We start from the raw sequence: 72,089 nt of genomic DNA, 5'->3' as shown, positions 1-72,089 counted from the left end.
TATTTGTAAGTCTCTATTGCAAAACAGGTTTCCTGTATTACACAAATGCTCATAGCTCTCACAGACGTGCATTTTACAGCCCACGTTTACTGCACATTTTTGTTTTGTTTTGGTCCATACCACCATCTCTGGAAGTTGCCTACCCAACAGTATTAACAACAACAGTTTTCTGTCCATGGCTAGGGATTTCTATTCACCTCGTAAGGAATCAAGAGTAAGACGAACACTAGAACAACCTCAGACACAATATGTTACCGTACCACATCCAGAGAATGCGTTATACCGGAGGATAGCGATATTGATATTTCTTTAGCATGGTCTAACAGAGCAGCCGGTAGCACAGAGTACCGACATTGACGGTAAACAGTACAAGATGGCCCGAGTTCCCGGGTTCGATTCCCGGCGGGGTCAGGGATTTTCTCTGCCTCGTGATGACTGGGTGTTTTGTGATGTCCTTAGGTTAGTTAGGTTTAAGTAGTTCTAAGTTCAAGGGGACTGATGACCATAGATGTTAAGTCCCATAGTGCTCGGAGCCAGTACAAGATGCAATAACACTTTAGCACATATCCTTGAATATAGACTGCATTTCCAGCACCCAGATTTTCACTGGATTCACTCCACTTATGATAACTTTTTCTTACGAGTAGGAGAAGCTAACGGAGCTTATCATATTTCGTGAGCTCATATGTACTGTCATTTCTTTTGCGAATATGGTCTACAAAACTCTCTATTGATTCCCCATGCTTTTGAAACACATTTTGCTCACGATAGTACCTCATCGTACTCATGATCCTTTACCTGTCCACCAAACCTTCCTGAATTCATCGAACGACTGTGCTTTCCTTAACTTTTCGTGGCACATCACAAACATCCCAGCACCACATGCATGTTTTTGGTTCAAAATGGCTCTGAGCACTATGGGACTTAATTTCTGAGGTCATCAGTCCCCTAGAACTTAGAACTACTTAAACCTAACTAACCTAAGGACATCACACACATCCATGCCCGAGGCAGGATTCGAACCTGCGGCCGTAGCGGTCGCGCGGTTCCAGACTGTAGCTCCTAGAACCGCTCGGCCACTCCGGCCGGCATGTTTTGGTTGGCTACATTCAAGAACTGGTCATTACTCCAGTTTCACATAATATGTCCAAATTATCGAAGAACACAAACACATCCTCTCATGATTTTCCTGAGAACGGTTTGATCAATGCAGCGATATTAATGTCAAGCGCAGGTCGACTACGGAGCGTTCGTTCCCTCGTTTTCTTCTTTCAGAGCCCTATTTCTGCTTGTAACTCAGCTATTTGATTTGTTAATTGTTGGGTACCGTCCTGAGCGGAAGCTTGCTTCTCTATATCACGTACTTACTAAGAGACCAGGTAAAAGTATAACCAAAATAAAAACGAAAAGAATGATGAGAAAAAAACCATAGATGTTCAGACAAAACTTAGAATTTGGAACTTACTTCTGTTGGTGCGTAGGAAGTTCCTGCTGTAAAAGGTCCATGGTCTTGAGTGCTGTCTTCGTGGTGTCCATCTTCGTCTTCATCCACAGCAGTCGTTCTGATTCGAGTCATAACAGAATAAAGATGGGGGACACACTTCAGCTAACTCTAACCATGGATCCCGGATGGCTCTGAATCTTTGTCAATTGCAGTCAACAACATTGTTTCGCGGCTGCTTTACATACTGTTCGCGATTCCGTGGTGGGTTCCTCTGTTGCATGTTCCGTAGCGGCAGTCGAGCACGAACTCGTCAATGCCATATAACTGTCTTTTAGGGATGATATGTGGATGCTACTGGAAGTGATTAAAAGTTTTCCTTACCCACGTATTACGCTTATGATCGCCGCTGGAATGGAGATTCCCTTGGTTATCCTGGTTACCTGTTTGCAACTGACAAAGTATTGTGAATTTAAATGAGCCCATAAACTGATGACTGGAGCTCGTGTTATTCATAACGGCAAGATAACGTCTTCAACAGCAAACAACCGGCCAGAGCTATCGTGGTTATGTGTTCTTGTTGAAATAGCATCGTCAGTCTGGACCTCTGATCTTCCACAGTCTGTGACTGCTTACGATGCCTGCTAGTGGCCCCGTCCGGTCAAAGCGTTGTGGTTATATAGTAAGAGCCCTTTTACTCTTACTGTACATGTTATCGTCAGCTGGCCACATTTTCCATTTTCGACTTTCGGTACAACCACGTCCCTATAATAGATCATAATCTCCTTTAGCTGGCTACTGTAGGCATTCCACATTACAAAGAAGGAATTTCCTGAGTCAACTAGCGCCCGAACAGATTGTCCGTCGATGACGACGTCATAGAGATTTCCTGACATTTGGTAACTGTCGTCGATGGGGGATTTGCATCTGTGGCGGCCTCACCTTCATAGACGGTCGTTTTTCTAAGTCCAGCGAGTAGGCGAGAGGCTGGTACCACTGTACGCTGACGGGGACAATCTACGCCGTGTTGTGGACTGACCTGGTCCGCGGTACGTTCATTGGCTTCGTCCACAAGTCGACATAATCGTCTGCATTTGAGTGACGTGAATCGGTCTGTTGTAGAAAACTCATTTCCCTGCAACAGCGTATAGTGTGTCTAGCGCGTCGACAGTGGAGCGCTGACCTCTGTCCAAATATCTGTTCTTTTGTTGTCCGTTATAGATGCGGAGCAGTTGGTCCAGTGCAACGTACTTGTTTGGTGGCTGTAGCAAAAGATAGAGGTGGTGGACTTCATTCATTCGTTCGCGTTCGACAAGTGTTGCAGATTTGTGATACAGATCTACGCAACTCTTCTATAACTTTCTCCTTGTTGCCTGCTGCATCTCCTTCATATCATTCGTGGTTAGTAAAGTGAAGCCTTTATATATGCAATTTTATTCGTGTCTTTTATAATGTTACTAAGATCATGGTTGCATTTGTAGTACTGAAAAGATACAAAATATTTTATCTAACTAGGTGTCGAATTAGTGTGATACAGGGATCAAGTTGGAAAGTGAATATTGTTGAAGTTCCTTTTTATGCAAATGTAAACATTGTTCACGCCGTCAAAGCAAAAATACTTAAAGCCAGAACAACAGCTCTCTTCTGCGTAATCAGCTGTTACGCAACACAGTAATCTTATTTTAGACGTTTAAATGGATCTACCAGGTGAGTGCAGAACACAGTAGGTTATCGCTGTGCTGGTGTGCCTATTGACTCGTGAACAAGTGCGATGGCCGTCGGATAGAGTTAGGAAGAAATTCAGTTGCTGCTGTGACACATAACAAAGCTTTCTGTTCATTTTCCACGATAAATAAATGCTATTGCTGATACCGCTATGTCACTGACGCCTCAGGATGCGAACTGGATCACTCACCGTAAATCTATGCTTTACCTCCAGTTTACAACGCAATCCCAGCGCAAGGGGTGGAACACAGCCATAATGTTGCACAGTTTTTTATGTTTAATTTTTTACAAGAGCTACAACAAATACGAAGTACACTTATGTATCAATTGTTTCATGTTTTTCTTTTACAAAGTTTTAGGTCTCTTTCTCCTAAATTACGTGTTAAGGATTTCCGAGAAAATTAAAACAGTTCCAATGGGAAAGAAACTTGTCAGTCAACGTGTTAGTATCTTGAACACAAATTCTCAACTTTGAAGAGTCTGTGACTACGTTAAAGTGCTTATAACATTGTGTGTTAGATTATATTGCTTTAGTGAATACTTTTCCTCGCTCATAAATTTAGCTATCAATGTTTGCTAGTGGTAAATTAAAGTATGTACACATTATTTTTGTTTGTCTATCTCCTCAAAAAATTCACTTTTCAAATAAACTCATTCATTGATTTTATTCCAATCTATCTGTCAGGATAATGATGTTGCTAAACCAAAGAGCTAAATCAAGTAGCCTACGGTAACGTGCGTATGTTTTCAAATCCTTGTCATTTTGATTTAGAATAACTTTATGGAAGATTGAAAACATTATACTTATTTGTTGTTCTCAATAGACGGCCGGATTGGCCGTGCGGTTCTAGGCGCTTCAGTCTGAACCGCGTGACCTCTACGGTCGCAGGTTCGAATCATGCCTCGGGCATGGGTGAGTGTGATGTCCTTAGGTTCGTTAATTCTATCATCCGATGCAGCCTCAGGTTACAGAAAGTATTATCTGCTGAAATAGTCTGCGGTTTCTAATGAAGAATACAAACTGGAAAAGATAGAGCTGTATTTGTGGATTCCTACCCCCATATACTGGTAGAACAAACTCGTATTTAAGGGCGAAAAACATACAGGGCTTTTACTTTTCGAATATTTCCTTTATTTCCAACGGGTTATCTGTTATTGAGACACCGTAGGAAATCAACAGTGCGAAACATCCTGATGATGTATCAGTAACCCAAAAAAGTTCTAGGGGACTGATGACCACAGATGTTAAGTCCCATACTGCTCAGAGCCATATTTTTGTTCTGAATAATATCGTGCAATTTTCTTAGTTACTATCTACTTCGACTTCATTGCTATAACATCATGTACAAGAGTTTTATTGCTTTCAACAATGACCCAGTAAGATAAATCCTTTGCTTCCGTTGTACACAAATCACGTTTCCTCACTGGAATCATTGTTCGTGCCAATCATGTTATATATTTTCTCTGAGCTATTTAAATTGAAACAACAAACATACGCAAATAGCAGACGAAAACTTTAATTGTTCTCTGAAATCGATATCTTGTATTAAGCAAAACTGTTATGCAACTGACACATCATACACAAACTGCAGTTGATTTTATTAAAACCACGTAAAACCGTGCAGTATTCAGCATAAATCATGTTATAAATTTCACCATGAGAAAAATTCTCGGGTTCCTTCCTTTGACAGAGACCATGTCTTGAACATGCCGCGATACACTCGAGCAACTTGCGCAACTGAGGAAGCTCGCTCGACACCACGGGGAAATCTTGTGCGTTCCTTACATCAGCCGGAATGCGTAATTTTTCAGAGGCTTTTCGCAAAGGCTAAAAGATGTATATGTTTCCTAACTTATCGTCGAGTATCGCACTATTTTGCGGAACAACAGTGACAGAAAATACGCATTACCATTACTCACAAAACTGCGCAAGCACTTAGTAATTACGTGCACACCATCTTCTTGAAAATATGTCAAAACATTAGTAAAACCTTATTTATTCAAGCACAGAATACTGTGGAGGTAATTAGATAAATGTAAGCATTTTATTAATGGGCTATGTTCTACGTCTCCCATTAATAATCTGTACGATGAGCGTAATAAATTCTCTATAAACATCGTTAGGGTCCTCATTTCAAGGCGAGGATTTTAATTTATTTAAGAAGGTAAACATATAGAGCCTGTTCTTACAGCAGTAGCAGAGGCTTCTCTGCTGTCTAACTGTATATGATGTAACACAAGAAACAACCAACACAATGACACGCTATTGACTGCTGTCTTGTTGGGTGTTTCGTTATTGTACCTACCGCTCTGTCGTTTCGTTAACCACACTGATAAAGATCAAATAAAAGGGCTATCAAACAGTCTGATGAAAATTGGACATTCCCTATCTTTACGTTTTGGCAATAATGGTATAGATTGTGAATACATAGAGCAGTTAATAAATTAGAAGACCAATAATATCTAGATATTTGCACTGATAAACCAACGATATCATCAGCGATTTAGAGGAAAGCTTGTTCTAAGGCAGTAAAACTAATTATCACCAGAATTTCACTTGTGGAGAACTTTTAGGCATGTTGATAAACTGCAGTTGGCATACTAGAAGGCAATGAGTATAGCTATGCTGCAAATGACAGACAGCAACGTCAACATCAGTATGTAGTACTAGGATATATATTTATTTTTGCTGTTAATATTTGAGCCAGTACTCTTAGTAATGTCAAAACTGTAGCCTCAAACACTGTTTTGTGTTTTAATGAACTCTTGATTTGTTATTTACAGAGATTATATGAACCCAAAGAAGTTGTGGAAACTTCTCCGAAATATGTTTTCGTACCAAAACTAGAAAAACTGTAATTGACCAAGGCAGAACCACGTTTTATTATTAGATATTATGAGACAAACACGGAAAAGAAAGGAGCTTCAACAGCAAGATGATTATTTCTATTAGTGCTCTAGAGGGACGTTTAACGATGCACTCATGTACGCAATGCGGATTTTCTGGAAAAGCGGGCAGAACAAACACACAGGCACTGTATCCGGCAAACAGGATATAATTCCATCAAAACACTGTTACCTAAAAGTTGAACAAAAGTAGGACGGATAGTATGTCATTCTTAAAATTTACAACACACTATTAACGAGATACGTTCGCTCCATTCGTTAGTTACGAATACACGGTCTTCGTTACTTTCTATTCTTAGAAATTGCGATTTCCCTACAGATTATTATTAAAATCATCCTGTGTAGCTTGAAAAACATTCATATTCTATTTATTGGATCGTAATCAATAAGAGAATCAACATTACTGTAAATTTATGAAGTAAATCAGTTAATTCTATCATCCGATGCAGCCTCAGGTTACAGAAAGTATTATCTGCTGAAATAGTCTGCGGTTTCTAATGAAGAATACAAACTGGAAAAGATAGAGATGTATTTGTGGATTCCTACCCCATGTACTGGTAGAACAAACTCGTATTTAAGGACGAAAAACATTCAGGGCTATTACTTTTCGAATATTTTCTTTATTTCCAACTGGTTATCTGTTATTGAGACACCGTAGGAAATCAACAGTGGGAAACATCCTGATGATGTATCAGTAACCCAAAAAAAGTTTGGAAGTTATAGCGCAGTTATTTTGTCTCTATAATACTTCGAAACGAATAGTTGAAAGATTAATAAAAGTATGTCGCTACTGTGACGTACCAAATAGCTCGAGAGGGACTTCGTTGCTGTTACTAATTGAAGGAAGCTTCGAGTGTAGATTACATTGTAGTATTCTACTTTTCTCACAGACATGATAGTAGCAGTAACGAAAGTACTAGATGTTGACATCTTCAAGGGGAATCCAAATGATAATTACCGTCTGCAATTCCCTGTAGTTGGTATGTGCCCATACCAAACGCTTAATAAGAAAGTGTTTACTTCATGAGAGCATAATATAAAACCAGTCAGTTACTTAAATGAGAGATTGTAATTCACCAACTTACTTCAGAATGTAGCTAAAATTATTCAAATAAGCTCCCAGGATTCACTAATTATCGGAACGATGGGCGTTTCTGGTCTCTATTGACACTATACAAGGTCGTAATGAAAAACCATATAAGTAGTCATGTTTTTACCGAATTTACGAGTTTTGCTGTAGTGTGACTAGCATATGGATGAGAGATTTCGTATAACAAATATGCATCTTCAGTTGCATTACTTATTCACCTGTTTAAGTTCAACGGAATTCTGTGGTACAAGAGTGCATTGACGTCTTTGGGCGTATGAAGTGCTTAAAGTTGTCTTCATCTTCAGGTCAATATGACTCAGAAGGGGCTCTGTCCATCCATGACCCAGGTGCGTAAAAATTCGCAACCTCTACAAACTTCGGTAGTAAAATTTCTTACGGGTCTGGGAGATATACACAGTGACTTTTTTATAACAATGCATGTCTTTTTCCCTATTATATTCAGATGTGTAGAGTTACACACCAACGCCAATCGTTTATATAGAGGACGGGTGTTAATGACCTCTACAGTGGGTCGTTGAGACGAGAAGTTAGAGGTAATGAAGGCCTTCAACTCCCCTATCTGGTCTTCATTGCAACGATGCAGTGCCTTGTAACCCAGTGGATGTCCGATGGCCAGTTATAAAAACAGCAGTTTCATACTTCCTGGCAGATTAAAACTGTGTGCCTGACCGCGCCTCGAACTCGGGACCTTTGCCTTTCGCGGGCAAGTGCTCTACCGACTTTTTTTTATTTTTTGGCAACTGCTCTACCAATTATTTTTTTTGCTTCCAGCATTTTTTTATTAAATATATAAGACAAGGACTTTTATAAAATAAAATTTTTCTGGGAAACGTAAACAAGTGGACTTTTTTTACATAGTAGTGAAAAAAATATCCTGCTTCTGTCAGTACAAAACAATAAAGGTCTACGTTCCTCTTTTGGGCTTGTACCTCGCTAACCCCGTTATACCTCGCGTTGGTGTCAGGTACGTCTTCACGTGTGGTTGTGGATCCTCTCCACTGTCCTGGTCCTTTCTTGTTCTGATACGTATAGACAATAATTACATTCTCCTACCCGGGACACCCCAACTGGGTGGGGGATCAAGCAAGGCACTCCCTAAAAAATTCGCGTAATATGTTCGATATCTCGGGTGTCTCATAAGCTATGAGTGATGTTCCTGTAGTAAGGCCCAAAAGTCGAGCACATTCTTACTGCCGTCTCGGAAAAGATAACGCACAGTCAAACCTCGAATCCAAGTCACTGCGATTTTCTTTGTTCGGGGATAATATGTCCTATCTGGGAGAAGTAGTATGCGTGGTTGTATTGTTTGCGGCCCCACTCGAAGGGGGAAGTTGATCAATTTTTTGACCAAACATCATACGTCCGCCGAAGGTCCGCGTATCAGGCGATGCTCCTCTGCGTCTATAACATTGCACTGAGGACACAGTGGCTCGTCCGCCATATGAACTGTATGCAACCTGGAACGAGTAACGTATTTCCCATTTATCACCTGATACCACAGTGCGCGCGTTCCCGTATCAAGGTGTGGGTGGTGACTGTACGCTATACCACTGACCACTTAACTGTTTGTTGGCGGCGCTCTACGGCGTTATTCGGCCGTCGTTGAGTCAAGATGTGATATATATCACGTGCCGTTGCCGTCCTGGTAGTAGGTAGTTCCATATGTACATAACTGTGTTCCACAATGAAGGTTCGCATATGGGCAAGCAATGGTGAGATGTGAGACACCGCCAGCGGAGCCGAACTAGAAGGTGGAGCGAGTTCGTCTATCAAGGTGTCAGTCAGATTGGTCTGGTGTCGTGTCCACATCTTTATGATTGTGGTTACATAAATAGCCACTGCTCGGTCGCGTACGTGGACTACACTAAGACCTCCACGACTACGAGGAAGGGTTTCGTATCCTACCTTAAAAAGCAGACCTGTGCTCACAAAATATCCTAGTGCCGCCAGGATTCGGCGGGCCAACACCACCGGCATAGGAAGAACTTGTGCCAGGTGGGGGATGCGAGAAGCTAGATAAATGTTGGCAAAGATGACCCGTTGTATCATATCCAGTGCCCTTAACCTACCGACTGAGCTACCCAAGCACGACTCACGCCCCGTCCTCACAACTTTACTTCTGCCAGTACCTCGTCCCGAGTTCCAGTCTCGGTCCGTCACATAGTTTTAATCTGCCAGGAGTTTCATATCAGCGCACACTCCGATGTAGAGTCAAAATTTCATTCTAGCATTTTCATATAATCATTAGTGCAAGTCAAAATTAAGGTGAGTAGCACTCAGTGCCCCAATCCGCCGGCTTGTCTCATCTGGTGAAGAGTCCTGAGATGAGCAAGCACAGCCAGCCTGTAGCCCTGTCACATCCAGCATACTGCAGCCGAGGCAGGCTGGTTGTCAGCACTCCGGCAATGTGGCGCGAATCAGGGTACCAGCAATGGCGTGCAACAGCAAAGTTTTCCTTCATAGGAAAATGAACAACAGTAGAGTTTGCCAAAACAAAGGCAGAAGTTGCTCGCCCATTGCGACGATTACTCAGCATCTACGAGGTCCCAATAACACGAATTAGGTGACCTGCAGTGGATAAAAGTTAGCCAGATTAAGGCCCTTTGCAGGAAGGCACCAAATGAGCAGCATTAGGATTTAGGAGTGACGCCGGCCGGAGTGGCAAAGCGGTTCTAGGCACTTCAGTCTGGAAAAGAGCGACCGCTACGGTCGCAGGTTCGAATCCAGCTTCGGGCATGGATGTGTGTGACGTCCTTAGGTTAGTTAGGTTTAAGTATTTCTAAGTTCTAGGGGACTGATGACCGCAGATGTTAAGTCCCATAGTGCTCAGAGCCATTTGAACCATTTAGGAGTGGCTGGCAGACGTGCAATTAGGTGACGACAGCGTCTAGCGGCAGCAGCTTGATTACCCATTTCTGAGGATTATGCCTGGCGCCGATTTCACCTAGTAACTGGCTGTTGGTAATGACTGGCACTGCTCTACTCAGACGGGTGTATTTTTACTTCCGTAGAAATGTTGGAACACGTGAGGCAATACTGAGCCTTCGACTTATCTTCCCCGAGGACGGCTTCTACCAGTTTTTTCATTCGTCCATAGAGAATCCGTGTTAGTATTTTGCAGCCGTGGCTTATTAAACTGATAGTTCTATATATTTCACATCTGACAACACCTGATTTCTTTGGGATTGGAATTACTATATTCTTCTTAATGTCTGAGGGTATTTCGCCTGTCTCATACATCTTACTCACCAGATGGTAGAGTTTTGTCAGGCCTGGCTCTCCCAAGGCTATCAGTAGTTTGAATGGAATCTTGTCGACTTCCGGGGCCCAGTTTCGACTTACAAGGGGAGGCCGCCAATTGTGAAATTCAGATTTGATTCATACTGCGCATAATAAAAGCTCATGGCCAGAGGTGTAATGTGGCGAAGCACCAAGATGCACTTCTCAGCCGTTATCAAGAAAATCGACAGTTAAAAGTCCGCAGTTCGTGGTCGTGCGGTAGCGTTCTCGCTTCCCGCGCCCGGGTTCCCGGGTTCGATTCCCGGCGGGGTCAGGGATTTCCTCTGCCTCATGATGACTGGGTGTTGTGTGATGTCCTTAGGGTAGTTAGGTTTAAGTAGTTCTAAGTTCTAGGGGACTGATGACCACAGATGTTAAGTCCCATAGTGCTCAGAGCCATTTGAACCATTTTTGACAGTTAAAAGAAACCGTTGCGGTGAAATACTCTCTACGATTACTTTTTGTAATTCAAATATATATTAAACTATTAATAAATTGCTTATGCATGTTGGTGAAGGCGGATCGCTCTCCAACTGTACCGCATCCATTTTTCCGTTTGCTTAACGGGGTGTACCAAAGCTCTCACGCCCGCACTAATTTTCGACGATGTTATAAGTTGCGCTAGGGACCGCATCTACCTTCTTTCGAAGTTAGCAGGCAACTACGCTGTTATGCGGCGGCTCGTTTCGGCCCATTCAACATCTGTCCATCAAGTGTAACGAGCGAGTAACGGAGTTTATATTTCATACCTGCCACAGCAAATTTGTGTTCGTGGGGTCTCTATTCTAATTCTAACGTTTGACTTATGCTATACGAGTTCGTTTCGGAATATCGTTTCTACGTCTTCCGTTAACTATTCGTGGTAAACATTATGAAAACAATTAATAACATTTGTGAAATACAACTTTGTTTGCGGAAAACGTAATGATGTTCGAAGTCGCCAGTTTTTCCACGATAAACGACTTTCAACAACTTATTATATGCATAATTGTTGCAACTGATTGCGGGAATTATATATATGTGTGTGTGTATATATATACACATTTGAATTACAAAAAGCAAATACTAAAAAAAAAAAGTTGCATGGCCCGAGATTCGATCCGGCGACTTTCGGATTACAAACCCGAGCGTTTACCGCTGCGTCACAACGCTGTAGAAAATTATTAATCGTAGACAGTATTTCACCGCAACGGTTTCTTTTTAAATGTCGGTTTTCTCGACAACGGCTGAGAAGTGCATCTTGGTGCTTTGCCACATTACACCTCTCGCCAAGAGTTTTAATTATGCACAGTATAAATCGAATCTGAATTTCACAATTGGCGGCCTCCCCTTGTTAGAGCTTTCAGTGCACTGTCAAAATCTTCACACAGTATCATATCTCTCATTTCATCTTCATCTATATCCTCTTCCATTTCCATAATAATGCCCTCGAGTACATTGCCCCCTATATAGATCCTCTATATAATACTTCCACCTTCCCGCTTTCCCTTATTTGACTAGAAATGGTTTTCTCTGTGAGTTCTTGATATTCATACAAGTGGGTCTCTTTTCTCCAAAGGCCTCTTTAATATTCCTATAGGCAGTATCTACCTTACCCCTAGTGATAAATGCCTCTACATCCTTGCATTTGTCCTCTAGCCATCCCTACTTAGCCATTTTAGACTTACTGTTGATCTCATTTTTGAGACGTTTGTATTCCTTTTTTCCTGCTTCATTTACTGTATTTTTATATTTTTTCCTTTCATCAATTAAATTCAATATATCTTGTGTTACCCAAGGATTTCTACTAGCTCTCGTCTTTCTACCTGCTTGATCCTCTGCTGCCTTCTCTATTTCATCTCTCATAGCTACCCATTCTTTTTCAACTGTATTTCTTTCCCCCTTTGTTGTCAATCGTTCCCTAATGTTCTCCCTGAAACTCTCTACAGCGTCTGGTTCTGTCAGTTTATCCAGGTCCCATCTTCTTAAATTCCCACCTTTTTGCAATGTCTACTGTTTCAATCAGTACTCCAGATATTATTTAGTGTAAGCGGTTTTATGGATTGTAGAGTGCGACCTTTGTAACATTAGATTAATTTCGGAGTTCAGTTGTCCTGTTTAGAACATCGTCCAGATCGGACGCATATTTGCCGACCCTGCTGATAATTATTTGGCACACCGCCACTGTTCTGTTCTATTGAGACGCAATCTCACTAGGCATACTCATAGTTACACACAGCAACAGAATTAATGTAAATGTCTATTTAATTTAGTTTAATATTTTGTGAATACTGTGATATTGTGTTTCATTTATGTTGCATGCTATTTTTGCTGTTAAATGGCGTCTTGGCATGGCTAAAGATACCGTGTTTTAAATATTATCAATGGTCTAGCACGAACCAAAACTTTGGAATTATTTAGTCTACGAAGTCCAATAAAGATATATTTTCAGAAAAAATAGAAAAAATCACCCATTGTCAAATTTACTATGAACGGATCTTACGATAAAGCCATTGTTAAGGGCCCAAAGTTTGTATGAACTGATCACATACTATTATCTTTACCTCTTATTATTTATCTTTTCTCTGCCATTATCTAACTAGACAGGATAAGCCACGATAAATAAAATTTGGTGATTTAGTGATCACCTTTGCTGGCACTCCTTTCGAAGGAAAGTCTAATTAATATCGAAATTATTTTAAATTTCTTCTTCAAAATCTTCTGAAGAGGTTTGTCTGTTTATTCTTGTCGTTTTGGGGTAGTAGTTCTTACAAATTTTTCCAGTGCCAAATTACTTTAATTAAGGAATGTCCTACTTTATAACCTTGAAAAAAATGTATTCATTACTGTTGTCTTGCTTGTGTTTTGGAGTCTTTCGTCGTTGGCTTAAACAGTTTACTTGCGAAAAGGAAAAAAGGAAAAGGTGCTATTGCTCGTTCTTTGAAAGGGGTTAATATTGTATTCCGTTCGTTAGTGTAATGTGTTCTGTAAATAAATGCGATGAAAGGAAAAATTATGCGATTATTGTGGGTCTGCCCTTCCAAATGCCCTTTCCCATCCCCACCTAACGTTAGGGAATTTCGCTCCCTTTATGTTTACTGTTCAATAATAACATACCAGTACAGTATCAAAACTAAAATTTACTGTTTGCTCATGCTTATTTAAGAGGAGGAACATGTTTTTTCCGTTGTTGTTTACAAATAATGTAAATTATTTGAAGGGGGTAGCTACTTTCTAATGATGACATTTTAAGCCAAAAACCAGTCAAATAACTAAATTAATCCCCTAGCAAATACGCAATATTGTGCTTTTCATTTATAAATATGCTGCTCTACCACGAAGTAATGGCAGAGTCAATTAACACCTCCCAAATATATTTATAGATCCAGCTAATACATTTTAAATCATATGGTCTTTAACTGTTGTATTTATCATCATTTGATGTCAAAGTTTCTAATTTTTTTGCGCAATATATCTTGAATGATATATTATATTTACTGTAAGCAGTAAGCACTATGGGACTTAACATCTGAGGTCATCAGTCCCCAAATTCGCGTTTGTTTAACCCTTCCAGACCTGAACTTTTGCTGGAAGAAATAAAGTATTTCTTTACGTAGTAAAGCTGTTAGGTGACTTTATATTGGTTTTAGATGCAAGATTTATACAAAAATATGTACCGGTGTTCAATATATACTTTGTACACCTGGCATCATTTTATGGAATAAATAGCTAATTAATAAGTATTTTCCATGATAATAAATAGTAAAATTATAATTAAATAATTATGATGCAACAGAATAATTATTGTATTCTGTTAAACTCTGGAATATAGCTAAGCAACCACATCCATGTACTCAGGTGGTCACGAGCTGCTGGCCACTGCTACACTGACTTGCTGGTATTTTAATAGTGACGCCCAGCAGTTGGCAGTACAAGAGGATGACGGAGAGGTTGACCTTTCACAGATATGTACCGCTGGCTTCCATTGGGTAACAATATTTCTGTTGCAGATAAGTAATAGTAAACATTAATGTATACAATTGTAGCTTGAGTATCTGAAAGTGCTTAAAGATGTCGCTAATCTTTTGAGTGATTTGGTTGCGATATGTTACTGTAGGCCATTTTGTGTTTGCGTTGAGTGAGTGTGAACCCCATTTTAGTGTAATGGGTTTGTGTAGGTGGCTGTTTTTATATTTTGCTCTCTTTGGTTTGTATTTTCTTTATAATGGTGTGATGTAGTTTGCGTACACTGTTGTATTTTGATTTATTGTTTTGTGCTGTGAGGATGATCATGTTTAGTTTCCTTAAGAGATAATTTTGCTTAGAGCCATTCTGCATAGCCTATTTACCTTGTGCCTCACGGCCGCCATTTTCTGGTAATGTCAGTACTTTGATTTCTTATTCATTAGAATGTCTGAGGCTGTTTTCTTACTGAAAATAATGATGATTTGTCTCTCGTTAGATTCTATCGTTTTAAGGTCGAAGTATTTTATTGTCTCTTCTGTTGTAATTCATATAGTGAAATGAGTATTGTAGTGAATGTACTTTATCTGCCTATATGTATTTGCAGTTCATAGCTGATATAACACGATTTCATTAACTTTATAAATTATGTGTTCTAATATTTTGGTAACTTTTTCTCACTTTGATTGGTTAGGATATCTGTCAGTGTGTATAAGGCTGGGATCCCCCTTGCAGGACCTTCCTTTTGTAAACCGATTGAACTGTTAAATTAAAGTTAGTTTTGCTCACTGAATGCTTTTATAATGTGTAACACTTATTTTGTAGCGGTGTTTGGAGTTCCTCGGTTTTCTTTCAGTTTTTCGTTTATAGTGATAATTGTCTCACTGAGTGTAGTTGAAGTGTACTTATCTTTCACATCGCAGGAAATCAGTTTTGCAGTCAATGTGCGTATCCTTAATTTTCGTTATGTCTAAGATGTTCTAAATACTTCTGTTGTTCTCTCACTTGAAATGTTATGTGTTTGGGTTTGGTTGAAGGGAGCGGTCATGAAATGAGTCACTCGTCTCACAGATATAAAGTGTTTCTGCATCATACTTAGGTAGGAAATGAATTACATACGTTAGCTGCCAGTGGACATAGACTTACATCAGTAGAGTAACTTGTCCCAGGTCATGATTGGAACCTGAGTCTCCTGCTTACTAGGCAGATGTGCTCAGCACAACACCATCTGGACACAGTGGCCACTACAACCGCATGGATTACCCTAACATGCCTCCTTTCGGAAACAAATTCTCAACTTATACCACATACTAGTGATTTAGTGCCCCTGCGCATTACCCCTAGTACTCGCAGCATTCCGCTAATTCCAGTACGAGTTAGAGCTTGGTGTGCACCTGATATAGAGGGAGTGTTGGCCGTCGTCAACTCAATTTTATGCATTTTTTCATTTTGATCCCTCAGCCTCTATGAATAGAGACATAAAGGAATTACAGACGTTAGCTGCCAGCAAGCATTGGTTTAGATGAAGGTGCAGACACCAGATATATGTAATTAAGATGATTTCGGCCTAATGGAACGTGTTCTACGTTAGTCCATGAGTTTCCGGTGGACGGTGTCTGTATGGCATAGTGGTCAGCTCTTCTGCCTAGTAAGCAGGAGTCCCAGGGCCGAATCCCGTTCTGAAACTAATTTTCAATTTGCTTCAGTGATGTAGATCAACACCCACTGGCAGCTAATGTGTTAAATTTCTTTGTGTCTTTGTTCATAGTACTGCAGGATCAAAATGATTTCTTTTCTTTTGGACATGTGCAAAGGCTGGATTCTAAGCATTGGTGTTGCTGGATTTATTTACATAATGTCTTATATATGGGATTTGTAATATGTTTTTGAGCTTAATTTGAGATCTACTGGTTGGATCTGAATTTAGTTCATCAACATTATTTTCTTCTGTAATAGTTATTTCGTTTTACAATTCTGGAAATTGAAATAAGAACACCGTGAATTCATTGTCCCAGGAAGAGGAAACTTTATTGACACATTCCTGGGGTCAGATACATCACATGATCACACTGACAGAACCACAGGCACATAGACACAGGCAACAGAGCATGCACAATGTCGGCACTAGTACTGTGTATATCCACCTTTCGCAGCAATGCAGGCTGCTATTCTCCCATGGAGACGATCGTAGAGATGCTGGATGTAGTCCTGTGGAACGGCTTGCCATGCCATTTCCACCTGGCGCCTCAGTTGGACCAGCGTTCGTGCTGGACGTGCAGACCACGTGAGACGACGCTTCATCCAGTCCCAAACATGCTCAATGGGGGACAGATCCGGAGATCTTGCTGGCCAGTGTAGTTGACTTACACCTTCTAGAGCACGTTGGGTGGCACGGGATACATGCGGACGTGCATTGTCCTGTTGGAACAGCAAGTTCCCTTGCCGGTCTAGGAATGGTAGAACGATGGGTTCGATGACGGTTTGGATGTACCGTGCACTATTCAGTGTCCCCTCGACGATCACCAGTGGTGTACGGCCAGTGTAGGAGATCGCTCCCCACACCATGATGCCGGGTGTTGGCCCTGTGTGCCTCGGTCGTATGCAGTCATGATTGTGGCGCTCACCTGCACGGCGCTAAACACGCATACGACCATCATTGGCACCAAGGCAGAAGCGACTCTCATCGCTGAAGACGACATGTCTCCATTCGTCCCTCCATTCACGCCTGTTGCGACACCACTGGAGGCTGGCTGCACGATGTTGGGGCGTGAGCGGAAGACGGCCTAACGGTGTGCGGGACCGTAGCCCAGCTTCATGGAGACGGTTGCGAATGGTCCTCGCCGATACCCCAGGAGCAACAGTGTCCCTAATTTGCTGGGAAGTGGCGGTGCGGTCCCCTACGGCACTGCGTAGGATCCTACGGTCTTGGCGTGCATCCGTGCGTCGCTGCGGTCCGGTCCCAGGTCGACGGGCACGTGCACCTTCCGCCGACCACTGGCGACAACATCGATGTACTGTGGAGACCTCACGACCCACGTGTTGAGCAATTCGGCGGTACGTCCACCCGGCCTCCCGCATGCCCACTATACGCCCTCGCTCAAAGTCCGTCAACTGCACATACGGTTCACGTCCACGCTGTCACGGCATGCTACCAGTGTTAAAGACTGCGATGGAGCTCCGTATGCCATGGCAAACTGGCTGACACTGACGGCGGCGGTGCACAAATGCTGCGCAGCTAGCGCCATTCGACGGCCAACACCGCGGTTCCTGGTGTGTCCGCTGTGCCGTGCGTGTGATCATTGCTTGTACAGCCCTTTCGCAGTGTCCGGAGAAAGTATGGTGGGTCTGACACACCGGTGTCAATGTGTTCTTTTTTCCATTTCCAGGAGTGTATTTTTGTAGTTCTGTCTTACCATATTGAGCCGTGGCGCCATTAAGTTAGTTTACTGTACTGTCTAACGCCACTAGCTCAAGGGTAGTATTGACTATCCTAGTATTGACTATCCCTCTTGCGGCCCCATTGCCAATGTCTATGAGGAATAATTGGTTCACATGGCTCAAGTGGCTCTAAACACTATGGGACATAACATCTGAGATCAGCAGTCCACTAGACTTAGTACTACTTAAACCTAACTAACCTAAAGACGTCACAAACATCCATGTCCGAGGCAGGATTCGAAATTGCGACCGTAGGAGGAGCGCAGTTCTGGACTGAAGAGCTAGAACCGCTCGGCCATAGTGTCCGGCGAAGAGTTGGTATCTGTCGGTTGTGTCCTCAGAAGCTCTTTGCTTGCCAATATGTGTACGGGTTTACTGGCTCAACGAGGGAAGCACCAATATAGGGGATTGGCGGTAGCGTCGCGACAAGAGGCGGTCACAAGGTCCGAGCGGCCGAAGCCACGAGATACGCAAGGAGGGCCTGCGCAGTGTAACGATACCGGAGTACTTCACCGGGGTCAGCTTCGACTACAAGCAGCAGGCTGACATCCCGTCGGTTGGTGGCGACATTCGTGTCGGACGTCCGCTCGTGGCCTGGCTGCCCCCTTCTACATGGCTGTCAACGGCACCACCCAGTAACCGCCGCGACGCACAGCAGAGCTGCTTGCTGATAAAAGGCAGAAACATTCAATAATCCCAGTAGTAATTGGTGTCATTGTCTAACCGACCTCCTAATTATTTTCTGGTTTGTATGCGACCCTCAGAGTTCAACTCGGTCGGCTATTTGGTCGTAAAAATAGGCCGTACTATTCAACTAAGACACTGGTAGTCGTTTAAAAATTTGTCCCGTTACTATATTGCCTTTCTTTATTATTTAATGGTTTGTACAGTGTTTTACTCGCTCGGCTCTTCGGTAGTAAATATAGACCGTAGTATTGTATTAGACACTAGTTATCGTTTGAAAATTTGTTCTGATATTATATTGCCCTTCATTGAAGTTTTAATGAATCAGCTCCTGGTAGGAAATACGGTCGGAACGATTGTACCAAGCCACAGGTTGACGTTAAACAAACAGGGGTTTTGTGGTTGGATTTAGATGTTAACGGTAAATTTCCTTGATTGTAATTGCATTTTAGGTAATCTGAAATACCTGTTTTACTAAGCTGTACGTTCCTGTCTTTGAAAGACCGGGTCATTTTAGTGTATTTTTAATTAGATCTTGTGGTTCCGCCGAGTGAGTTCTCTTGTAATAAGTGCCCATACGTAATGTTTTAAAACGTAGCATCAGAGTGGCCTTCATAACTGAGAAGCAATTTAATTTTTGACATATGGACAGCCAACTGTCACCAAGGCTTTAGTCAGAATAAGACTGTCAAAAGGGACGGGTTAGGATCCAGTCGCACTTTAGTTGCTGATCGAAATGAAATGGTTGCTCACTCTGAAGCCAGCCTTATCATTGTTATTATTGTTTCCTAATTTGTTTAACCTTTAAGCATAGGTGCGCATCTTAAGCCTGCACCTTTCGACATACAATGTCCAAATTAAAAAAAAAAAAGGGAAAAAATTTTACGTCATCTATTTGAGTAATTGAAGCACTCTTGTCATCAATATTACTTACACCTTTTCATGTGTTGCAGAGGGGCACTGAATAAGAGAAACTGTATCCAGCGCGGCAGTAAACACCGCTGTTTCGCCCGATAACGGTCATGCTGCAGGTCTGGGCCCTTGTGATTATTGTCGTGTTGTTCTTGTTTTGATTTTTCTTGTAAAAGCTTATTCATTTCACAAATCTGATAATTGGTACAGAAAACAAGTTTATGGTTATATATTGTTAGATAAACAGCTTGTGTGAAAAGAAAGTTACATTGGTGGCTCCTCCTTTCTACGTTTCCCTTAATACCAGTAAATACCACGTATCACATATGTATTACAGTTCAATTTTGTTGCTTTTGTGGCTACATTCTTCTTTTCAGATGTTTTTCGTTGTTGATTTAACAGTTAGTCACCTTTGTTGTCCTTTCTCGTTCTATGCGTCTCCTCTTTTTTTACGAAGACAGTTACTTGTTCGATTATCAGTTTCTTGATTATATCACTGGTCTGGTTTTTTTCTTCTTGTGTTGTAAAATGTTTTCTTCCTATAATGATGTGCGTAGTGTATGCATTTGTTAATTCATTCTTGTTAATATTATATTTACGACATTTCTCTGACAAATATGTATCTACTTCACTTAGTTGTTGTCTGTGTTATTCATTGCTCTTGAGTAAAATGTGTGTTGGAATATGTTGAGTTCGTGTTTGTGTGTGTGCTACGTAATCCTTCAGTTTTTTTCTTAAGAGTACATTTAATTTCCTCTGTTGTATGTTGTTCTGTTGATACTTCCTATGCTTTCTGATCTGCTATATCTGTTACAACTCATAGGAATGTAGGTCTGGTCAGGTAAATTGCTATCTGTAGGAGAAAATTGCGCAGTTTCCTATCTTATTGGAAGCTTTTGCATACTTGTCGAGATTTCATTCTTTAAAAATTATCTTTTCACTGTTAAATTCACTTTGTTATCAGCTTCAGAGTCACTATTTACTTTTACATTAAAGGAATTAGAATCAAAAGGTAATTTTTTGCGAATTTTGAACTGTTTCTAGTCTGTTGGATTTGGTTGGGTGACATTTTATTTGTGTTGTAATGTGTAATGGGTATGCTTAACATGCAGCTATTATATTCTTAATACATACCACTACTCTTCCTCAACTGCCACTTCAGTTTTCTGTGTCATATAGACACAAAATTTCTTTTTTCTGTAAATAAATGCTTTATCTGCATGTACCGAACAACTTTCTCCTGTTCGTGCTAGGCAAGTAGTTTGGGCTTGCATGAATTAACATCGAGAAGCTGCTAATATATGTTGAATAAAGACGGGTTCATATTACAGACAAAACTAGTCTTGAACAGTTTAGAGAAAGATTAAAACCAAAACTCAAGAAAATAACGGACGATGGAATAACTCCACAAGCATGGGGTAAAATGAGGGACATAGTCAGTTCGTCTGCTCCTGAGCAGGTTACTAAGATCCCTCAAGCGAAGAATCCCTGGATTTCGACCACTACTCTAATACTCATCGAAGAGCGGAGCCCATTGAAGAAACAATGCATTCAAACTACTGAATTGAAGGAGCATTCAAAGTACTTTGCACCAAAATGCGGAGAGCTGCGAAACTCACAAGACGCATTATAGTTCCAGTATTGGTAATGAAGTAGTCTAGTTTCAAAAGCTAAATGAAACGTATACACACTTAAAGAAGGTATACAGCATTCCATGAGAGTAGGAGGATGGAAGATGTAAAACAATATCTTGGGAGTGACAAGAAAGAAACAATTGTTAGGTGGAAACAACTCTACAGAACCCTGTACTGTCAAGGAAGTAATATCGAATCAGACACAGAAGCTGACATTTCTTTGTCTGGAATCGAGAACTCCATTCGAAGGAAGTGAAAGCCCCAGAGAAAGATGGCATTTCCAGAGAAATTCCGACTGGAGTAGTAGACCAAGTGATGCATGCTCTACATTTAATAAGACTGAATTACTAATTCCTCTTCACAAAAAAGATTAATTTAGGCACTGCTCCACTTATCGAACTATAGCATCTAAATCGCATTCTAGTAAATCCTCCTGTACATAATGAATCAACACCTAAGGATATTCCTGCAGTCTCCAATTTCTGCAGATCAAGCCGGGTTTGTGACAGGTAAAGGTACTTAACAGACCATCATTAATTTAAGGAAGATTACTGAAAAACGTTGTGAGTTCTTTGTCCCTGACTTCATTTGGCTCGAAGATTGTAAAGTGGCTTTTGATTGTATCAAACGAGAGTAGTTCTCGCATGTGGTAAACAAGTCTGTGGCTCCAAATCAACTAGTATCATTGTCAAAGCATATTTATAGCAGTCAATTTGCTAGCACAAATTTGCGTGATGAATACTTGGATTTTCGACTTGGCAAATGGTGTCAGATAAGATGCATGCTGTCGCCTAAGTTCTGTAACAACTATATAGAGCATTTCACCAGGGACGCACTGGATGGCTGGGTTAATAGAATTTCAGTTGACGGCAGGAAAATCAGCAGCCTACTTTGCAGATGATATTATCCTCACTGCAAGAGAACGATCTTAGTGATATGGTCTCCGAGTGAATAGAAAGTCTTGGTTTTGGTTCTGAAATATAGTTCTGCTTACTCGATGCTTAAAGGATCATGAGGTGGCGAATGACCGAGTATATCTAGCATCTCCGATAACTCACAGAGGATCATGTAATCCACATAATATGAAAGTGTATATATGTATGTATCCTCCGCATCTTCTCCTAAGCTACTGTATGGATTTCAAACAAATTTTCTACATATGTTATCTACTGATCTACTATCGGGAAAAATTTTCGGTGGCGAAAAGGGACGGGAGGTGAAGATTACTGCCACATGATGCATGACCTTCCAAATTGTCACTTCTTCACTACTAATTCTATCTTCAACGCATTTTGTAGACATTATTCATACATTCAACTGAATGTACTTGGAAATACAGGGTGATTCAAAAAGAATACCACAACTTTAAAAATGTGTATTTAATGAAAGAAACATAATATAACCTTCTGTTATACATCTTTGCAAAGAGTATTTAAAAAGGTTTTTTTTCACTCAAAAAAATGTTCAGAGATGTTCAATATGGCCCCCTCCAGACACACGAGCAATATAAACTGGATACTCCAACTCGTTCCACACTCTCTGTAGCATATCAGGCGTAACAGTTTGGATAGCTGCTGTTATTTCTCGTTTCAAATCATCATTGGTGGCTGGGAGAGGTGGCCGAGACACCATATCCTTAACATACCCCCATAAGAAAAAATCGCAGGGGGTAAGATCAGGGCTTCTTGGAGGCCAGTGATGAAGTGCTCTGTCACGGGCTGCCTGGCGGCCGATCCATCGCCTCAGGTAGTTGACGTTCAGGTTTCATAACTAACCTTTTTGGTAGGACTCTCCATACAGTTGATTGTGGAATTTGCAGCTCTCTGCTAGCTCTGCAAGTCGATTTTCCTGGGCTGCGAACAAATGCTTGCTGGATGCGTGCTACATTTTCATCACTCGTTCTCGACGGTCCAGAACTTTTCCCTTTGCACAAACACCCATTCTCTGTGAACTGTTTATACCAACGTTTAATACACCACCTATCAGGAGGTTTAACACCATACATCATTCGAAATGCACGCTGAACAACTGTCGTAGATTCACTTCTGCCGTACTCAATAACACAAAAAGCTTTCTGTTGAGCGGTCGCCATCATAGCATCAACTGACGCTGACGCCTAGTCAACACCGCCTCAAGCGAACAAATGTACAACTAAATGAAACTTTATAGCTCCCTTAATTCGCCTACAGATAGTGCTTAGCTCTGCCTTTTGTCGTTGCAGAGTTTTAAATTCCTAAAGTTGTGGTATTCTATTTGAATCACCCAGTATATCGTTGTACCACACAAAGTTCAGTAGATATGACGTCATAAACACTGAGAAGCGTGAAACAGTGAAACACTCTCGCCTCATTCATGCTTTTTTAATTTATTACACCTCTACTACCACCTCTGCCTGCCTCTCGTGGTCTCGCAGTAGCGTTCTCGTTTCCCGAGCACGGGGTCCCGAGTTCGATTCCCGGCGGGGTCAGGGATTTTTCCTTCCTCGAGATGACTGGGTGTTGTTGTGTCGTCTTCATCATCATCATTCGTCCCCATTACGGTCGGAGAAAGGCAACGGCAAACCACCTCCATTAGGACGTTGCCTAGTAAGGCGGTGTGGGTCTCCCGCATCGTTCCCCTACGCTCTGTAAAGAAGCACGGGACTTCATTTCCATTTTTCACTACCACCTCTATTCGCAACGCACGCCACAGACAGTATCCTCAGATATCACTAGATACACCTTCAAAATTTAATCATAGTACGACATATACACTCCTGGAAATTGAAATAAGAACACCGTGAATTCATTGTCCCAGGAAGGGGAAACTTTATTGACACATTCCTGGGGTCAGATACATCACATGATCACACTGACAGAACCACAGGCACATAGACACAGGCAACAGAGCATGCACAATGTCGGCACTAGTACAGTGTATATCCACCTTTCGCAGCAATGCAGGCTGCTATTCTCCCATGGAGACAATCGTAGAGATGCTGGATGTAGTCCTGTGGAACGGCTTGCCATGCCATTTCCACCTGGCGCCTCAGTTGGACCAGCGTTCGTGCTGGACGTGCAGACCGCGTGAGACGACGCTTCATCCAGTCCCAAACATGCTCAATGGGGGACAGATCCGGAGATCTTGCTGGCCAGGGTAGTTGACTTACACCTTCTGGAGCACGTTGGGTGGCACGGGATACATGCGGACGTGCATTGTCCTGTTGGAAATGAAAGTTCCCTTGCCGGTCTAGGAATGGTAGAACGATGGGTTCGATGACGGTTTGGATGTACCGTGCACTATTCAGTGTCCCCTCGACGATCACCAGTGGTGTACGGCCAGTGTAGGAGATCGCTCCCCACACCATGATGCCGGGTGTTGGCCCTGTGTGCCTCGGTCGTATGCAGTCCTGATTGTGGCGCTCACCTGCACGGCGCCAAACCCGTATACGACCATCATTGGCACCAAGGCAGAAGCGACTCTCATCGCTGAAGACGACATGTCTCCATTCGCCCCTCCATTCACGCCTGTTGCGGCACCACTGGAGGCGGGCTGCACGATGTTGGGGCGTGAGCGGAAGACGGCCTAACGGTGTGCGGGACCGTAGCCCAGCTTCATGGAGACGGTTGCGAATGGTCCTCGCCGATACCCCAGGAGCAACAGCGTCCCTAATTTGCTGGGAAGTGGCGGTGCGGTCCCCTACGGCACTGCGTAGGATCCTACGGTCTTGACGTGCATCCGTGCGTCGCTGCGGTCCAGTCCCAGGTCGACGGGCACGTGCACCTTCCGCCGACCACTGGCGACAACATCGATGTACTGTGGAGACCTCACGCCCCACGTGTTGAGCAATTCGGCGATACGTCCACCCGGCCTCCCGCATGCCCACTATACGCCCTCGCTCAAAGTCCGTCAACTGCACATACGGTTCACGTCCACGCTGTCGCGGCATGCTACCAGTGTTAAAGACTGCGATGGAGCTCCGTATGCCACGGCAAACTGGCTGACACTGACGGCGGCGGTGCACAAATGCTGCGCAGCTAGCGCCATTCGACGGCCAACACCGCGGTTCCTGGTGTGTCCGCTGTGCCGTGCGTGTGATCATTGCTTGTACAGCCCTCTCGCAGTGTCCGGAGCAAGTATGGTGGGTCTGACACACCGGTGTCAATGTGTTCTTTTTTCCATTTCCAGGAGTGTAGTTTAGGAGCTATGGCATTACAAGTATTGAACTGCGTGAAACGAATTTGCAGGGCGAAACTCGCTAGAGATACAGGTGACGTGTTAGTACAGATAAGGTATGAAGAATCTTAAGGATATGTGAAATGTATGTAACGTAAGCGTTTGTGGGTAAATCCATGGATAAGAAGTTCTTCCTAAAATCCTTGCATCGATTTCAACCAAACTTGGTACTAACGTTAGTATCGGCAAGAAATGTTGGGGGATGAATTAACAACCTTGTATTTGGGCAGGAACGATATTGGGGAGGAAGAGAAGGGACAGAAGGAGACAAGGATGGAGGAGATGGATACAGAGAAAGGATAAGATGGATTGAGACAGGGTGAAGACGAGACGCACAAAGAGTGGTGGAGGTGAACAGGGAAAGTGAGGAGGAGATAGAGGGGGTAGAGTGAAGGGGAGAATATAGATATAGATACAAAGGTAAGTGGCAACAGGACATCATTGTGAGTGAAGAAAGAGAGGGGGGGGGGGGGGGTGCATATGGACAGAAACGGAGGGAAGAGCAGATGGAAATGGACAGGATCCAGAGGAGAAACCGAGAGAGTAAATGAAGAGAAGGACGAATAGAAGATTGAAATAAATACATTCCAGAGCTACGCAGAGTACTCAGCTAGCAAAGAAATAAAACATCGAACCGTTCTTAGTAGGATACCTCCACCTTGAGAGATTTTGACAAAGGCCGAATTTATGCCTTCGAGATGAGGTGTTAGCGAATGATGTAGCGTGTACAACAGCTGAAAGAAGACCCAATGCTTCTATTATAGAAGAACGTAGCACCACAATGATTTGTCCTCGCGAGTGAAAGATATATCTAGTTTCTCGGGCACATCCCGAGAAGAGGGGTATAAATTAAAAAATAACAACTTTCAAGGCAAAAATCAAAGGCAGAGGACCACAAAGAACAGCAGCAAGTAAACTGCTGGAACATGCGAGGATTACCGGCCTAACTCTTCACATTATACGAAGATGAGCAGAAGATCGCTGTGGATGGAAACGCCTAGTCGTATAGTCGACTACGAAATGAATGAAGAACAGAGGTCACGACCCTCAGCAAAGAGTAAACCGACTAGTGAATGTTTGAGCTGCTACTCCTACTATATTGCGACGCCTGCAAGAAATTGTAATATCCGTTTCTAAGTGTATACAAGAGCATTGAACAGTGAATGTACCCGCTCCACATAAGTAGAACATCTAATAAAAGATACTGTGAAAGAAAATAAAAGCACGGCAATCTTACGCCCTAACAGCATTAGAAAGCAGATTCCTACTTTACACGAAGAATACTTCATTCACAAGGTCATAACTGTGAATTAAAATACCTCCAGTGAACAAAACAACAATAACGGGTAAACACTATTCAAACAAATTCATGGCTTGTAACGCTGGAAAAACGTATCCTCCTATTTCCATCTATTGTACTATAACTTTTTCCCTTGTTTTGTCACCTCAAGATATGACATTTCTGTCTTTATATATTGTAATTGTTTTACTATTTGTATATATATATATATATATATATATATATATATATATATATATATATATATATTTTATGCATTTATGTCGATGTATAATTGGTTTGTTTAGTAAATATTATTTGTATTTTTACTCTGGGTCTTGCCTAGGGAAAAGTATGCTATCGAACGAATACATCGATAGGTCGTGTGGAGAACCAAAGTGTTTAGTATCTTTGGTAGTGTTAACTCTGCCGCGTGGAGCGCGGGCAGAGCAGAGTGAGAGTAGGGCAGTGGAGCAGGTGTGTTGTGTGACGCTCCTGCGAGTTGCCGCGCTTTCGGGGTTTTGGCAGCATGTAACTGCGCTCGAATTGCTATGATATTATCTGACACGGTGTCACGCATGGGAAGCATTAGCTGGTGCACCTCAAAAGCCCGTTTCGCCTGGTGACAGTGTCGAGAAGAAAGCGCGCCAACATCCAGCTTCTGCAACAGCGACGGCCGACAATGAGTGACTGTCGCCACCTCCTCGACCGACGACTTCAAACCTTCAATCAACCAACAAGGAAGACTGGAAGCACGTTAAGTTTTAGAACTGTATGGCAGACCTCAGCTTTTAAAATTGTTGCATCACAAAATTACAGGAACTTAGTATGAACCTTTGTTGCTCATTGTGCCAACTGCATTACCAAGCAGGGTCCCTTCCTTTACCGAAATGATCCCAAGTGTCGTTGAAATTCAAATGCCAGCATTAAAGTAATATCATATCATTTGACTGCTTTAATTTCTAAGTTCAGTTAAAGTATTCATACCTGGCTACAACATTTAGATTACTCAAGCACAAATTAAGAGTGCAAGTTTTGTTACTATATTTTAGCTTACCTGTGACTGTTGCTCAGCTTCGTACATACTAAATTTTACTATTGTTAATTGTTCAGAATCATTTAATTCAGGTTTAAAGTTAAATCTCTTATTTCTAAATTGCGTAGATTCAAGTAGCTTTTGAAATGATTCTTGAGGTATCCCAAGACTAACCTTTTTTTACTGAATTTCATAGTGCTTCAGAAACAAAGTTCAGTATTAATTTCAGTCACTAAATTAACTTTTAATTTTCTGGTTTTATTAATTCCTTTGCTACATTAAGTCAGAGTGTAACGAAATTTATTACTTATGACAAACTTTCAGTTTTCACACAACACGTGTCAACCATCAGTTGCCACGCTTTTAGTGCTAATTATATGTGCAGGAATCTTTCATTTTCAGTCATTATAGTAGTTTTCCATAGGACTGGCGACCGCAATTTTCCCTAAATCTCAAATATCCAATTAATGCCAATTAATTGTTAATGTAACGACTGCGCATTTTCTTTCTTTATTAATTTTACCTTTTCTCAAAATTAATTTCCGCCAACTTCATTTACATTTTTCCTTTCATTTAGATGTAACTCATTCCTCCCTCTTTACCGACAAATTAACATCGGTGATGATTGCTTTTCCCAAATTTCCATTAGGTACATGCGGTTTAATTTTTCACTGTCATTAAGGTCGATATGTGAGGAGGAGATTACACATGGCGACCTGGTGACAGGACAATCTTCAAATTTGAGGTTGTTCTGGACACGAATTTTCCATTGTGCAAATCTCATAACAAAGTACTGGTTACGAACAGGCCATTATGTCAGCGAGAATAAGTAGTGGGAGTAATCATAATTATATTTGAGACTTGGTATTTATATTGAAAATTATTAAACTCAGTGAAGGCAACAATTACCAAAATTTGTTAGACAGATACGGAACAATAGGTCGAACAGTGGGAAACACGCACTGCGGAACACATTGTTCTGGGGCAGACGGCTAGCATGAAAGACGCGACCGCCAAAACGCAACAAAGAGCAGAAATGGAATTCCAAACTTTAGAAAATGTTTCGGAATCGGAAGCGAAAATCAAATCTGTACCCCCTAATGACCAATACGGATGAACATATATGGAGGAACCAGCTACGGAAGTAAAACCGGTAGTTTCCGGGAATTTAACTGATTTATTGAATGTTTTGATTAATGAAATCAAGAGTCAATCGGTAGAAATTAAAGCTCATGCTGATAAAATTGACAGGAAGCTAGAGAACCAGAACAAATCTATTAATGTTGTTAACAACAATGTTGGAGTTGTTAACACAAAAGTTGATAAAATCAAAGAAGATATTGTTATGTTTAATACCGAAATTGGTAATCTTAAACTGGAAATGATAGGAGTTCAGGCGGAAATTGCGAGCATAAATACTCGTTTTGATTACGAAATTAGCACAATCGAGAAAAGTGTAGCAGAAGCAGTTGCTCCGATGATCGAGAATAAGGTGACGGAACAAATTCAATTAGTGAAAAAAGAGCATCAACAGAGGATGGAAACTTCAAAGGCTCTAGTATCCGAAGTACATACTGAAGTGAAGAAGCATGCTAATACCTGCGAAGAGAAAAAAAGGTAAGTAGAATCACTTGCGACAACCACTTACCAAGTAATGACGAGAGTTTCGGAATTTGAAAAGAAACTTGACGAAAAACAGGGATATGTGCCAATATGTGCACATAATTCGGAATTGTTGACGAAAGAGGAGCGGTTGGACCCCTTGAAAAAAGGTGGTATACACGCGACGGATTTCATTAAAAATTGTGAAAGAGTTTTACCCAGATCATGGACTAATGACAGAAAAATAAAGGCAGTTATTGACGTGTTGGCTGGTGATGCCAAGCGTTGGGGCTTAAACCTCAACATTACGAACCTGACTTTTGACGAGTTTAAAAATTTTTTTCTGGCTGAATACTGGTCAGAGCAAAAACAACAAAGTGTCTGGCTCGAATTTGTCGTATCGAGGCCTTTCGATGCGAATTCGCGCGGCTCGATGAAGGAGTTTTGTGACGGCTGGACCCGCAAGTTGGAATATTTGCATGATCGCCGCACGGAACTCTACAAGAAGCTTCCACATGATACAAAACGCTACGTAGGAAGCAATTACAGAACAATCAATGGTTTCCTGGAAAGAGTTGGGGATGAGGCCAACTAGCGCAATAATCGCAGCAGTGGTAGAGGCCGTGGTAACAACATCGGGTACCACAGCAACCACAACAATGATAACTATGGGAATAATGCATACCGCAATCTTGGCAGCAATAACAATAGTGGTTCGGGCCGTAATGACAATCGGTACAATGCAAATAATAACAGGAATGACAGAAGCCATTATCATACTAATGTGATAAGTGCTTCGCAGAATAGTAATAATGCCAGTGTGTGTGATCAGCCGCCTCAGCAGCATCCAGGGAGCGGATCTGCTGGGACGAGACAGGGAAACCATTGGCCGCGCCGGTGAGGGTCCGACCGGGCGTGGAGAAATTTTGGCGGCCCAATAACAGGAGAAAACCCAGGTATTGTCGTTATGAAAATTCCGTGTGGAATAATCAACGGCGGGAGAGTGTGCCAGTGTTAGGAGAAAGGAGCGCGCCCACGAGTAGTAGATCAGCTGTAGACACGGCAGTAGAAAATACATTCACTGTCAGTGAGAACAATTTAAGTAGTGTTCCGAAATCGATTATAAAGTGGGAGCTGTAACACCCACGGCGGAACTGGAGATTGAGTTTAAGAATGATTCGCAATTGTTGAGAGAAGATCAGATGTCGGATAACACGTCCGTCATCGAGCGAGGGGATGCAGAGAGGGATGAGGTCTGGTTAAGGCAGTTCGGTCGTTTATACGACAAACTAAGAGATTACAGGGGCCTGTACGGGAGAAGTGTTTATGGGGAGCACTTGCAGGATATGCCGCGTCTCGTCCCGCAGGAAGATAGTGTTTGTGAAGTGATAGAAAGTTCTGGCCCTAACCGGCAGACTTTACCAGAAATAGTTGATGTTAACGGTGACCACGAGCAAGATTCGTCGTGGTTCGTCCAGCAGGAGTTGGATGTTGAAGTAGTAACGGAAAGTTCTGGCCCTAACCGGCAGACCTTACCGAAAGTTGGAGTGATAGAAGTAGCCGACCCATCCGACGCAAAACTCCAGTTTAAACATTGCGAGAGTATTAAGGAGAAAGATTACGAGAATTTTATTGATAGCCTGACATGACTGGTAGAAAAGCACGTAGATTACAGCGTGTATGAGGTTAGAGCTGACGTTATACAGTCGGACGGTAGCAGTGTGGTTTGCGCAGATCCAGGGGAAGTAATTGCAGTTACTACTGGGCACATTCCTCCAGGTAGAGTTGCAGATGAGATCAATCTGACCAAAGAGGAATCAACGAAGGTGATAGTGAATTGATAGCAAAGCAACACTCACTAGTTGACGAGTTACAGGAAAAGGTTTCGGAATTGGAGGCGTAGCTATAGATTAAGCCTCAGGACAAACGTGTTGACATGAAAACTGTATGTGAACAGAGGCTGAAAAAGCCGCCAGATAAGCCTGGATATAGACGAGGATTTACTGTTGGAAAATAAAGAAACAGTCGAGGATAAGAGTAGACAGATAGCAGTGTCTGTTAATATGCACGGCCTACAACTAAACGTGTTGATGACACCGGTGCAGAATTGACTGCTGTATCTGGGAAAATATTTGAGTTACTGAAAGACAGACGTGGTATCGTAGTTATGCCAGTAACAGGAGTGAAAATTATAGGTGCTACTGGGAACGCCAGTAAACCGGTCACAAAACAGATTTTTGTCAACTTCGAGAAATGTGGGGCACGATTTGAAAAAGAGTTTGTCGTCGTGCCAGACTTTACTACGGAAGTAATTATCGGGTTAGATTGGCTATTAAAGTACCGCACAGTGATAAATTGCGAGAGCAAAACTTTGACATGTACATCACAACATAAATACATAGTAGTTACTTTTGACGAGGCAGGAGACGGTGTGCATAGGCAATACCAGCCTATACACATTGTTAACTGGCCGGATGCCATTGACGTAGATATGAATTTGAACTACTGTGACGTGAGGAATCTCGGCATTGACAACAGTGTAGAAAGTGAATTGGAGAGTATTGTGGGACGGTGTGTCAAACGTAACACACGAACAAAGACGATGCCGACTTCCCTGTACCTATTGTCATCACAACCATAGGGCATGAGGCAAATATGTAGCAGAATTTGAGAGAATTATGAACACCTTGAGACATGAGTCTACGGGATTTTCTCCAGGGGAAATCCTGTTAGATGACAGAAGTAAAAGTTTTGTGGAAGAGATAATCAAATTCCCTCCACGGATTGACATTAGTATTGGTGTGAAAAAAGATCGTTTGCGAGAAATAATGAAGTTAAAAGCCGATGCTCGCATACGTCGTCATGACGCTAAAGCGCATTTTGCTAAGTTTGCAATCGGAGACTTAGTACTTGTAAAAGCTCATGAGAAATCGAGTGAGATAGCCCATGAAATCTCAAAATTTAAGTTTTTTATAAATGACCATATAAAGTCATTGGTATACCTCACACAAATGATTATTGTTTAGGGTATCCAAGCTCTGGAAAGCTATTAGGTATACGGAACATTGTAGACCTGAAATTGTACCAACGAAGGATTGATTAATACCCCAGAAAGGGTAATTTGTACAGTATGTAAATATAGAGTGTAAGATTTAGGGACGTGCCATATTGCGATGCTTTTGCCTGACCTAGAGGTCGTTAAAGAAGTTGTCATTAATAAGTAATTAATTTTGATTAAATGATTTATGAGTAACTGATTAGTAACCAATTGAAAAATCCAATCTGCTAGTTTAAGTTTTCAGCTGAGTCACAGTTGGATAAGGAATGTAAATATGATTTAGTAACTAGCTGTAAGATTTCAGAAATATCTGATTCGCTAGTCATTGCCGATGTACTTAGACGCTGTTTTAAGTTTCAGGCTAGTACATGCGTGTGATGGACAGTGTCGAGTTATCCACTGTGATAGTGTTAATGGACTCCTTGAGATTACTCGGGAGTGGGTTTTTCCGAAAGAATTCAGTGAAACGGACGTTCTGGAAATGCCGTTACAAGGGCGAGTGAGGTGAAGCGTGGCGCACAGGCGGACGCAACAATACTGGCGAGGTGGAGCCACTGTCGGCTCTTGTGCCGCTGTCGGCTCTTGTGCCGCTGTGGGCATTCTTTGTATTTGCGGGTACGGAAGGTGGAGTTGTTTTTCTTCCAGGACAGCTGATGTGAAAGAATTCTGCTGTCAATATTTATGTTTTTGTCGATCTGTTGTATATTATTTTCTTGTTTAGCGTTAAGTGGACTCTCCTGGCGAGAGTATTAATTATGAAAAGGTTATATAAAAATGTGTATTCTATGTAATTAATTATTAATTTGTGTATTTTGATCTACCTGTTTTTATGACCTTGCACTCTGATTAATTTTGTAAATAGCATTCCATTTCTTGATACTGTTAGGAACTTTGATGATTTTTAGACTAGCTAAACCATTTTCTATGTCTTCTGTGAATTTTAATATGTTGTCAACCTGTTTTCTTTTGTGTAGGATGACAGAGTGGAATAAGGTTAGGAGCGTCTCCACTCAATTACTTTGATCTAAAAATTGGTTTGTGGTTAATTAGCCTAATGCTATATATTCTTGGTATTTTGATCATATGCATTTCCATTGATTTTTTACCTTTTTGGGACATTTTATGAGTCTGTTTAGGTTACACGAATCTCCTCAGACAATGTGGGGCACTTGTAACGCCGGAAAAACATATCCTCCTATTTCCATGTATTGTACTATAATTTTTTTCCCTTGTTTCGTTACCTCAAGATATGACATTTCTGTCTTTATATATTGTTTTTCTATTTGTGTGCATATATATATATATATATATATATATATATATATATATATATATTCATGCATTTATGTTGATGTATAATTGGTTTGTTTTGTAAATATTATTTCTATTTTTACGCTGGGTCTTGCCTAGGGAAAACCATGCTATCGAACGAATACATCGATAGGTCGTGTGGAGAACCAAAGTGTTTAGGATCTTTGGTAGTGTTAACTCTGCCGCATGGAGCGCGGGCAGAGCAGAGAGAGAGTCTGGCTGGAGTAGGGCAGTGGAGCAGTTGTGTTGTGTGACGCTCCCGCGAGTTGCCGCACTTTCGGGGTTTTGGCAGCATGTAATTGCGCTCGAATTGCTATGATAGTTTCTGACACGGTGTCACGCACGGGAAGCATTAGCTGGTGCACATCAAGAGCCCGTTTCGCCTGGTGACAGTGTCCAGAAGAAGGCGCGCCAACATCCAGCTTCTGCAACAGCGACGGCCGACAATGAGTGACTGTCGCCACCTCCTCGACCGACGACTTCAAACCTTCAATCAACCAACAAGGAAGACTGGAAGCACGTAAAGTTTTAGAACTGTATGGCAGACCTCAGTTTTTAAAATTGTTGCATCACAAAATTACAGGAACTTAGTATGAACCTTTTGAAACGTCCCCTTTGAACAATTATACAAGACTGTGCTTAAACTGACACACAATATTTTGTTAGCGCAACGCAATCTGACTTTCAAAATTCCCTACAAAAGAATGGCCCTGACTAACATTAAACTATACCTTTCACAAATCACTTACCTCACAAAAATCTTCGCTGCTCAAGCTACTGCAATACAGCGAGCGCCACTAATGCCAGCTAAATAAAAGATTCAAACTATGGAAGGCACTAACATCTGATAGGGATAGTTAGCAAATGAAAGATATTAATAGAGAATAAACAATGTATTTACCTTGATATCATCATATATAAATATAGCAGTTCATGACAAATTTCAAAACTCCACCATCTCTCTCCCCACATCCACCACTGCTGGCGGCTCACCTCCAACTGCGCAACGCTACGCGTTGTTCACAGCCAGCTGCCTAACACTACAATGGCGAGTATTACAACAATACAAAGCAGCCACAGACTGCACACAGCACAGCCAATGATTTTCATACAGAGGTGGCGTTACCAATAAAAAAACCTAAACAGCCTACTTACATAGAGAAAACATAAACAAACAGCCTACTTACATAGAGAAAACATAAACAGCCTACTTACATAGCCCCCATGCTCCCCACAAAAAATTTTACAAATTGGTTTGGGCAGTGCCCAATACAGATTTGAAAATATTTTTCATAATTACAATAACAAAGATATCAAACGCACACACTTATTGATACAACGTTGGTCAAAAGCTAAAATTTTGTCACAGTCCATAAAGAGAGTCCTGATCATTCATTACGATAAAATATAGTGTTTTTCTCGAAGTCTGAGCAGTAGAAGAAAATGCACACGGAAGTAGTGGATTTCCATGCAGTCTTGAAGAAGTAGTGTTGTCCTTCCAACGGAAAGACAGTGCTGACTCTCGACATGCAGACAAGTATTGGGTCACAACAGAGCAAACCCACAGCAGAGTCATTCGAAGTTTGGAAGAATATTGGTAGGTAGGTCATCACAGAGCAGACCCACTGTAGTCCTGGTAGAGATTACGGTATTGGTGGGCCACCAGAGGTGCAGACCCACTGTAGTCCTTGTAGAGATAATGGTAATGGTGGTCCATCAAATATGCAGACCCACTGTAGTCCTTGTAGAGATGGCCAGCAGCCATCTGTTGCGATTGTGCAGGTGCACATTCACCATCGAAGATTCTTACGGAGAATATAGCAAGTCCATAAACCACCACTTGTGCACTCACAAAGTTTTTGGAATTGTCCTTAGAACCGGCAATGCTGTTATCCAGTCCCTTGCTGAATTAGTAACACACGTGCAAACACTAACAGTCCCTACTTCTCACATATTGTCCATATGCTATGACCAACAGAAACGTGTGCAGTGAAATGTAACTTACAAGTTAATAATAAGATGAACTGGTGTCAATTACAATTTTATAAATTTACAACATGAAAATACAATTTCAAAGGTACAAAATACATCATTAAAGAACATAATAATACAGATAACATTTGTAGTACAGGCTTTACAAAAGAATAGAAATAGACATATACATCAGTGTTACAGGAATTATGACATAAGTAAATACATAAAGATCACAAGAACTTTTGAAACATCACCTTCACATGTGAGCAACAAACCAGAATAAATAATGTCTAAGCATATTTACAAGGTAAATAACATATTATTAATGCAAATTATATTTGAGGATAACAGTATTCCTCATCATAGTGAATGTAACTTAGTATTAGAAGAGAAAAAAGTTCTATGAAACAGTACACAGAGACAGGAAGAAAACAAATACACAAGGGTACACAAACATATAGTGGGATAACACAAAAGGAAAGGACAGGGTTTGTTGTACTGCAGTATTTTGCAAACAAAACTTTCTTTACTTCTTCGAGATCTCCCTTCATTCATCATTATTCCCAAAAAGTCCTATCTATACCTGCTTTCTGTATTCTATTCATATTTCTTTCAATATAATTATTTCTCAGTGTACAATACTCATTTTGGCCCAAATCTTTTTCATATTGTCCATAGTCAGTTTCTTATATAGTCTACCTCCTCTTAAGCTAACCTAAATCTACTGAGCTCAGATGCTAAACTAAGGAACGAGGCAATGCAGCAGCACATAAAACAATTAATATAAACAGCAATAAAAAAAATGGAAAATCGAAAAGCAAGCTACAGTAAATCTAAATTACCAAGCAATTCAACATTACAACTAATATGAGGCAATGCGCAGCAAACAAAAAAATAAATCTGGCTTAGCAGAGTAACACAAATTAAAGTTCAGTAGCACTATGCCTGGCAAACAGCAGCTTATATCTAAACATGACATAGCTCAAGCAGAAAAAATAGTACACTAAAGATAACAATGCAGATAAGGGAAATGTATAATCACATCTTAATGTCTAAGTAATTAAAGTGGTGCACCACAATAACTTATTGTAAAAAAAATATTACCATGTACTTGAAAAGAAAATTATGTGTCCAGTTACTGTTACTAGTCCCTTCTTATTGTTCTTTCCTTTCCAAGTGCTTTTGTTTTAAGGAATGTGGATTACAAAATTATCATTTAATAGATCTGTTGACAGAAAGTGTTCACATTAGCAAATGCATCTAAGTTTATTTTATAAAACTAATGCTGTAACACAGCTGGAAAACAGGTATCAAATGAAATAAGCAATTACGCAAACCAAAGCATACAAATATCATTCAATAGTCATGTGGCATTTCGTAAATCAGTAGCTCTCAACTCTCGTTGAAAGACACTTGTCATAATCAGGTTTGCAGATGTAAGAATATTTCCCATCAGTTTATAAGCATTTCAGTAAGTAGCAGAAAGTAGGCGCTCCACAATATAATCATATGTTTCCAAGTAATGAGTGTGTCTTATTTGCGATGCTTTCCACAAAGGAATGTCAATAGCGAGGTTAATGGTCTCTCCTTTTTTTTTCTCCACCTGCACCTCTGAAAGGCTAATGGCTTTTTTTTTTCTTTTTCGGGCGGCCGTCGCCCAGGTGGGTGCCCGCGACGCATTACGTGCAGGTGGTCACTTAACTTTCTTACGGAAATATTTACGACAGCAGTTTCTGCTACAGTGACAGTCTCATATAAAAATATTTCACAGGTCAAGAATTAGCGTTGCAAATCTGTAGAAAGAAAATCCTATAAATATAAGTGTCCAAATAAAATATTCGTCAGCATTGTGATACAGTCACGAATTTACGCACATTTCATAACTCTTAAAGTACGATTCTTGGTTTCCAACATACTTCTTATTCCTCAAATACGGTAGCATCATCTTATTGATCATAAACATATCTCAACAGCATAGTACACATCGTCGTCGTAATAATAACATCATAACACCTCAGTCAAATCTCAAAAACGTCGTAGCTTTCTGCAATAATTTCAAAACCTAAAAAAAATTCTCTGCTCATTTCAATAGTGTCATCTACCTCAAACGTACTTTAAAATCATGCTCCCTTACCAAATACATCATTCAAAGCTCTCATAGTATCACAATGATTCCAAAAAAATATGAACAGTTTACAAAGTACCGACAAAATACAGTTTCATAAGTGTGAAGTTACCCAACTGTGTATTGCGTAAACATGTGTCACTGATGTAGTAAAAAAAATGTTTATCTCTCAGTTAAATGATCAGATAGCTGTGTAATTTGTGTGTTAGAGAAATATGGTACCAATGTGTAAAGTTGTATAAGCAAATACCATATTAGCTAGGGTTCCTTGTGGATAATGTAATTATACCCTCAGCTGTTGCAGATTACAGCAATGGAATGAAATGTATCACGGAAAACTTTCTTTGTAATTCAAAAATCTTTAAAAATAAATGTTTTAAGTACAAAATTAATCACTGAAATGCGTGTCCTGTAGAGCTAAATGTGCATCTTGTTGTAAGATAATCTCTGTGGAAGTGTCGTAGTTATTTTCCTCCGAAAGCTAAGTTCTGCAGAAGCCAATTTAATTACCTCATGATAAACAAAAGTGAAATGCTTTATGTATAGATATCTTAGTTATTACGCTTATTGCCATGATGAAGAAAGTACTGTGCTGTAATGTATTGTTGTGCTACAGAAAAGGCAATCTCAATGTAGCTATACCACAAAAGTTACTACTAAAACATGTTTTACTTTGCAGAATAAAACAGAAAAACTGTGCAGAAATAAAACAGAAACACTACAAAAGCAACATTGTAAATTGTCACTCATTAGTAGCGTCGTGATAAAACCGTGTAATTGTCACTTAAACTAACCACTGTGTCGTCTGGTATCTCACAGAAAGTACGTTAAACCCAGAATGTATTTTCAAGTAAACCCAAATGTTGCATTAAAATCTCATTAGCAGTACCAGTATGTGTCCTAAGTATGTAAGCCTGATAGTCGTTACGTAATCGTGCAACTAACAAGCAAGAATGTACAAATACAACACTGTGTCGTCTGTTCACTATAACAATGCTTTCGTAATTTCTGTTTAAAAATGTTCCCTAGGTTCTAGACTGGATATTGAACTTCAAACATTGTTGCATGTTAACAGTTTCTTAAGTCTGACAAAGCATACTAGAAATGTGAAGTGAAAAGTTTTATGGCAAAGACAAAGTTAAAAAGCAGATTATCTTTCAATAAATGGTTTTACATGTGAAATGTGGTGTAAACCTTTACTCTTCCTAGTACGCAGAGTTTCAACTTCAACACAATTATCACGTGGTATACGTCGGATTCTGTATGGTCCATTGTAAACTAGAAAGAATTTGTGACTCAAGTGTTTCTTCTTATGTGACAATGAATGAGCTTTAATGAGAACTTTCTGACCAATATACAATTTCTTTGCATTTGCTTTACGGTGTAGTTTTCTCCTTTTGTCTGCTGCAGATTTTATATTTTTAAGAGCCAAATCAATTATGTCTTTGTGTCGAAGTTTACGTGTATTCGGGAAAGGTACAAGCTCTCTGATTCTGTTCGGTGGTTCTTCATTCTTCAGTACAAGAGTAGGTGGTAAAGCAGTGGAATCATGAGGCATTTCATTCAGCACGTTTTGAAATAAGTGTAAATATCTGTCCCAATGCTGATGCTTTCTGTGACAAAAAAGCCTGCAAAGCTTATTGATTTCTTTCATAATCCGTTCGGAGGGGTTACAATGTGGTGAGTACAATGAAATAAAAACAGGTTTGATTTTATGGTTGCGAAGCATGCGTGACCAAACAGCAGATCTAAATTGCGGTCCGTTATCTGAAATGACTTTAGCAACGTGGCCAACTTCACGTAAGAAATTTTTAACAAAGGCGTTGGATACAGACCGTCCAGTGGCTTTACGTAACAGTGTGAAAGAAACAAATTTTGAACTAAGTTCAACAGCGACTAGAATGTACGAAAATCCATTAGATGTTCTGACAAGCGGTCCCAAGAGATCAACAGCAGCAAATTCTTTTAATTTAGAAGGAATGATAGGAAACAACGGAGCACGATGTGAGACAGTAGATGGTTTCGCCTTTTGACAAAGTTTACAAATAGACAAGACTCTTCGAATTCTCTTTTCCATATTGTTAAAATAACAAGTCGTTCGAAGAATATGATAACATTTTCGTGGACCAAAATGTGCGTAGCTGAAATGAATGTACCAAATGAGCTTATTAACAAAATCGTCAGGAATACAAAGTACCCATAGCTTGTCATCAACAGTGCAGCGTTTGAACAGTATGTTGTTTCTAACCAGATAATAATGCCGAATCTGTGTGTGTGTCTTTTCATGCCATTTGCTCTTGATGTCTTTCCAAATCGGATCTTTATCTTGTTCATGAGCAATGTCCTTTAAAGATGTGGTGATGAAGTTTTCAAAGCCGACTTTCTGAATGTAAAGAATACTGAAATTTTTCTCGAGGTTGCCTTCTGTGGTACTTTTCTCAAGCCCAGCCGGTGCGCGTGACAGTGCGTCCGCAACAATGTTCTCCTTGCCGGGAATGTAGACTATTGTGAAGCGGAATTCTTGCAGAAACAATGCCCAACGTTTTAACCTGTCATGATTTAATTTTGAAGACATAAGAAATTGTAATGCACGATGATCACTGAATACTTTTACGTGCTTACCAGAAAGAAAGAAACGGAATTTGTTAAATGCCCAAACGATAGCTAAAGCTTCTAATTTAGTAACGGAATAATTTTTTTTCAGATTTTGTTAGCACTCAGCTAGCAAAAGCAATGGTTTTCTGAATGGTAGTGCCATTTTCTATGGCTTCTTGAAATAAATGGGCACCAATACCGACTTTAGAAGAATCCGTGCTAAGGCAGAAATCTTGTGACAGATCTGGATGAGCTAAGATTGGCGCGTGAAGTAACGCTTCTTTCAAAGAATTGAATTCCAACTGTGCTTGTTCGTCCAAGTTCCAAATAGTATTTTTTCCAGTGAGAGAACAAAGTTTTGGTGTAACAAGAATTTGCATATTCAGAAAACGACGGTAAAAATTTACGAGACCTAGAAAACTGCGGACTTGTCTTTTTGTGGATGGAACTGGAATGGCTCTGATTGCTTCTAACTTTTCAGGATCCGGCTGAATCCCTTCAGAAGAAATAATATGTCCCAAAAACTTCACCTTTGTCCTACCGAATTCAGACTTTTCCAAGTTAACTGTAATTCCAGATTCTGCAAAAATACGTAACAAACCGTTGAGGATGCGATTATGTTGTTCCCATGAAGCTTCTGCTATCAGAATATCGTCCACATATAAGGTGATGTGACGTTTTAAGAACTCAGGTAATATGGAATTTAACCCACGAATGAATGCTGCCGAAGAAATGTTCAAACCAAAAGGAAGTTTCCGAAACTGATAACAAACGCCGAAACAAAGGAAAGCTGTGTGTTTTCTACATTCTGGATGAAGTTCGATCTGATAAAAGCTGGATCTGAGATCAATGGAAGACAACACTTTTACACCATTAAAATTTTGAAGAAGTTCTTCTAACGTTTGCTGCCTGTCTGTTTCAGGAATAATGATCGTATTGATTTGTCTCGAATCTACGACAAGCCTGATCGATCCATTTTTCTTCTCAACAACATGTAATGGATTGTTGTATGAGCTTACTGCAGGCTCAATAATGCCCTCATTAAGCATAGATTGTATTTCTGTTCTAACACGGTCCCTATAATGCGCCGGAATTACGTATGGTCTAACACAAAATTTAGTATGCTCACGAACACGAAATTGGTATTGAAATCCCTTGATTGTTCCTGTTTTATGAGTAAAAACTGTGGAATGTGCTTGTAAAATCTCAAAAAGGTCCTGCCTATCAGTGTCATTACAATTCTCAATTGTTTGAATTTTATTCTGATTTAACTTATTAGTGTCAAATGCGCCGTCGATATCATCCCTGTCAGTACTTGCAGAGTGATTGTTAGTGTCTAGTTCCGTAGAAAAGTCCGAACTGTTGTCTAACAGAAGGTAAAGCCGATTAATTTCCTCGTCATGGTTTGAGAGCCAATCTTCAAATTTCTAAGCTATTGACTTACCTTCTTTCTCTAAACTTATTTCAGCATCGTGAAAGTTTAAGATTGCTTTGAATTCGTTCAAAAATTCTACTCCCAATATAATTTCCGTCGACAATAATGGAACAATAAGAAAGTTCGTAGAGAAGCTGTGGCTTTGACAAAAGAATTCTAAGTTGGTTTGTTGGCGTACATCTACACTTTTTCCAAAGATTGCACCTTGTAATTTAATCTTACGTAACGGAAGTGTGGGGCAATCGTTCGATTTGTTGCATTTGCTAAAGGCTGTTTCGCTGATTACTGAAATGGGACTGTCAGAGTCAAGTACTGCCGTAAATTTTACGTCATTTACAGTAATGTGAATCACAGGATATGCAATGTTGTTATGTTTTACGTCGTGTTCCTGGAGTAAGATGTCCCTAATGTCTTCCATTTTTACGTAATTACTAGCTACGGCAGATGCGTCGTTAGTGTCATAAGAACGTTTTGTGGCTGCCAGCGGTGTGAGTCATTGCCTATTGTCTCTTTGTTGGCGCGCGTCGTTATTGGGATTTGGAGACCTAACTTCTACAAATTCACCGTGACGAGAGGGCCCTGCTCTGTTTGAATCCCGCCAGTTCTGATGCAATTCAGGTCTGTCGTTACGAATATATCGTCTGTCGTCATGTCGGTAGATTCTGTAGTTTCTTCCTTGTCCGTCACGTGGTGGAGAGTTTCTCCCTGAATCGTAACTGTGCGCCGAACTGTTGCGTCTGAAGTTATTCTGCCTCCCTTGATAATAATTGTTGTGGTTCCCATATTGTCTGTTTCTCTGATTGTCTCTGTGATAGTCATTACTACGGAAATGCGATCTTTCTCTGTAACTATTATTACTCTGCCAGCGGTTGTCATATGGGTGGTGTCTGTTTTGGTCACGATTTGCGTTGTAAGAATAGCCTTTTCGTGTCCAGTTATTGTTTCTGTCATCACGGAATTGTGACGTATGTGACCTGTAGTTATTGTTTTCCTGTTTTCGCATCCGGCGACTGTCTGTGTCAATTTCTAATTCTTGTAGGAGTCCCTGAAAAGCTTCAATGTCGTCTTTGCAACGTCCTGCTAAAATAATATGCCGTAAATGTTCAGGTAATTTGATTAAGCAAATGCGGATGAGTTCTGAGGGGCTGTATGGGTTTGACAGGTACTGATTCTTGTGCAACATGTCTTCAAAATATTTCACAAGACTGGAGAATTGAGATTGTTCGAAATGTTTCATCATTATGATACCATGTTTTACTCGGTCTTGTGTGGCTTGAGACCAATATGCTGAGAGGAAGGCATGGTAAAATTCTCCTTCACTGAGGCAATCGTGAATGACCGATCGCATTCTTACAGCTGGTTCATTCTCTAAATAGCCACACATAAATTCTAACCTGTGCTCCAATGACCAGTTGGGAGGAAAACAATGAGAGAATTGATGGAGCCACGCTTGTGGATGAATGTCGTTGCCGGAATTCTTAAATGTTTTGAATTTACGTGTAGTAATGAACAGCTTATAGTCAAAATCATCATGTCGGCGAGTCGCATGTCGGTCATTGTTACGTCGTGTCGGCCGTTCCATCTCACAATTCGGTGCACATTGCCAATTTCTTTCATAACTTCCGAAATGCCCTGTGTTATTATTTTGCGGCTTTTCCGTGTTTCTAAGTCCCTCTTCCCGTGTTGGAGCGCCAGTGTCCTCTGAAATACGTAATTCTTGTATTACCTGTGTCAGCTGATCTTGTACTTCCCGGATTTCTCTTTGGTGTTGTGTATTAATTTGATTCTGATTTTGTTTGAATTTTCTTATTTGTTCATACTCTTCTGTGTCAGTGAAGGCTACGGGTCTTGTGTCATTCAGATCATCATCTACCTTTGTAGATAAGTTAGTGACCTGATCCGAAAGTTCGGCAACTTTCTCCGATAGTGTACTTATTTCTTCAGTGTGTTTTTCTGAACCAAGTTTCAGAGTATCTACTGTGTCCTTAAAGTTTTCCAGAGTTTTTGCAAGTTGCGTAACCGAATCGGTAGATGCAACTGAGTCAAATTTAGCTTGCAAGGTCTCATGATTTTCATGAACAATAATTTGCAGTTCTTTTATGGCTGCTTCGTGATTCTGTAATGCATTTTCATGCCGCGAAAAAATAGGTTGAAAATGCTCACAAATCTGTGTTTTTACGTCATTACAGACTTTTTGACATTTCGATTCAATGTTATGTAACTCAGTAGTTAAATCTTCACGTGTTTGTTCAAGTGTTTGTTCCAATGAGTCTAACTTTTTAAGATTTTGTTCCACTGTGTCTAACTTTTGAAGCTTTTGCTGTGTTTGTCTCTGATTTTGTTCCATTGTGTGTAACTGTTGCTGTGTTTGTCTCTGATGTTGTTCCATTGTGTCTAACTTTTCAAGCTTTTGTCCCATTTGTTGCATTAATTGTAATAACAATGCACTGGTGTCTGAAACATGTTCCTCAGTGCTTTTCGGCAGTGAAGTTGCACCGGCAACATTCACATTTTGACAAGTGGAAAATGTGTCTTGACTCATTTGAGAAAACGGTGGGAACCCAAAACCTGAGTCTGCAGTATTTGCAATATTGTGTTCTGTCATTCCCGATTCCTGAGGCGAGCTGTTGCCGACCAATCGATCGATAACGCTTCCCTGTTCACTACCTGTTTCACTGTCTACACCACTGTTTGCCGCCCGCTCCATTTCCCTATGCGCAATTACCAAATTACTACTTTGAACATTAGTTAATTCATTACTCTGCGGCGCTAACACACTGCTTTCGTCTTCACTGTCATTTCTCAGTTTACTTTGGAGCCTAGTATTACGTTTTTCACACGCCATTATTGTCACAGTATTTCACACGATAACACAGAAAAGCGCAATTTGAAGAGCAAAATAAAATAACATAGCAATGGAAATAATGTCTACTTAATTGCCAGCGCAGCTGCGAAATACTTGGTGCAAATCTACATGCATGCCACAACTGTTTTACTGTACAACAATGAAAAACTACAACTACAAAGGAAATTCTCTCTATAATTACGCGCTAGTAATAAACAATAGCTACACTAATTACACAAACTACAAGAAAAAAATCAGAAGATTCCAGTGAGGTATCCTAGGCTAAGGGTCGCCATATGAAACGTCCCCTTTGAACAATTATACAAGACTGTGCTTAAACTGACACACAATTTTTTGTTAGCGCAACGCACTCTGACTTTCAAAATTCCCTACAAAAGAATGGCCCTGACTAACATTAAACTATACCTTTCACAAATCACTTACCTCACAAAAATCTTCGCTGCTCAAGCTACTGCAATACAGCGAGCGCCACTAATGCCAGCTAAATAAAAGATTCAAACTATGGAAGGCACTAACAACTGATAGGGATAGTTAGCAAATGAAAGATATTAATAGAGAATAAACAATGTATTTACCTTGATATCATCATATATAAATATAGCAGTTCATGACAAATTTCAAAACTCCGCCATCTCTCTCCCCACATCCACCACTGCTGGCGGCTCACCTCCAACTGCGCAACGCTACGCGTTGTTCACAGCCAGCTGCCTAACACTACAATGGCGAGTATTACAACAATGCAAAGCAGCCACAGACTGCACACAGCACAGCCAGTGATTTTCATACAGAGGAGGCGTTACCAATAAAAAAACCTAAACAGCCTACTTACATAGAGAAAACATAAACAAACAGCCTACTTACATAGAGAAAACATAAACAGCCTACTTACGTGTCGAGAAGAAGGCGCGCCAACATCCAGCTTCTGCAACAGCGACGGCCGACAATGAGTGACTGTCGCCACCTCCTCGACCGACGACTTCAAACCTTCAATCAACCAACAAGGAAGACTGGAAGCACGTAAAGTTTTAGAACTGTATGGCAGACCTCAGCTTTTAAAATTGTTGCATCACAAAATTACAGGAACTTAGTGTGAACCTTTGTTGCTCATTGTCCCAATTGCATTACGAAGCAGTGTCCCTTCCTTTTCCGAAATGATCCCGAGTGTTGTTCAAATTCAAATGCCAGCATTGAAGTAATATCATTGCATTTGACTACTTTAATTTCTAAGTTCAGTTAAAATATTCATAGCTGGCTACAATATTTAGATTACTCAAGCACAAATTACGAGCGCGAGTTTTGTTACCATATTTTAGCTTACCTGTGACTGCAGCTCAGCTTGGCACGTACTAAATTTTACTATTGTTTATTGTTCAGAGTCATTTAATTCAGGTTTAAAGTTAAAACTCTTATTTCTAAATTGCGTAGATTCAAGTCGGTTTTGAAATGATTGTTGAGGTAGCCCAAGACTAATCTTATGTTACTGAATTTCGTAGTGCTTCAGAAACAAATTTCACTATTAATTTCTGTCACTAAATTAACTTTCAATTACCTTGTTTTATTAATTCCTTTGCTAAATTAAGTCAGAGTGTAACGAAATTTATTACTTCTGACAAACTTTCAGTTTTCACACAACACGTGTCAACCTTCAGTTGCCACACTTTTAGTGCTAATTATATGTGCAGGAATCTTTCATTTTCAGTCATTATAGTAGTTGTCATAGGACTGGCGGCCATAATTTTCCCCAAATCTCAAATATCCAATTAACGACAATTACTTGTTAATGTAACGACTGCGCATTTTCTTTCTTTATTAATTTTACCCTTTTCTCAAAATTAATTTCCACTGACTTCATTTGCATTTTTCGTTTCATGTAGATGTAACCCATTCCTCCCTCTCTACCGACAAATTAACATCGGTGACGATTGCTTTTCCCAAATTTCCATTAGGTACACGCGGTTTAATTTTTCGCTGTCATTAAGGTCTATATGTGAGGAGGAAGTTACAGGCTTACCATAAAAGATGACACATACGTTCCCTTTGCTCGACCATCCACTCCGTCCCCATCCAATACACCACTTCACTATCACTGTGTCTTATAGCGCCCAGGATCCCTTAGTCAGCCCTAAAGCAAGTGAGCAAGAACATGTGCAATTGCTAGTATCGGTTACATGGAGAGAAATGCTTAAGTGTTACTCATAGATTGGGAGAAATTTATGCTCTGTGCATCAGGTGCTTACGGAATACCGCATGGATTAACGAAAAGTACATGAAGTGAATGTAAGTAAAAACTACAGTCACACAGTTGTAAGTAAAACTGTTTCAAATGTACTGCCAAGAGTTCCTATGGGTATCCTGTTAAAAAGTGTAAAAATAAATAATTTTCTTCACATTGCAGATCATTTTAGACACCTAACCTGGCAGTTGAAATATGTTTCATACCCAAGTAAATAATTCAGTTCCTAAAAACGGAATATTATAAATCGTAACTGAATTAGGTGAGAAATTGTCAAATATTCACATCAGTATCCAGAAAGACAAAACTGAATGCCTTAACGGAAATTAAAACCGAATACATACTTTCACTCAAATATTCTTTCAAGCGTATCTCTGCGCCTGCTTTAATTTTTCGGGTCATTATTTCCTACTCTTAAGTTCCTAACTCTTCAGATGATCATATACACAGATCGAGGGACAACCATCACTGGGAGATCCGTCATGGCAAAAGAATAACATAGTGGAACACTGCGGGTACTTCTCGAAGTGATGCTTTGAAGCTGCAGTACACTGCTTATTGAAATGAATCAGTCTGGCCAGATCAGATTCCGTTAAAGGGAAAAGTTTCTGGTCGCAATTGTTTCACGCATTGTAAGCTGAGATTTAATACAATTTCATACTCATACTATTTCAAATGAAACTAAGACGTCCGTTAACGAAATTTTCACAGATAATATGTACCCAATATGATAAATTTTTCTGTTGCCACTAACACTTTCAAGTGCTCTACGTCTTACTCGAAACGTTTTCCTACAGGATTTCATCCAGACCGCAATCACTTATGCATAATAACTGTGGACGCACGCAAAAGCAAACAATCTCTGCATTTCAATGTATTTTGTCAGCTGACTTATTTATTAGCTGACACCGATAATGCTACTTTTCTCATCACAGCTTTTCGCATTCGTTAATTATTCAAACCACAAATTTGCATTATTTACACTCATTATTCATATAAATATATTTGCGTATTTATGTTATTACGTAGTTTTTGAAGGCATTTTCGTCCTCGCGTCTGTCTCCACCTCTGGATATAATACTGATATTTTGTTTGCTACTACAAAAGTTTTTATCCATTCTTAAAAAGGTGTCAGTCATTATACGACTGATATTCAAACATTAAGATTGTTTTTATAATTCGTTTGTCCTTATTGCCGGTGTTGCCGTACTTTCCCTCTTAGTTTTGTCTCAACTGTAGTTCTATGCGATATTGAATATTGTTTTCCTATGACGTGGCCAATCCGAGAATTAAAATCACCAGATGAATGTATCTCAACCATTAATCCAATGTTTTGCTGAAAAATTAATCTAATATACCACCTCTATGTATGTTATGTTTTCGATACTAGCTGAACAGATTGAATTCGCGGTGCTTTATATTAGGAACAAGTAAACCATAAGTATCGGTAATTAACGTCCTTATTTTTTTCTCTTTTAATCAATGCTATGCTAGGGATGGACATAGTCGAAGGCAAATCAACAACACAACTAATCAGTCTAATACAGTACAGCGTAGTACAAAAATTTTCTGTTGCTAGAAATACAGCTGTAAGGTTATTGCGACTAATTAACAACACAGCCCTGGGGTAAAATTGCTCCCAACTGTACCACTAATTCATATTTGACTCGTGTATTTTGTTGCCATGGTCCCAAGCGCACATAAACTTCTCTCAACTATAAAGCTCTTAAAGTCCAACTTTCCCGTGCAAAAATAACTCTTGTTTCAAGGCTGAATACAAACTAGATGTTCGCATTCATTTAGCGTTCCATAGCTAATAATATGGAAAACAGTATCTGAATGAACAAGAGATTTCATTACTCTGAAGAAGGAAGTCACTGTTTTGTGGACACTGTGTGGCCTATGAAAAACTGATCCGCGCTTGCAAGTAAAAATTCTGTTTTCTGCGTGCTAAATTGTTACCCAACGTGGTAGAGAGACAAACTGTTGTACATATTCAGAGATTAAAGCTTTACATTTGATACGGAGGCACTAGTACAACTACAGCAGACGTCACTATGAAGTGCTGTGCCACTGCTGGAGTACAGAGATGAGATAGTCAAAGACAAAGACATGGTTGATGAACGTAAAACAGGAGAGTGGCATACTAAATATGTATCTGAGCTTTTGACTTTAATGAGTTAGCTTTGATTCATTTGGTGATCTCTGATCTTATACACTCCACCCTAGTAAGGTTAGTTATTCAAGACACCAACTAAGAACATGATACTAAATGTTCTGTTATGAACTATTGCCTTAACAAAGTAGTGCAAGAGCGCGTAACAGATCTCCTTGTGAAGCTGACAGGTGATATATGCTTTGGTTGTACTACGTAGAAAAAGCTGTTAATACAAATAGTAATTTGTATAAACTTATCTCTTGGGGAAAATCAAGCCCGGCTAAAATACTTTAAAGCTGATTAAAACGAACGTGACTACAATAAAATATTTATTGTAAGGCATATAGAAATGTGTGTCACAGACTGTAGACAGATCCTAGATCGTAGCGAAAGTGAAAATACTGCATCAGCGATGCCGTTGTTTATCAAGGAGGCGGCGTGGAAATTTCGCTATCCACATTTTAATAGAGGAATATTTTAGAGTTGCGAATGCGACTACCTGTTAAAGAATCTAGGTACGTAAGCTGTGTCGTAGTGTTCCATTGAGGTAACAATATTTCCTATCATTTGACTTAGGTGCGGCCATTATATGGAATTTAATGGAGTATTTATTGCTGTTAACATGTTCATAGCATCTTTTAAATTTTTATTACATAAGCAGTTTGTTTTATATTTTGTGTACCGTGATGGATCCATGATACAGTATTTTTCTTGGATTGTGTTGGTTAGATGTTAACAAAGCCATCTTGGGCATCTGACATGCCACACTAATGTGGTTGGCTTGCTTAACAGAATCCTGTAGCAAAGCAGCTAGTTACTGGTGCAACTTTGAAACAGCTTTTAGTTAAAAGGTTCATATCAACATCCCGCCATTATATATATATATATATATATATATATATATATATATATATATATATATATATATATATATATGAAAAGCGACCCCACCTAGCTACAAAACACCAACGTCATATTATGGCCCCATTGTCTTCAGCTCCTATCATATTGTCGAAGTTGTTCATGGTGGCAATAGTTAGTTACTCACCATGTATATATGTTATTCCGAAAATATAAGAGCTGAAAAGGTTGTGGAGCAAAAGTTGCATGTGATGACGTTGGGTTTTTGTTGCTAGGTGGGGACGCTTTAGAGATATGAAGGTTGACTTTTTTTTTTTTAATAGGATGCTGTAGTTTGTTACTTATTTTCTGATAGTAACTATAGAGGCGAATACAATGAAGTGTAACAGTAAGGTCTTTGAAGGTCAACGAATGGCACAATGGTGCTATGAACGTCCAATTACCGAACGTGTTCGAAGTTATCACCATTAATATCAATTCAGCGCTGCAATCTTCTTATCATGGACTGAGTCGTATTCCTCATCACATTAGCAATTATCCAAGCACATGCTCCGACAGTTTTCTTTCGCATGTCTTCAGATGTAGTTGGAACGTCTTTAAGAACAGTCTTTTGCGAAACTCCACACGAAAAAATCCAGAGGCTTCAAGTCTGGTGAACGAGCCGGCCATGACGCGTCTCCTCCACTTCCAAACCAACGATTAGGGTAATGTCTCTGGAACTCATTTCTAGCCATTTAAGAAAAATGTGCCGGACACCCATCGTGTTAATTAAACAATCAGTTCCCTATTCGTAAATGTATTTCTTCAAATAATAGACCTAATGCTTCTTGCAGGAATGTGGTGTACTTCCTACCATTAAGATTTCCTTCAATGAAATAGGAGCCTATATTTCCGTCCTCCAGAACCTCACACCATACATTCACCGACCACGGTTTTTGTTGTGCAAAGCAGTCAACTTGGATTTGCAGTTACCCAAGAATGCATGTCATGCAAATTAACATTTCCATGGTTCGTGAATGTAGTGTCGTCAGTAAATAAAACCAAATTAATAAATGTGTCATCACACTGTACCTGAAGTTTAGCCGATCGTCAGAGTTCAATGCGACTCATACAATCCGTGCCAGTTAATTTTTGGTGGAGGCTGATATGGTAAGGATGATATTTATGGCGATGTAGAACACGAACAACATTTCTCTGACTCATGCCGGATTCCCTTGAGATATGACGCGAGCTAACACACGGACCTCGAACCACAGTGACAAGAGTACCAATTTCCGTTTCCTCGTTAGTAACTTTCTTTTGCCAGATATGTTTTCGATGCGTTAAAGACACAGTTGTTCTCAATTTATCATACACACATTTAAATGTACGTGTAGGGTGAGTATGTTGAGGATATCTTTAAGTGTATAAGTCTCTGTCTCTCACAGAATGTCTTTGGCATTCTCCTTAAATGAGAAGCACATCTACTTGTTCTTCGAAGGAATACATCATTCACATTCGCTTGATTCGACAATATTAGTCTTAGCGTTCCTATTAGCGTTGTATTGGGTAACCGTCGATTGGTGTTTACATGTCAATGGCAAGTTAGATGGATACGCCGTATTCGACGAATATTTACTATCTGCACGATATACGAGAGCGAATTGTCGCATCATGCGCTTCGATAAGTGCCGTAGTGGTAATGAATACCACTCAGTCCATGACAAGAAGATTGCAGCACTCCATTGATACCAATCGTCATTACTTCCAACAGCTTCTGTAAATAGACGTTCGTGCCACCTTTTTGACCTTTGTTGATCTTCAAAGACCTTACTGTTACACATTACTAGATTCGTCTCGATTGCCGCTATCAGAAAATAAGTACCAAACTATAGAATCCCATTTAAAAATACGAAGTTCACAGTCATATCTCTGCCGCGATCCCTTCTAGCAACAAAAAAACCGACCTCAAATTATGGGTCCAGTTGTCCCACGCAACATTCATCCCATAAACTTTTCAGCTCCTGTCATACTTTCTGAGTTATTCTAGATGGCAATAGTTAGTGACTCACCCTATATATATTGTAAGAGGTACGAGCAGATGTAATTTCGATGTATTGCTCACGCGCTGCCTGCGATATGTAAGGTATAAGAGAATGTCAGACCAGAGAACAGTGTTGACTGCAGTAGGAACTGTGTGGCTGTAGCAGTAAGTTGTTGCTAGCGAGCAGTCTGGTCTGGTCTGGTGTATCGTGTTGGCTGGGCCGGTCGTGGTGCAGCGATGCCAGAGCCTCAGCATTATTGTATAAGGTAAAAAGCAGCCTGGCGCATATTTCCTAATAATAATCTTTCTCATAAAAAGTAACTTTTAACAACCATTCATTTCAATATAAAGAATTTACCAATTTCTCCAATCCCTGGTCATCCCGATTATTGAAAAGAAAAATCAGTTGTTTCCTTTTATAAATGTCAATTCTATTGGCCAGCATTGCACAGGGCTGTGCCAGAAAAATTTATTGTAAGAGCAGATATATAATCGTTATCCGGCGACTTCATTGAGGTAAGAATTTTTCTTTTTTTTTATTCAGAACGATCTTTCAGGGCCATGACGCAGCACTGCTGACGTCCAAAATTTACCAGGTTAAATTCACAGTCAATTACTGAAAAGTTATAAGTGAGCGACAATTTGAGAGGTTAGTTACATTGTATTATTACCAGGTTACTGAATTTATTTTTTGTTGGACGTTACACTGAATGTGAACGACATAATTATAATTTTTACTGTTGAGAAGCTTAGGAATTTTTCTGTTTTGAGGTTACACTAAATGTGAAAGAATTTTGTGGGGAGGTTACACTTGGCGACAACCGGCCAGGATCGTATTTCCTTGTGAATTTCTGAGAAATAGTCAGTTATATATCTGCTCTTATTTACTTAAATGTAGTTGGCATCTGGCGCAATGCATTTACTAATTTGTCACTCTTTCTTTCACAGATTATCGGCAATTTATTGCTCTTGGTTGTAATTGTGCTTGTTCCATTTTTGCTTCGTCTTTGTTCCATTTTGTGCTTAATTCTGATTTGTGAAAAATGCCGCGAAAAACTGTGAACAGTATATCGCGATGTGCAATGAGTGAAATAGCAGACTCGAATAATTTGACCGATAATACTAGCGACACTCAGTGTCTTAATGATAGTCCTCTAATTACAGATAATCAGTGCGTACCGACCACTAGTAATGACTTTAATCCTAATGATGAACACACAAATCCAATTATGTTAACGAAAATTGATGTCGCGGCACGTTCCGTTACAATGAACGCTGCCCAGTTTGACACACCTGACTTGCAAAATTTACGCTGTGAACAGATTAATGTTTCTGACGAAGGTGAACAATATACACAAAATATGTCAGATTTGTTTGATTCCGGTGTAGTGACCCATAGTGCACATCTAATTAGCAAACCTTTTCGTGAATCAGACAATGACCAAATGGTTTCACAAAACGTGACAAATGCAGATACACCATCACACAGTACAGAGAATAGAATCGGTAATTTTGGCTTGGATCAAGCTGTAGCATTATTACTAAAATTCAATGAAAAACAAGACAACAATTACATACGACTCAATGAATCGAACAAACATCTTAATGAAAATCTCAAACAATAAATTAATGAAAATAATGAAAATGTCACACAACAACTTAATGATAAACAAGACAACAATTTCAAACAACTTAGTGAACAGATTACAGCCGTTGCCGCGCAATGTCATGATACTAAAGAACAATTACGTGAGGAAATTAAGGCTTGTGCTAGGAACAGTAGTGAAGAAATTAGATCTGTGGCACAAGAATTAAGTAATACACATGCAGCCACAACTAAATTACTTAGAGATGAAATTAGTGCAGTCGCTAAACAATGTTCTGAAAACGCAACACAGTTACGCGACGAGTTTAAACTAATGTCAGCAGAACTTTCACGCACATTGGATGCGAAAGTAGATACGAAATTCGACCAACAGAACAGCCAAATTGACGAACGTTTTAATCACCACCTACAAAACAGTGAAACGCGTTACCGTAAATTTATACAGGAACAGAATAAAGTAAAGCAACAAGTCATGGAAACAATTACTGCACAGAGACAGGAAGATAAGCGTAAATTGTTTACGAAAGCAAAAACATACGTAGACAACAATTTTGCTACAGTATCAGACGAAATCAAACAGTTTAACACCGAACTGCATGATTGAATCTCCGATCTTAAAACAAAAACAGACACACACACTTTAGACTTTCAGACCAACATACTTGAAAAGTTGGAACTAATACAGGATACCGATGCATTTAAAGTGGACGTTAAGAAATTGAACAAAACCACACGTAAAATACAAAAACAAATTAATGCTTGTAATACTAAAAACGATGATCACGTAAAAGCACTGACTGAAAAATATGATGATTTGGCCAGTCGTATTGATGTTATCGAAAATAGTAATGACACCAAATCAGACGATACGTCTCCAGTTTCGCTTAGTCGAGCAACCGAATTCCAAAGTTTACAGCGGACGATCAGTGAGATGGGTTCGACCGGTGATGCACTGCGTATAGGATTGCCATCTTTACAGCACGAATTGACGGAGATGAAAAGTATTTCAGCCTTTAACGCATCACAGCATGCGCCACTTTCCGAACATTTGTCAGACTCACACAGGCAGTATAATTGAGGTAATTTACAGAGAGTACGTGAGTTAGATTCCGAACAGACACAGGCAAATAGAGTCTCATTGAATCCTGAACCTACTCAGACACTCAGAGACGATAATTTTGATCACAAACAGTTTCTATCACTGAGAAAATTTAAGATATTTAAGAATGACCGAACACAGATTCACCCTTTGGCCTGGATACAACAATTTGTTTTTGAATTTTTACCGGCATTTCCTGTAATGCAGAAATTAAAATTTATTTGCAGCGCGTAAAAGACCTCAGGGGATTCATTACACTTCGAGGAATATGTGCCGTATCGTGCACTGGGCCTCGAGTGTAGTAGTGCTGTTTCGTCTATAGTTTTCTGCACTGCTGCCTTCTCTTTAATTTATCCTTTATATCTATCAAAACAACTCTTCAACTATCGAGCTATCTAGGATTAAGAATGAGTAAAGAAACCTGATATGACGAGTTCTACCTGAAAGTGACAGTTTTCATTAGACACTTCCGGAATGAAAAGAACTATAAGCGTTATTTTGATAACAGACAAAATTGGAATGATCAGTATAGTTATATAGAATTTTCAGTAATCGCACACATATTTTGGCAACAATAAAGGGTTTTCTCCACAATAACAACAAAACCAGCCGGTTATCATACCTAACCAACAATGTGGTTTGCAAGGTCAACCAAGCTTTAATGTTTCGCCGCCTACACGTATAGCGTCGGCTCCATCAAATAGTAACGCACAGCAACAAGGAAATCACTACGTACAGAAAACACACCATTTCAACTCATATCGCAATGCACCGTATAGCAATGTTTATTATGACAGACGTAAAAGTAATGAGCACAGCTTTCAGCGTAACAGTCGGTCTTACCAGCAGCAGAATCATCTGCAACAACAAATTATAATGAACGAACCAGACAGTCGATATCATCCTGAACCCAATACGTCAGGAAGAAATAACACAACAGTACAAATAGTCGAGATGCCACAGCATCCTCCCGCAAATAACAGCACGTCAGAAAGAATTTGACTAGATGCAGTACAGGTTGCATCTTCCAACAACGTAAGCACTACTTTTGATACACCGACTCTTGTTCACGAAAATGTTATTAGTTTTGACGACATCCGATACACACTTTTTCATGAAAGACAGAATCACAACGTATGTAGACAACATCGTTATCGCATAAGGTAACTGGCCTGAACACAATTTGATTCTTGAACCAGAGCTACAAACTTTTCGTACACAAGGACTCACAGTTAATCTTAGCAAATCGCACTTTGGTAAAACTTCCATAAAATATCTTGGACATGTAATTTCAGTAGAAGGCATTGCGCCTGACCCGGAAAAACTTCAAGCTTTACGTGGCATTACTGTACCTACGACGAAGAGACAACTACGCAGCTTTTTGGGTTTAATTAACGTTTTCCGTAAATTTATTCATTACTGTGCTTTAGACGCCCCTAGATTGTGCCAGTTGACGGGTAAAAACGCTGTTTGGTCCTGGGATAGCCAAGCACAGTCTGAATTAGTCAATTTGAAACATGCCTTGTTGAATGCACCTCTTTTATCACACGCAGATCTTGCTAGAAGTCTTTTCATTGCCAGCGACAAATCTAACACCGCTTTAGGCGTACACATTTTTCAGGAAATTGAAGAAGACCGTAATACAGTAATTAAAAACATCGCCATTGCAAGTCGCATTCAGTCACCTCCTGAACGCAATTATTCTATCACAGAACTTGAAACATTATGGGTTGTATGGGCATTTACGAGATTTCGGCATTTTCTTTATGGAAGACATACTACCGTTTACACAGACCATAGAGCTATACAGTTTTTACTTTCAGCTAAATTTTCGCATGATAGATTAAGCAGATGGAAACTTTATTTAAGGAATTTAATTTTACAATTGTTCACATTCCCGGTACACAAAATATTGTAGCAGACGCACTATCCCGTTCTCTCAGCAACAATCAGCAACACATCGCAACCAACTTCTGCCAAGCAAATTTTAGCGTCATGTTCTTTCAACAAGTTGCATTTGAAAATTTCATTTCGTCGGCATTACAAGACATAGCACAAGAGTAGAGTAAAGACAACGTATGGAAAGAAATTAAACACCTTTGGCAAGATAGGAATAATGTTACCATTAGGAACTATTACACTGTACGCAATAACATTCTGTTTCGCCACTCTCACCATGACAGCAACAATTGGTTATTATGCATTCCTGAGGAACTTGTTAACAAATTAATTTGGTATACTCATTTAAGTTACGCACATTATGGAGCCAGAAAATGTTTTCTTATACTGAGACAGTACTGTTATTTTGCTAACATGGAGAAACGTATTCGACGAGTTTTAGCGTCATGTAAAATCTGCCAGAAAGCTAAATCAGACACGACTTCACATATTCCTCCGTTACATCCCATTTTACCTGTTAAATTGAGACACATGGCCGCTGTAGACATTTTTGGTCCGATTCCCAGATCTAATAGAGGTTTTTGTTACACCTTTGTCGCTGTTGAACTCACTTCGAAATTTGTTACCTTTACTCCGTTACGCAAAGCTACTGCTAAATCTGTTTCGAATGCATTTGTAAAACATTTTCTGCTCCATGTAGGACATGTATTGAAAGTAATTTCTGACAATGGACCACAATTTCGATGTGCGATATGGACACGTATGTTACGAGCTAGAAACATTTCTCCGATCTATATATCCAAGTATCAAGCTTCTTCGAACCATTGTCAACGACTAATGAAAGAAATTGGTAAACTATGTAGAATATACTGCCATAAAAGACATACTGATTGAGACACACACATACACTCATTCCAGGATGTAATTAAGTTCATAACAAATGAATATACTATGCTATCTCCGACTGTTATATTGAAAAATGTTGAACCACCTAACAAAATTAAAGAATTAGTATCCTTTCCTACATCTCGTCCACTATGCCACCATGAAATAATTGACATTGCACTCAACAACATCAAACGTGCCGCAGAGCGAAGGAGAAGACAGCAAAAACAGGTTTGTACACGCCGTGTCTTTCACATTGGACAGAAGATATTAATACGCACACACTATTTATCCAACAGAGGAAAGAGTAGATGCAGTAAATTTGAGCTTTTATACGCAGGTCCACATAGAATTCGCAGCATTCCACACCCCAATGAAGTACACGTCGAAGCTTTGAGAACCAGAAAAAGCAAGGACAATCACCATATTTCCAATATTAAACTCTTTATTGAATGCACATACTTTATGATTTATCACACTGTAATGCCATTTCCTGATATTTATATGACCACTTAAGCAATTATATGTATGTCACTATTTAGTGATGATGATTATATTTTTTCTTGGCAAGGTATGGTTAGCAGGTCGCTTTTCTTGTCGTTAGACATCAGACTGTGCACATTTTCCATATTTTGCTTATGTATGATTGTTTTCCTATCGAAAGTAGAATATTTCTCATTATGTACTATCAAATGTTTAAGATGTAACAAACACCAATTGACATTGAGATTTTGCCTTATGATATCACAACATCTTGACTATTCTACATTTTTTGCTACTACATTATGATACTGTGTGTACATTTTTTCACTTGAAAACTGTCTATGTTTTTGACCTAATACGTTTTCTGTCATGCTATGCTGTATGCTTAGTTGTATCACTAGAAACAAGTTTTTATCTAATGGGTATGTGATTTAAATGCAAGATATTAATCCTTATTCATCATTTTCAGAGAGCAATAACGTGTACAAGAAATAAATTAAACAAATCACAGTGGATTACTATGAAATGGGAATTTCACCTTCGGAATGAACGAAAGATAATGCAATATCTTGTCATGAAGAGTAAATGGATCAGAATTAACAAGCATTAACCAGAAAATACTATACACATCGTTTGATAGCAGTCTTGACTAATTATTTTTCTTTCAGAATACGAGGCGATTGATGCAGGCTGTCAGACAGAACTACACATCTTAGTTTTAGTGATGAAATATGCTAGAAATAAGAAACTCTATAGTGTGAATAGTTGTATGAAGTAAATGGTAATATGAATTATGAATAATGAAGTGTCCTTCTTAGCAGGTGATAGTAAATGATGATGAATAGTTATATGAAGAATATGCTAATATGTATAATGAGGTTTTTCTTTGCAGGTGATGATAGTGATGAAGTTATGGTAATATGAATAATGAAGTTTTTCTTTGCAGATGATGATAATGATGACGTTTATATATTTACTATTAGTTAAGAGGTGCTATGTAGTTATTTAAGTATTTGTTGCAGTTCGTTTTGACAGTATGTCTTATGTCGCATGGTATAATGACTGAATGTTTTGGAAAGGACAGCTAGAGTACATACATATTGAGTACACGTATTTTTCAAGGAGAAGCTATTCATGAAATTAATGTGCTATAAGCAGTTAGTCATTAAACCTGTTCTAGTACTTGCATTTCTTTTACCCATTTGTGTGTATCATTTACGAATGTGATCACATATACGCTACTTGTTTCACAACCTTGCTACAGCTGACTCATGACAAATGACGTTATTAATCCTTATTTCCAGCAATATGTCAAAAGCAAATATTTTCACGCGCCAGCAATTAATTATCGATCCCAACGCAATGCATTGCTAGCAAAAAAAAAAAAAAAAAAAAAAAAATTATTACCAGTCCCAACTATTACCAGTATACAACCAACAAATAATGCTCCCAGTTTAAGATATATTTCTAGTTCTAAATATAATACAAATTATTCAGATGTATTGAATCCATTATATCTATGTATTATTGGACCACAGACCTTGAGTAATAGTTCCAATGTCTTATATTTTAAATATGACTTATGTCACTTACATGATATCATATATGAATACCAGCAGCTTAATGCTACAATCATTAGCTCCTGTTTTGAATGATGACTTCTGAATAATACTGAATAATGTTTTGTGAAACTATATGAATACTTCGTAACTGGCCAATTAGTGCCAATAATTACCGCAATCAGATGAGTTATGAATAGTGTTTTGTAATATTCAATACTTGCTACATGTTTAGTAACTGGCCAATGAATGCCAATGATTACTATAATAAATGCTACGCCAATAATTAATTCATTTTGAATGATGACTTCTGAATAATGCATAAAACAATGCTTTGTAACTGGCCAATGAGTGTCAATAATTACTATTTTGAGATGACTTATGAATAATGCTCTGTAATACTCCATACATAGTACAGAAACGTTTAGTAACTAGCCAATGAGTGCCAATAATTACTCAAATCGGTTGATAGACTAGTGTAATTCTCAATGATGACTAGCATACGACTTAATGTCCTTCATCTTCTGACCTAATTACCAGAAATTACTGCAATATCCGTTTGTCCTGTCCATCCTCATTATCATGGAGCACTATATTTGGTTTTTGCACTAATTCTACGTTGGTGAAAGAGTATGGATTCTACAAGAATGTGGTGTTGACACATCATGCTGTCCACCACCTTGAGCGATGGAGATGTTATTATGGTCCTACTGTTTGGTGTACCTAATGTACTACCAAAATGATAGCATTGAATATTAATACAACATTTCAGTGTATTGGCTACACTGATAAATACTTCATGGAAGAGAACTTCAGATTGTCTCACTTGGTGTTGTGCTTCTGTAGAAAGATATGGACTTTCGGTGCCACTACGTGCAACCTACTGTGCTACAACCATGATGCAATCCTTTCCATTCCTTTCCTAGTTCTTGAAATATGCAAAAGACTTTTACAGTGCGTGTGCACTTCAGTTCATTTGTTAATATGATCAGTCGTCTTGAATATACTAAAGACTTCTACAGTGCATGTGCACTTTATTTCACTCCATGATATGTTGTAAATATGCTAAAGACTTTTACAGTACGTGTGCACTTTATTTCATTTGTTATTAAGATCAGTTGTCCTAAAAATACTAAAGACTTATACAGTGCATGTGCACTTTATGTCATTTATTAATATATTTTGTATTCAGTGCGTGTGCACTTTATTTCACTTCATGATATGTTATGTAAAAATGCTAAAGACTTATACAGTGCATGTGCACTTTGTCATTTCTTAATATCTTTTGTGCTCATTGCGTATACTTTTTGTCATTTCTTGATATATTCTGTACTCAGTGCGTGTGCACTCTATTTCATTACTTAATATGTTCTGCACTTATCAATAATGTATATACTGTCTGACTGTAGACTTAGTAACTAAATAGATTTTATAAAAATTTGTTGCTCATGGCAAGTCCAATTGACTCTTCATCGCTGCCAAGTTTTTGCCCCCCCGTGGAGGGTTGTGTAAGAGGTCCGAGCAGATGTAATTTCGATGTATTGCTCACGCGCTGCCTGCTATATGTAAGGTATAAGAGAATCTCTGACCAGAGAACAGTGTTGACTGCAGTACGAACTGTGTAGCTGTAGCAGTAAGTTGTTGCTAGCGAGCAGTCTGGTCTGATCTGGTGTATCGTGTTGGCTGTGCCGGTCGTGGTGCAGCGATGCCAGAGCCTCAGCATTATTGTATAAGGTAAAAAGCAGCCTGGCGCATATGTAGTATTGTTATCTCAAGTCCCACATAAATGTTTTAAAAATTTCCTAATAATAATCTTTCTCATAAAAAGTAACTTTTAACAACCATTCATTTCAATATAAAGAATTTACCAATTTCTCCAATCCCTGGTCATCCCGATTATTGAAAAGAAAAATCAGTTGTTTCCCTTTATAAATGTCAATTCTATTGGCCAGCATTGCACAGGGCTGTGCCAGAAAAATTTATTGTAAGAGCAGGTATATAATCGTTATCCGGCGACTTCATTGAGGTAAGAATTTTTCTTTTTATTCAGAACGATCTTTCAGGGCCATGACGCAGCACTGCTGACGTCCAAAATTTACCAGGTTAAATTCACAGTCAATTACTGAAAAGTTATAAGTAAGCGACAGTTTAATTGCGAGGTTAGTTACATTGTATTATTACCAGGTTACTGAATTTATTTTTTGTTGGGACGTTACACTGAATGTGAACGACATAATTGTAATTTTTACTGTTGAGAAGTTTAGGAATTTTTCTGTTTTGAGGTTACACTAAATGTGAATGAATTCTGTGGGGAGGTTACAATATATTACTTATTAGCTTTAATCGTACTATACTCTATATGCCGTATTGGAATAACTGCTTTACGTCATGTATGCCTGATTACCCATTCCTGAAGGACTGTGGCATGCAGTGTATCTAAGCAGAATCTCAGTTGCTCTCATTTGCAGTTGGAGCCAAATCTTCTGCTCCGTTCACCGCCACCAACCACCATTATGATAGTAAAAAACAAACCCAGAATATAATTCTAAATGTCCACTAATGAACTATTACCTTAAGAAAGTAGTGCAAGAGAACATAACAAACGTTCTTTTAATTTTAATTATGTATCTGTAGTTTATACGTTACTATAGTTTATACGTTACTACTATTATCCTATTTCCCTCTAAATCGATTCTGTATTTATATTTCAGTACACATATAAATGATCTGAAGATAGTCACAATCTGACCGGAAACAGTTACCATCAAAAATAACTACTTTACTGCGGTCAGGACTGATCGGGTCATTCTTAAGAGATCCACTACTGCATTCGTCTCAGTCGGTTTAGATAAATCACGATAAGTCTAGAAAGAGTGTAGCAACTCGACGTGGCGTAGACTCAACAAGTCATTGGAAGCCCCCACTAGAAATATAGAGTCATGCTACCTGTATATACGTCCATAATGGCGAAAGTGCTAACGGTGCAGGACTTTATGGGCGAACTGACTTCCCGGTAATGTCCCATAAATGTTCGATGAGATTTATGTCGGTTGATCTGGGTGACCAAATGATACTCTCAGGTTGTCCAGAATGTTCTTCAAACCAATTGCGAACAACTGTGGCACAGTGACACGGCGCATTGTACCCATAACAATTTATTCATTATTTGGGATCTTATAGTCCATGAATGGCAAGAAATGGTCTCCTATTAGCTCAACATAACCGTTTGGAGTCAATGATAGATTCACTAGGACCAGAGGACCCAGTCCATTCCATGTAAACAAAGCAAACATTCTTATGGAGCCACCATAAGCGAGGAGAGTGCCTTGTTGCCATTTTGAGTCCATGGCTTTGTGGAGTTCTCACCATTCTCTAAACCTACGATCAGCTCTTACCAACTGAAATCGGTACTCGTCTGACCTGGACACGGATTTTAGAGTCAACTAGCATCAAATAAATGTGGTCAGGAACCCAGGAGAGGCACTGCAAGCGACATCGTGGTTTTAGCAAAGGCACTCTTCTCGGTCGTCTACTGCCGTAACCCACTAACGCCGCATTTTACCGCACTGTCCTAATGGATACGTTGGTCGTACGTCACTCACTGATTTATGTGGTTATTTCAAGCGGAGCTGTTTGTTTGTTATATCTGACAACTCCACGCAAACGCTCAGCTCTCTGTCGTAAGGTCAAGGTCGTTGGCGACTGTGTTGCCCATGATGAGAGGTAGTAACTGTAATATGATATTCTCAGCATATTGTTGACACTGTGGCTCTCGTAATATTGCGTTCCTCAAAGCTTTCCGAAATGGAATCTCCCATGCGTCTAGCTCCAACTATCATTCCGCGTCAGAGTCTTTTAATTCTTGTCGTTCCGCCCTAATCACGTCGGCAGCCATTTCACATGAATCATTGGAGCGCACATATCGGCTCCGGCAATGTACTACCCCTTTAAACCTTGTGTACGGGATACTACCGTTGTCTGTATATGTGCATATCGCGATCCCATGACTTTCGTCACTTTAGTGAATATATAAATTCAGCAATCTTTGTCTGTCTGATCATCGTATTTCATCTCTTATGAATAGGCTTAAAATGCTGCAAATCCGACACTCTTATGTCCACAATGACAGGCGTAAGAATTCAATTTGAAGGATGATTTTACCCTGTGATTGATATGGCGTGCAGTGTTACAATACAGAATGTTACTTCTCATTTTATATTAATTTCGTGAGACTGTCAGTTACACTTTCTAAAGGAGACAGGTGGCAGTAAAGCAATGTGTTTACTAAATACAAGATGTTTGTAAAGATTTAAGGCCACTTGAGGGGAGACCTGAGAGCAGCAATACAGAAATTAACCTGTATTAGTAATATTAAATTTAAACAAATCGATTTACTGAAGCAGCTAGCTTGTAGTCATCGCAGCGAAAATATGTCTGTTTTGTAGAGCTACTGAAACGTTCTACAACATGGCAAGTGCCACTGGTTATGATCCATGCAATATACACAAAAACTAAACATAATCAACTAAATTAACCTCTCTGTGGCTCCTGCGAATTTCAGGTGTAACATATTTATCAAACAGCACTGAGGGTTCTCCGTTAGTTACTTGAGATGCTCTTCCTTCAGGGACAATTAATTCTGGTTTAACAAGATTCCTGTAACTGTGCTTTTGTTCCTTACAAGTATTAAAATAGGCCTCCTGCCTCTAATATTTGCTTCGGTGTATATCGACTTCACAATACATTAAAAATGTCAAGCAGATGCAAAAAAAAAAAAAAAAAAAAAATGGCACATGAAAATTATAAAGTACGGAACAGGTTTCACTAATAATATTAAACTGTACTGCCACACGTCGTATGCACATGTAATTTCGTATATAGTACATACTATTGGTGTGTATGTAAATTATTGGAGTGGTAACAGCTGAATGCATTTCTCCGGCTCCAAATGATGTAAGAATCGCAGCGAGTTGCACTTTAAACCAAAGGTACTGGACAATGAGCATGACAGCACAAGTCTGACATTCAACAATTGCGGCAGTGTTAATTAGGTAAGCCCAGCCACCACAGAAAGGTTATGTGACATCTGATGAGGAAAACAGTTTTTATTGTTCTGGAGCCAGAAACCGAATGAAAAGCAACAGTCGATTTTTAACTGACCTGAGACCGGCGTCAGACATGTTCAGTATGCTGTCCGCGTTTGCTGTCCCTAGTACAAATCGAGATACAGCATGTTCCGCTATGGATCGGAACGTATCCGGATCCACGTTCAGTATGAGTTCTGCTGTACGTGCTTTAACTAAACTACGTTTGTAATGGGAACACTGACCACACTATCTTCAGGATAATATTTCAGTCAGAAGTCGCGCGAATGAAGATCAAGTGATCTGGACGGGCAGTGTGTAGGGAAATGACGGCTCATAATTTATTTACGATGTGCCTCTGCAGTAGCTACTCGGTGGTCTGTGTACTGTGCGGAGCGCCACCTTGAATGCAAGTGATACTGCCCAAACATCCACGCTGTTGAATGACTGGAACGACATTGGTGCGCAAAAGACCCGCATAGCATTTGGTAGTGATACAATAGGTAACAGACACAGCAGGACCAATCTCCTCGAAGAAATGTGGCCCTACGATAAACGATGCCGTCAACTCGCACTGCACAATCGCTTTTACACAATGAACCAGTAGCAGATGAATTGCGAGCAGAGTTTCCGTTGCCCATATTCTGCTGTTCTGTGTACTGACATGTCCTTGGAGATGATAATGTGCTTCATCTGCCCACAAAATGTTCCATCACCATTCATTATTCACATCCATTCGAGCATGAAATTCTAGAGCACACGCTTGTCTTACTGCTATGTAAGCATCAGGCAACTTCCGCTCATGGGTAATTTTGGGTGGATAGTAGTGTCAGAGACCGCAAAGGACTTGGATGAGCAGTTGAACGGAATGGACAGTGTCTTGAAAGGAGGGTATAAGATGAACATCAACAAAAGCAAAACGAGGATAATGGAATGTAGTCGAATTAAGTCGGGTGATGCTGAGGGAATTAGATTAGGAAATGAGACACTTAAAGTAGTAAAGGAGTTTTGCTATTTGGGGGGCAAAGTAACTGACGGTGGTCGAACTACAGAGGATATAAAATGTAGACTGACAATGCAAAGGAAAGCGTTTCTGAAGAAGAAAAATTTCTTAACATCTAGTATAGATTTAAATGTCAGGAAGTCGTTTCTGAAAGTATTTGTATGGAGTGTAGCCATGTATGGAAGTGAAACGTGGACGATAAATAGTTTAGACAAGAAGATAATAGAAGCTTTGGAAATGTGGTGCTACAGAAGAATGCTGATGATTAGATGGGTAGATCACGTAACTAATGAGGAGGTATTGAACAGAATTGGGGAGAAGAGCAGCTTGTGGCACAACTTGACTAGAAGAAGGGATCGTTTGGTAGGACATGTTCTGAGACATCGAGGGATCACCAATTAGTATTGGAGAGCAGCGTGGAGGGTAAAAATCGTACAGGGAGACCAAGAGATGAATACACTAAGCAGATTCAGAAGGATGTAGGCTGCAGTAGGTACAGGGAGATGAAGAAGTTTGCACACGATAGAGTAGCATGGAGAGCTGCATCAAACCAGTCTCAGGACTGAAGACCACAACAACAACAGTATTGTAGGACGTTCCGTTAAATTTTACGCACCGTATTCACAGGCGTGTCTAATATTTGAGCAACTCCCCGTGCACTGTGTGTTTGCACACCACTGCTCGACCCCTCTTGCAGTCCTGTGGCCACATCTGAAGTCGGATCAAATGGTTCAAACGGCTCTGAGCACTATGGGACTCAACTGCTGAGGTCATTAGTCCCCTAGAACTTAGAACTAGTTAAACCTAACGACATCACATGCCCAAGGCAGGATTCGAACCTGCGACCGTAGCGGTCTTGCGGTTGCAGACTACAGCGCCTTTAACCGCACGGCCACTTCGGCCGGCAAAGTCGGATCAAATGTTTTACTAACGCAGCCACAATTCACCACAACAGAACTTGTCTTTTCGAATTAAGAAATCATTTTCTGCAGGCCGTTGGAAGACATTGAACAAACGTCTTCTCTCATACCCTTGAGTGTAAGGCACTTCGACAGAGCTACCAGTGCAGTCACCGTTCTTGTAAATGGGCGGCGTGCGATCCTGTAGGCGGTGTGCGATCCTGCATTGAAAGTCATATAGAGCGTCTCGGATGCAAAGTACGGAACAGCCATGTATCCAGTATCTTTTAATTTGCATATTTTGCCGCTTACAGCGCTGACTAGCCGTTTTTTTAACGTTTCCCTCTTCTTCAATAATATTACGATCAAAATGACATCAATCTGAGTAGTGTTTTTTGTTTTGCAGCTTTTTGAAACTGGAACATTATTTATTATCACGCCGTATACAGGGGTAGACCGGGGTGAAACGACTCCTTGGAGTATAATGGTAACGCTCTGTGGCTTCGCAGTTAGTGCTTCCATCCAGCGGACAATTCGTGAATTAAGAGCTCACATGAGTCTAAGGTTACACCAATGATATAGTTCTGCCGTGGGTTCTGCAACAAGATTTACTGAAGAAAACTTCGCTTTATGCACTGTTTATCTAACGTAAGTTCTAAATCTGTAATTGTTTATGTCACGCTGTGTGCCACTAAAGTGAGTCACAAACATTTCGGCCTTGAAGGCAGTTTATAAGGAAGTTGTATTCGCTTTGTTGTTAGAGTACAAGATGGCGTTCTCCCGCAACGTTGTTCTTGGTGCAGGACGAATGTTTGGGGCAAAATGATCATGTAGGAGGGACATTATACCCCGTAAGGATTATATTATCCCATTAATAAATTATTACATATAAATAAGCCGACTTTTCTATTTTTATGTATGCTTTTACTTAACGACATACTTAATTGTTCAGTTTCATGCGGTTATTTCTTTAAGTGTTTCAATTTATACACTCCTGGAAATTGAAATAAGAACACCGTGAATTCATTGTCCCAGGAAGGGGAAACTTTATTGACACATTCCTGGGGTCAGATACATCACATGATCACACTGACAGAACCACAGGCACATAGACACAGGTAACAGAGCATGCACAATGTCGGCACTAGTACAGTGTATATCCACCTTTCGCAGCAATGCAGGCTGCTATTCTCCCATGGAGACGATCGTAGAGATGCTGGATGTAGTCCTGTGGAACGGCTTGCCATGCCATTTCCACCTGGCGCCTCAGTTGGACCAGCGTTCGTGCTGGACGTGCAGACCGCGTGAGACGACGCTTCATCCAGTCCCAAACATGCTCAATGGGGGACAGATCCGGAGATCTTGCTGGCCAGGGTAGTTGACTTACACCTTCTAGAGCACGTTGTGTTGCACGGGATACATGCGGACGTGCATTGTCCTGTTGGAACAGCAAGTTCCCTTGCCGGTCTAGGAATGGTAGAGCGATGGGTTCGATGACGGTTTGGATGTACCGTGCACTATTCAGTGTCCCCTCGACGATCACCAGTGTTGTACGGCCAGTGTAGGAGATCGCTCCCCACACCATGATGCCGGGTGTTGGCCCTGTGTGCCTCGGTCGTATGCAGTATGCGAATGGTCCTCGCCGATACCCCAGGAGCAACAGTGTCCTTAATTTGCTGGGAAGTGGCGGTGCGGTCCCCTACGGCACTGCGTAGGATCCTACGGTCTTGGCGTGCATCCGTGCGTCGCTGCGGTCCGGTCCTAGGTCGACGGGCACGTGCACCTTCCGCCGACCACTGGCGACAACATCGATGTACTGTGGAGACCTCACACCCCACGTGTTGAGCAATTCGGCCGTACGTCCACCCGGCCTCCCGCATGCCCACTATACGCCCTCGCTCAAAGTCCGTCAACTGCACATACGGTTCACGTCCACGCTGTCGCGGCATGCTACCAGTGTTAAAGACTGCGATGGAGCTCCGTATGCCACGGCAAACTGGCTGACATTGACGGCGGCGGTGCACAAATGCTGCGCAGCTAGCGCCATTCGACGGCCAACTCCGCGGTTCCTGGTGTGTCCGCTGTGCCGTGCGTGTGATCATTGCTTGTACAGCCCTCTCGCAGTGTCCGGAGCAAGTATGGTGGGTCTGACACACCGGTGTCAATGTGTTCTTTTTTCCATTTCCAGGAGTGTAGATCCAACAGTGTTGCGTACTTACATTCGGAAAACAGACCGCCAAAGCTGGTGTGCTGATGATATGAACAACGCCATTAAGGCAGTTCAAAATGAAATGCCTATAAAAACAGCAAGTAGGAATTTTAATGTCCCTAGAATGGTACTAAAAAGAAGAGTAACAGGAAAAACTACATCTGCTGTGCAAGATAAGAAAGTCTTAGGAAATTATAAACCCGTTTTCACTCAATGCCAAGAGGAGGAACTGGTTAACCATATCATGGATACGGAAACAAGATTTTATGGTCACATATCCTTATTAACCAGAAATCTTTATTGGTGCAGACTTTATAGGTGCAGAAACTACCGACCAACTAGAAGATCAGTCAAATTGTGAAGCAATGGAAACTGAAAGCGGTTCTAAAGTCTTAATTGGTGAAAGCACACCACATGCACAGTCTTCTATCAATCAGGAATCAGGGTCTGCAGAGCCTACAACACATGGGCATCACTCAACAATCACAACTTCTGTTGAATATGACCTATCACGTTTAGATATTTCTCTACCAGGACCAAGTGGAGTGGGCGCATCTTTATGTTGGAAAACATCATTTGGTACAACATTTCCAGCCCAAATCATTCCAGTTCCCAAAATGAAAGGACAAAGTTGTGTTAGGAAGAGGCAGAGGGTTGGCGCAACAATACTGACTAGCAGTCCACACAAAAATGCCTTACTGGAGGGAAAAAAGGATGATTTACAGAAAAAGATACACCTACAAAGACCTAAACGTAGACAAGTTCATGTAAACATATCTGATGGCTCTTCGCAAAGAAGAAAAGAAACGTCTAAGAAGACGGGAAAGTCACGCATGCTACAGAGTTGTGAGACTGACGACCCTGAGGATGTCTACGACGATGGTAACCCAGAGTGTATTTACTGCAAAGGAACTTTTCTATGTTCGTTAAGTGGTAAAGGTTAGATTATGTGCCAGGGCTGTAAAAACTGGGCTCATTAGGAATGTCCTGGAGTGGACGTGATATGGACTTCATTTGTGATTTTTGTAGAAACAGAAATGTTCTGGCAAGTAAAAGGAAGTTGAATATGTAGACAGCTTCGTATTCTTTTTGTTCATTTTGAATTTTAAATGATAGCCCTGAATATTTTATTTTTTAACTTTGTGACAGTGAATAGAAATTTAATTTCCCCCTTAACTAGTTGCGTTTATGTAAAATAATATGTTTCTTGATACATTTCATAGTATAAGTTGAATAATATATGCAATTAATTTACTAAAACAAACATAATTACAAAGAACGCAGTAAACTGCAAATTATAAGCCAGGGGATCATTTTACCCCAAAGACCAGGGCCAAAATGATCCTCTTTACATTAAAATTATCTGTGCATTTATTGTCAACTTCATTTAAGTTTCAAAATTTTAAAAGTAAGTTAAATAACGAGTAAAATATGTGCAAAACATGTACCCAATGGATTTTATAAAATATTTTAAATATTACCCAGGGAAAATGGAGGACTCCTTAAATGGATCGTTTTGCCCTGCTCTCCCACACACACACACACACACACACACACACACACACACACACATATATATATATATATATATATATATATATATATATATATATATATATATATATAGGGACACTGTAGCAGACTGACCAGCCAGAACTTTGTGACCATCGATGTAAGTCCGGCAAGGCGACACCCAACTGGTGAGGAAAGACTGCTAGTCGGACACATGCATGGTTCACGTAGTATCAGTGAACGTGCTGTCATGTGTAGAATGGGGAAGCCGCTCGATCTCTCTGAATATGACCGATAGCAGTTTGCTGTGGCCAGGAAACTTGGCATGAGCGTTTCTCAAATTGCACGTTATGTAGTTGTTCGAGGAGAGCAGTGGTGAGCGTCTTCAACACGTGGCAACACAATGGTCGAACAACGACCACACGTCGTGGGTTTGGGTGCGTACCTTCATTACAGATGTCGGATGTCATAGGTTGGGTGGACTGGTAAAACAAGACAGGCGGCAAACTGTGGTGGAACTAATTTCAGACTAAGTACAGGTGCCTTCCAGAGTGCCCAGATCGTCCAGCGAATGGCACGAAAACATTTCTCAGTCCATAACGCTCCCCTTCTGGTCTCAACTCTTCGCAAAATTTTCCCAGGGCATTTAATTTCAGACCTCTCAAGCCATACGTGCCTTCTGTCATTTGACAAGGCTTCCAGCCGCCACTCACTGGACGTCCGGATGTTGTACAGGAGTGCGGATTTCATTCTATTCAGAATGAGAATGGTTACATGAACCAGGCGCCTGCTTCAATGGCTCATATGCTGCAATGTGCGTTAAACGGTCGTTGAGGAGATGGTAGCACCATGGTTAATCTGGGTGGACAGTTGTTCATCAGTTGCATATGAGTTCACCTGTACATAGCTTCACAGCTGTTACTCACCACTTTTAGCCACGGCCATGGTGCACCACAGTTGCCTCGACGCTAGTTTCGGACAACACCTTTGATAACGCTCAATATACCTTAACAATGGCGGATTGCGAACAATTTATACACTTAGGGGTTCCGGAAACCCTTCCAAGCTCACCCGAAAAGCCAATGATTATGTCCCTTTGAACATCAGATAAATCGCTCAGTTTTCAAGTTATGACAACGACTGCACTGATACTTGCCTGACACTTTATATGTACCCTCCACAGCTAATCCTGCCACCAGCCATCTGTGAGTGGTTACTGCTCGTTGACGTTGAGGATGGGAACTAGGCACATTAATGAGGTTGGACTTCGTACAACACTTAAGGACGACATATTGACCCAAACGGATACCTGTGCTTGTTAAGCAACGCTTCGAGGACAGGGAGGTGCTCCTACCACAGATACAGCGGTAATAACGACAAGACATCCCGTATTCAAATACAGAGATAACGTAAAACAGGTAGAATACGGCGCTGCGGTCGGCAACGCGTGTGTAAGACAACATGTGTCTGATGCAGTTGTTGGATCATTTACTGCTGCAACAATAGCAGGTTATCAAGATTTTAGTTAGTTAGAACGGGGTGTCATAGGCGGAGCATGAGCGATGGGACACGGCATCTCCAAGGTAGTGATGAAGTAGGAATTTTCCCATACGACCATTTCACAAGTGTTCCGTGAATATTAGGAATCCGGTAAAACATCAAATTTATTGCTGGAAAAAGTTCCAGCAAGAAAGGGACCAACGACGACTGAAGAGAATCGTTCAACGTGACATAAGTGCAACCCTTCCGCAAATTGTGGCTGATATCAGTGCTGGGCCATCAATAAGTGTCAGCATGAGAACTATTCAACAAAGCACCATCGATATCAGCTTTCGGAGCAGAAGGCCCACTCGTGTACGTTGATGACTGTGAGACACAGAGCTTTACGCCTCGCCTGGGTCCGTCAACACCGACACTGGACTGTTGATGATTGGACACATGTTGTCTGGTCGGACGAGTCTCCTATCAAATTGTATCGGTCGGATGGACGTGTACGGGTAGGGAGAC

The sequence above is a fragment of the Schistocerca serialis genome, chromosome 4 (assembly GCF_023864345.2).
Source record: "Schistocerca serialis cubense isolate TAMUIC-IGC-003099 chromosome 4, iqSchSeri2.2, whole genome shotgun sequence".
In the NCBI taxonomy this organism is placed as follows: domain Eukaryota; kingdom Metazoa; phylum Arthropoda; class Insecta; order Orthoptera; family Acrididae; genus Schistocerca; species Schistocerca serialis.
The sequence above is the reverse complement of the archived record's forward strand: the minus strand, read 5'-3'. Positions refer to the sequence as shown.